Genomic DNA, 67,619 nt, shown 5'->3' with positions numbered 1-67,619 from the left:
CATTTTTTTTTATAATGACTAAAGTAGATTTTGATAACCATTTAATTATCTTCTAACTTTTGCCAATTATTAAGTAGTTTCTAATTACCATTATATTGTCATGTGATTACCTTTCATTTTTTTGGGCAATTATGATTGACATTTGATTAAGAATTTTTGGGTAAGAATTTTTTTTATTGCATTATGATTGACATTTGATTACCTTACATTTATTTGGGCAATTACTAAGTAGTTTCTGATTAACATCTATTTTTGTAATCTACATAACATTGTTGATCATCCTATCTATTGCCATTATGAAAAATGACCATAGGAAGCTTAATCATAATAACAAAATACTTGGTTAGTCATTTGATTACCGTCTGATTATCATTTGATTACCGCCTGATTATCATTTGATTACCTTTGGATTGTCATCCGATTATTTTCTATTTTTTTTCTTCTCAATTTTAGCTAACCTTCTAAGATAAACATTTGATTTTTTTTTTTTCAATTTTAGTTAGCTTATGAAGTCTTTTGGTTACTTTTCAATTGTTATATTTTTCATAGTACCTTTTTTATATTAGTTGATTGCCTTCTAATTGACATCTGATTAGTTTTTTTTATTTGACACGTCTAATTGTTATTTGATATTGATTGTTATCTAATTGTTATTATATATTTATTTGTTATTTGATAGTTGTTTGATTGATATTTGATATCGATTATATATATATTTATTTATTTTTCTAACTTCATGTGACTTCAATTTATTTCTTTCGGGAAACATTGAAGGTCAAATGACAATTCTCAATGTTTGACTTGAAAAATTAGGTTTTTTAAGTACCAAACCTTTGTGTTTTAATATGCTAAAAAGTACTAAAAGAACAACTATATCTTTGATTTGTAAATTCAAATTTACATATTCTTGTCGGGTCTTATCTTGATTGCTTATAATACTTATTTGTTACATAATTGTTGTCTAATTGCTATTTAATACTAGCAATTATTTGATTGACAATGATATCGATTACTATTCGATTGTTATTTGAATAATATTTGATATTGATTGTGAATTCTGTTTATTGTTTCTTTAAAAAATAAAATTTAATAAGTCCATTGCTGATTACTAATACCAACTACAATATGATTATTATTTGATTACTTAAACATTCCATCATACTCGTCAAATACTCAATAACTATATAGAAACCAAAAATCTCATGCCAATGGTGATTTTAAAAAATTGAATAGAATTAACAAAATCAAACGTAAACCATGAGTATAAATAGAAGAATAGAACCAAATGAAAAAAACCCAAACATTCTTAAAATAAATGAAAAAGAACAAATAGAGGCAAAAAATGTTGAAACTACAAGAAAATCTAAAAAATTGGTATAAATTATTTTAAAAAATGCAAAGAGAATAAAGGGGAGGCTAAATTTGAAATGCCATAAGTCCTATCACATCCCTTATTTTCTCACGAACAAACTCAACACCAGCTTCTCATCGCATCTTTCTTTCAAAACGTCTTCTTCAAAAACACTTGGTCCCAAATTGACCTCCTTACTTAGGTACGGGTCTAACAAAGTGAGTGGTCATACATGCAAAATAGCCCCTTAGATCAAAAGTTATAACCTAAAAATCGAAGTTATAGATTTATATGCGTGCAATAGCGTCACAAGGTACAAGAAACTGTCACAAAAGCGAAAATTTTGCATCCCTTTTAGTGTAATTTTTTAGTCTTTTGGCCTAATTTCTTTGCCATGACTCCAAATTGGTCCATTTTAGCTTCATTTTTTTCTCCTTTATACTCGATTCTACCTATGTAACTCACGGATTAACCTATAAAATAATCAAATTGAAATATAAAAATCACAAAAACGATCTCGAATTAATTGAGATTAGATAACACATTTTTGCTGCTATCAAATACGTGAACTCATTTTTTATTTTACATAACTACTATAAATTAAATAAAAAAAACAAAGCACTAATACACCAACAAAGATCTATTTTTTTCCCATACATTAGTAGAATTTTAAGTCCATCAAAGCAAATATAGTTTTATTGACGTATTAATATACGTTATCGATCAAGAGGTCTGCAATTTAAATCTCCAAGTATGTATTGTATTTAAAAAAAAAGAAGAAAGTGAAAATAAGAAAAAAAAAACAAAAAGTTGATCCACAAATTTTAAATGGCACAAAATCGTCTAATTGGATAGGTCCATAGTCTATTTGGATTCTCAATTATTTATGATCTATAATTTCAAATGAGAGAAGGGTTAGTTTCATGGACATTACCTCTTATATAATGAAAGTTTCCATGAAATTTCCCTCTCAAACAGAAATTCCATAATAATTCCCACATATTTCAAATGCCAGAATATATGTCATTTCAACCTAGAAAATTCTATTAGTTTTTTTTATTTATTTTAAAATCAATTCAAAATTACTTAAATTATTCTTCTTCCAAAAGTCCACACAATATAGGTAATTTTTTTTATTGAAAAAAAATCCTTGTATAATTCTTTTTAAATAGATTTAGGAAAAAAGAGAAGATGACAACAATAGCTTTAAAACAAAATCTTCATGTTGGATGGTCTAATTAATTCACTTATAAAGCCGTAAAAATGTAATTACTTAACACAATTATGAGTTTGAGGTAGTAAGCTAAGTGATACAACTATATGAATTCAAGATTGGATTATATATATTTTTAGATATTTACCCTTTTTATTAATCAACTTTGATTGTTTCGTCAATTTTATTTTCTATTTAAAATAATAATAAATTAAATAAAATTTCACTTTATTTTAATTTGAAATTTAAAGTGAAACATTCATTTGCTTATTGTTCCAATACTTAAACATTCATTTGGTTATTTCAACTGTTGATTTCTTCAATCAGGTGAATTTTCTACATTGATTCATTTTTATTTTCCCCTCTCTTCTTCTTCTCTCTCCCTTTTTGACTTGTTTGTATGACTACAGTTATCCACAATAATTCATCATGCTTTTCTAGATACTGCTTATTGTTTTGTTGATTCATATAAGGTTAAATTTTATACTTTATAGGGTTATTCTCTTGTTTGTTGATTATACTACTATTATTTGCAACAAAAAATTATATGGTTTCTTGCATTTGAATGACTTTTCTCTTTATATTTTATTTGAACTTCTAAATATGGTTTCAGTGTTTAACTAGATAATTTAAATTGTGAGCCTTAAAGAGGAGGCACATTTAAATTACTTTACTCTCTCAGATCCTACGAAGGATTCTTTCATCTTAGTGTCCTTTTGAATCTAGAACTCAACATGCTCATCACATTCTCATAAAGCTTTAATCCATATAACGAAAAATGGTTTAGGATTAATGCAAACATTAGCCAACGAGGTTTAGGATTGTTATTATTGACTATGTAATGAATGTTAACTCATAATGTCATTAATTAATTATATAGAAGTTTTCATGATCCTCTAAATTGTGTTAATGCATAATGCAAACTATTTAAATTAGAATAGATTGCTACATATGGTGGAGTTTCTCATAAATCCAACTCTTTCGCCGCCTTCGATTTAGGTATTTTCTATATATTTCACCTCTGATTTGAAGATAGATAGATGGTATAAGTAGAATTTGGTTGTTAGACTTCCGAAGAGAATCTTTTTATTATGGTTGGAGATCTTTGAGTTACAATTGGTAGATGCTCAAATTTCTAAACTGTGTGAGAAAGGATATGAATATGGAGTTGGGATGAATTTTAGTGTTTCTTACTGGTTCTTTAGAGTTAGATTGTGGAGAATTTGATTCTACTTTGGAAAATGAACTGAAAAAACAAGTTGATTATTGAGAGACTCTTATTTTGATTGTGAACTATTGGAATGTTTGGTGATTTTAGCTTGAAATTGATTATTGAGAGACTTTTATTTTGATGGTGAACTATTGGATTGTTTGGTAATTTTAGCTTTTATGTGAATTGCATAACAAAATCAAAGTTAGTTTGGATGAGTCTAAGTTTTGTTATGTTTAAAAAGGAGATTGTTTTGTTATGATGTATATGTATTTTGTTTATTTTTTTTGTTCTTTAAAAAAAAACCTCAAAATCTAATAGCTTTTTCCCCTAAAAATTGGTTATTAAAAGTTGACCATTGAATTTGTTTGTGTATGGTAAAAATTAGGTTGAAATTGGATTTTTTTTTTGCAGTATACTAAATATAGAGAGGAAGGATTTAATCACTTAGTCAATTACTGTTAAGTTAAAGTCCCTCCCTTTATATGCTTAATATAACAAAAAAAAAAAAAAAAAAAAAAAAAATATATATATATATATATATATATATATATATATATATATATATATATATATATTAACTCGCTAGGAAAAAGTACTTATCAAATTATTTTGTATACTTTATATGTATGTATGCTTCCCTTCATATTAGTTGCATTACATGGTGACCAAATATGTTACACTTGATTTCTTTTAACTAAATAAGTACTTATAAGTCCCGTAAGTATTCTCAAAGTGACATTGATGAAGTTAAATCTGAAAGGGTGGAGTTCGTATCTAAGCTCTTTTCTTTAATTCTAAAATTGATGGTTATGATTGCAGAAGGTTTTCATACCGTCATTTGTCTCAATTGAAGTTTATTTTAAGGGAAGAAATTATGTTTAAGAAAGTTGTGGTCTTTGATAAGCGTATCAGCTGCATAAAGCTAGAACTTCATATTTCTTTCAATTTTGGTGTCCTAGTAGAGAGTAAGGAATACCAGTATATGCAATCATAATTTGTGAGTTCCCATCCAGAGGTATGCCACCATTTTCCTTCTATGATTTGGAGAGATGTATTTATTTGTATCTGTGTTACAAAATCTTAGAATGTTGGTGCTCTATGTAGACATTGGCATGAAATGTGAAAACTTGAATGTTGGTTATCTCTATAAAGATTGCTAGTCCTCACTTTGTTTTCAATTGGATATGAAGACTTAAAACAAACTATGTTGATGCTTGCTGTATTTTTGTTTTTTCTGCACCTTCAAGTTGATGAAAACTTTAAATCAATATCTCCAATTACGCATCTTATTTATTTATTTTGGCTTAGAAATTGGAATATGTTACTACACTGATAACATGAATCTAAAATGATGGTAGACAATTGTATCAACACTGATAACATGAATCTATCAAACTTCCTCCAAATTCTAAGTTACCAAGTAAGTGATAGTAGGCCATTTTATTTGTAGTGGTGTATCATTTCTTTACCTTGTCCGTTTTAACTGTTTTTGTTTACTTGTGAATTGATTTGCTTAGACTATGTTATTTAGTCATACTCTAAAATGAGATTTTGTGTTCTTATTATGTTTGAAAGAATCCATTGGAGTAGTGAAGCCAACATGGAGCAATGGATTGATATAGAGCTTTTTGTATGGTTAGTAGAAAAATCTTGATTCCAATGTTTTGATTTTAAGTTTGTTGGTACCTAAAGATGTTAATGTTTATTCTTTTTGTATGTAAACTACCTTTTAACAAAAAAAAAAAAAAAAAGGTTATTAGTCAATGGTTGTATGAATATTTCAAAATGTATTATAGCGTACATATATTAAAGTGTTCACTCTTTATTTCTATATGGGTATGATGTATTAGAACATTATTGTTATACAAATGGTTAGTGTAATGGTAGCTGTTGTCAATAGCGAAACAATGACATTTGCTTTTATAAAAAAACTGTCACGATTGGCATATCCTTGACAGGAAAAAAATGTCATAATATACGAATTCGTGGCATTTTTGTAACTGTCGTCAATATCGAAAAGATGACATTTATTTTTATAAAAAATTGTCACGATTGACATATCACTGACAGATAAAAAATGTCATAATAAACGAATTATTGACATTTTTATAACTGTCGTTAATATGCAAATGATGGTAGTTATTTATTGTCATAAAATAAAATATGACAGTTAATTGTTATCATAAAATAGTAATTAATGACATTTATTATTTGTTATGAAAAAACTTATTGTGACAATTTTTTAAAACTATCATAAAAAGACTTTCTACAACAGTCGATACTATAACTGTAAATAACTGTCAAAGATTTTGTTCGAGATAGAAAATAACAATCGCTGTAGACCATTTTTGTTGTAGACCATTTATAAATAAAAATATTTATAAAATATAATCGACTCTTTTAATTATAAATATGGATAGACTTATCTTTATCAATTTCTTGAGTGTCTATTAGGGTCTATCTACAAATATTTATAATCTTTCTATAAATTTTGATAGAAACTATATACTCAAATTCTACTATATTTTACGGATATTTTTTTTAGTAGTTTCTTCCTTTACATGAATAATTTTATTATAGGTAACAAAATATCATTTCTAAACATTTTTTTCACCAGAGGGTCATTTTCCTCTTATCAATACATCACCTGCAAATGAAACAAACATCTTTTACAGATTATTTATTTAGAACAAATATATTAATCTAAAATGACAGCCACATCAAAATTACTTAAGATGTCCAACTTTAAAAATTTATCTTTAAAGTATTTATTTGAAACCAAAAGTTTGATTTCTGGTAAATATTTAACATTTTCTTTAACCAATAAAAGGCTAATTTGCAGTCGTTGATATTTCAATTGTCTGCCCCAATCAATATTCACCATTTTAATTTGAACTTATAATCCATTATCTCTGTATTATGGCCTCTTCTTACCCTTTACTTTTGTATCTTTCATACATTTTAATGTTTTTTTTGGTAAGAGACAATGTTTGTCATCGTTTTGCTTATTGAAAAAACACGAGTGAGAAATAAAATAGAAATATTTTTTCATTTACCTGTATATATATATATGCACAAAATAAAATATCAATTCCTTTAATATACATAACTCAGATTTCATCAAACAGAAAAATTAACTAATTCACTTGAACTCATAATAAAGAAACCATGACAAATTGTTGAGCCAATGTACATTAAACAGTATATATACACACCTGCAGAATACAAAGATTGAGAACTTATTCTCTATTTGGAGGCTCATATAATTATTTTCCTAAGAGACGGTAACAAATGGGGTATGTTTGTTTAAGTACAAAATAAAGAAGGAATTTTTAAAAAAATAACAAAAAAGTCCAGGACAAAAAATTTATTATACTTACTTTTCTATGAAGTTTTGTCGATTTTGCTATCTTTTACAAATTTTCAATAGAAAGAACTTAAAATAAATGAATTCTGCCTAAAAAGAAATTATATATATTGCAAAGTATAAAGCTTATATTTACCCAAACCATGGAATTGTTTGCTTACCAGAGAAGTGTGAGAGGAGACTATTTCTGCACTCCCATAAACACAAAAGGAATTATGCATAAATGTTTGATTTGAAAAGGAGTATTTGGAAAAATATATATTTTCTTCAATCCAACCTTTCAAATTAAATAATTAAACAAAATTATAATTTCAGAGTTCTCAAGACAACCTTAAGTTCTTCCATTCCTAACGGAAAACTACTGCAAATAAATCCAAAAGCTCACAAACTGATCTTAAACACTTTACTTAAAAATAATTCTCCTAACAAAAATTTAAAGTGCTAGATGATATAATATATTAAAATTTATCATTATCTATTCGCTCAAGTTTTTGATTCAATCCATTATTTAAGATAATTTCATACTAGAGATAGAGAGAGAGGATGTCTTGAGTTGAGTTCAAGTTCCTAGAGTGATCCATTAAAAGAGAGACCAAAATCGTGTGGTGTCACAAAATTGAAGTAGCTCAAAGGGCGAAATTTAAATCCTTTATACGGCTTTCAAATACGATCTTTCATGTAAATAAAAAATTATACAGTTTTTCTAACAGGAACAATAATATTCCATGTGTAAAGAATAGTGAAAATAATATTACATTCACATAACTTTAAAAACTTAATATATTACATTATAGTTTCTTAAATTTATATATCATAATATTCATTGTCGATAAGTAGAGTTGTGATGGTGTGTGTGTATATATATAAATGGGTTGGTAAGGAAAATATGTGTACAGTGTCGCATATTAAACGTCTGTTAGTTTATCACTTTGGTAAGCTTTGCTAACTAACGTTGGTCACAAAACATCATTATAACCTAATTTTATCCACCGTCATTGCTATACACACATTTGCTTTTATTGACATAGAAGATTTAATTTGTAATGGTAAGTGCATGATAAAACAAAAGTTACATGCATAAAAATAACCAATAAATCATTTGAAGTAACGACAAATAAGTCGTACGTATAGAAATAAGTTATCACAAACATGAAATAATCTGGAATCATCGCGAGGTAGACAGAATATTGAAGGACCACCTATATATGTAGTTTGTGAAAGAAATGGTACGGCAGCATCTTGTTTCTAATAACCATTAATTATTTATGTATATGTGATGACGATGTGGTTGCCCAACAATTAATTTGGTTGCCTTATTTCTCCCTATTTTCAAACTTGGTTGAAATTGACTATGGAAGGAACTCAGAAGCTTCAAAATCTTTGCATTCACACTTCCAGGTTTTGGCATTATAAATACCGAAGTTTTTGTTCTAAAAGACCAACAAACCAAAAGAGAAGATTGGGTTTGATTGGTTATACAAAGAAATTATATACAGAAAAGAAATAAAGTTCTATAATTAGAAGATGGAGAAGAAGCTGAGTTTTGATCTGTTGTTCTGCTCATTTTTCTTTGCCTTTCTTTTGGTTCCATGGCCAGCTATGTCTCAAGAAGTTGGTAGGGATTCATGCTTGTTATTTTTAATATGAGTTCTATTAGAGTTAGTTTCTTTTAAGGCAAATTACATGAAAGATTAATTGAGTTTGGACTTTTATTTGTTTCTAAAATTTGAAAATAAACACTTTCAATTCAGGATGTTTTAAAAAATAGTTTAAGAGGGGCTAACCATGCTTATTATTTTCGAACTTTAAAAGTCATATAGATTGTAAATGTGAGAACCAACCATGCATTTTTGTCTCTTTTATTTTTATTTTTTAATTTGATCTAAGTTTCCTTTTAGAATAACATTTGTCTCAATTTGTCTCTAACCACGCTTATAATATTTGGTCAGTTTTTCATAGTATTTAGTTTTAAAGAAAAGTATTTAAAGGAAAAAATAGCTGATAATATTTATAAATATAATAAAATAGTGTAATCTATCTATGGTTATTTGTAACGGACCAATATATGTGTCTAACAAAATGATGGTCTATAAACACATATAAATATAGTTTATCTTAGTATATCATATATATATATAATTTGTAAATATTTGGTATTTATAGCTTTTTACAGAAATTTATAAAAGTCTTCTCTTTTTTTCTTTCACTTTTACAAAATTATTACGTTAACCTGTGAGGTAGGAGAAACTACGAGGTTGATAGCACAAGCACCAATACTAACCGAGAGTTTTAAGTGTATATTTTTCATGTGTATTAGTTTAAGTGCAAATAATCTAATATTAATGACAATTATTTAAATTAAATTTATAATATAATTTTTAGAAAAGATTAACACAAACAAATTTTCACATAAACTAATAATACAAGCAGTCCTTGCTCATTTAAGAAAATTTTCATAATATTTACGTAGAAATAATTTTATATCGACAATTATAGTTGATCTTAATGAAATTAAGCGAAGATAGTTATAACTAAAAGATCTAAATGGATTCGAATATGAAAATTTGATGTTTAAATTTCTAGCTATTAGTTTTTTTATAATGAATATAGAACTCTATGTTTGAAATATAAAACGGTTGTTTTCTAACAAAAAAAAATGAAAATTTCTTATCTAAGGAAAAATAATAAAAACTTTTTTTTTTTGGAAAAAAGTCAAATGAAAAATATAAAAAACTGATTAGATGATTGCATTTAATTTGTAGATTTCGATTTTCATCCATGAAAAAACGGTTAATATGAATTCAATATTTGTGGAGGAATTTACTTACCAACCCATTTGTTTCTATCTGGTATGCACCTAGAAAATCAAAGAGAGTTCGATTATAATGCAAATGGAACGAGAGGACCTGCACATTGGGGAGTTCTTAGACCAGAATGGCATACCTGTAACACTGGACAAATGCAATCTCCTATCGATTTGTTGAACCAAAGAGTTCGTATTGTGTCTCATTTTACAGACCTCAAAATCAACTATAGCTCTTCAAATGCAACTCTTAAGAATCGAGGACATGATATAATGGTAACCAGAATAACATCTCTAAACCCTATTTCGGCTTCATTTAAAAATCTTTAACGTTATCCTGCTTAGAATGAAAAAAAAAAAAAAAGATTTTAACATATAGACATATTAATTATTGTGATGAATGCATGCAGTTACAATGGAGTGGTAGAGCTGGATATATGGAAGTAAATAAAACTCAGTATTTTCTAAGACAAATTCATTGGCATTCACCATCTGAACACACTATCAATGGAAGAAGGTTTGCTTTAGAAGCTCATTTGGTTCACCAAAGCCAAACAGGAAAGATTGCTGTCATTGGAATTCTCTATAATATTGGACAACCTGACTACTTCTTGTCTACGGTAATCTTTCAAAACCTTTAACCACCAGCTCTTTTAAAGATCATAATTTCTTTTTTCCATGCATATTTCTATTAATAAAACATAGGTAATCATACTTTAAAATCGATCTTTTTTTTATAAAAAAAATTGGTATGACAGATTAATTTCTTTTAGAAGTTAGATTGCATGAATTTGTACAATATGTGTCTATCATTGGTAATATTTTGTATACATTTTCACATGTTTGTATTTTACAATAATTCCCCTTCCAATTTTTTCGACGTAGATATATTGAAAATATATAATCTATTTCACAAAGTTCTAAGAATTGTACTATTTATTTCCCTTTCCAGATGAGACCACATTTGATAGAAATATCAGGTACACAAAGAGATAGGTTATTGAACGTGGTCAATCCATCGCTGTTAAGGATGCGAAGTAGTTTATATTATAGATATATTGGCTCTTTAACAGTTCCTCCATGTTCTCAAAATGTGCTTTGGACCCTAGTCAGAAAGGTATTTTTCAATTACCTCTCTATTTCCAATCTTATATCAGCTACTCGACTATTCTCTAATAAGATATGTTGTTTTTGTGCCTAAATTATTATTCTTATAAATTCTATAGGTTAGGACTGTTGCACCCGAACAAGTAAACTTACTTCGTGTGGCCGTCCATGATGTAAGTGAGATAACTTCTTCTAAAACAATCTTCTTTTATTACAAATTTAGTTCTGCATCTAATGTTTTTATCCAAAAGATAGGATGCATAAAGCTAAAATTTGTTAGTTTCAAGATATAATGAAGTTTAAAATTGATTTATATTTGCAGGACTCGAACACTAATGCGAGGCCTCTGCAACCTTTGAATAATCGAAACGTTCAACTTCGAATCAAAGCAAGCATAGAGGGAGCAGAATGATTGATTCATAGACACACACATACCAGAATTATTTCTTCATTTTTCTTTCTCAATATCGTATGGTTATTACCATACATATCTTGTTTCTTTGTTTAATTTATATATGATATACACATGTGTTATCATTTTTATAATATACACTCAATAATGTTTTTCTTTATATCAATATATTGGATTTTCATCAATTTAGTTGGTTGATAATGGTATAAATGGGTACATCACAATCTCAAACTTACAAGGGAAGTATTAAAGAATTCATATTGCAAAGCTTAAATATTAGACAAATTGATCTCCCACATTGTTTTCTTATGTTTCATCTCTTTAGTCTCTTTTCTTATAAATGAATCTTTCTTTACGGGGATGAGAGAACAATCTAATATTATGATTTTTTTTAGAAAACAGTAGATTTTACCAAATATTTACAACCTATAGCAAATTTTATTACTGATAGTCATTCATATGTTATAGTGATAGAAAAATATCAGTAATAGAATCTAAAATTTTGCTATAGTTTATAAACATTTTAATTTATTTTGCTATTTTTAAAAATTTTTCTAATATTTTTATACCGTTCAAACCATTAATTCTTGGTCGTCAATTAAAATATAAATCGTTAATTGGTTGATTATAATTTAAGTATAATTTGTTCTCATTAAATTAGAATTTTTGTGTCCATGGTTCATATTATTTTCACGTGTGATTATAAAGCCTCAATTTTTATAAATTGAGATAACAAAAATAATAACAATAAAAACACGTTAATTAATAAACATGAAACACCCAAAAATTAAAATTTTATTATTTTGAAATTATTTTTCGACTATCTAAGCAATGGGATGATAAAGATACAATTAGTACCTTTCACTTAACCATAAAAACACCATAGGCAAGTCCATAGAAAGTTTGTCTTTCAAACTGCCACATTTTTAGATCTTTTTAATTTCTTGATGTGGTCTGATTTCATATAAGGTAGTATGGAAACTTATTCTTGTCATAATCATGCTAAAGAAGGGTTTTATTTGTGAATGTAAGTTTAACTGGTGCTTTTGCATGTTCTGGTATATTGTAGATCACGTTTCCTCAAGCTGGGAAAAGTATTCTTGAACAAAGTTCATCAAAGATTGAATGTTGGCTGCAAAAAGATGCATGTGAATTCTTATTTAACATAAATGGTTCCAATCCATCTGAGTTTGGTGAGGAATTAAACTAGACATGATTTGAACTGTCTTTTCATTCATCAGAGAAAATACGCATCTCATTGCCTCGGTTGGCTAGGATTTCAATTTTTGTTAATTTCATGTGCTATTTGAGTTAACAGAAGAAACAAAATCTTGCTGACATTATTCAAATGCATCACCAAGATAAAGCACGACCTGTCAATGCAATCGGAAACCAATTCAGCTACAGCTTATCCGGAATACATATTACCATACTTGGTTCATGCTCTTGCTCATCATTCATGTCCAGATGTTGATGAATGCAAGGATGTCCAGGCATATGAACTAGTATATAGGTAAGCTTATATCTCAATATCACTTATATTTATTCGGTGGTATATATGTTAGAAAAGAGCTCAATGAGAAATATATATATATAGAACTAATAATATGCTGTAAATTTGGTAAGTTTAGAAAAGTATACCCATCCCTGTACATAAGTGGTTTAGTGAGATTGATTGCGAACTCTGTGTTGTTGAATTATTTATTTTTTATCTTTTTTTTTTTTTTGGTATTAAGTTTGATGAAAATTTTGTAAAGTTCGATGAAAATATTTGTAAAGATCTGCAAATATAGACATGAAGCCATTTTGGTGTTTGGCTGTTTGTTTTGGTTGCGTTCTCATTTTCTTTAACTGCAGGAAAATATACCCATTAAAGAGGTTTTATGAAAATCTGAGATGTAGCAAAGAGGGTCTTACCAGTGAGGCTGCCGAGGAAAGGCTGAAGATTTTTAGTGACGATAAGCTTGAGGAAAAGAAGTTAATGCTTCACTTACTAGTAGCATTGCGATTAACTCAGTTAGTTTTTCAGGTAACGCTTCATACAATTGACTTTGCCAGATGCTCATGATCATGATGTGAAGCTTAAGTTGGAGTTTGTAAAGAAGGTGAAAAAGTCGATAGAACATTTCTTGCAGGGCCTATTAACGAGCCTGGTACTTCAAGCAGGGAACCTGATGCTAAAGCTTAAGCTCATAATGACTTAGTTTAAAGTAAAAGGATTGGACATGGCATATAACATAGCTGAGACTTGGGATTGTTGATATCATCTGTGTTTATAGTTTTAACTTTTAAGAATGGATTGTTGCGTTTATTTTGCAGCAAAGAATAGTGGTTTATTACTTGATGATGAAGTTGGATATTGATTCTGCCCTTACGAAGTCTGTTATTTAACAGTACTTCTTCTGTATTATTTTTCCTCGCCCTTAATTTTGTTTAATTTAGCTCGCTAAACCTTATGATTTTGGAGGCTATTTTAATGAAGGGGGAAGTGAAGCTTTACTGCTTACAGTTTCATTGGCTGCACTATTATGTTGAGGTATATATATATTGATATTTCTCACATAACTTCTTATGGTTACAGGCTTCAAGCATCTTCATTTCATCCATATGAAAGTTTTTTTTTTCTTTTTTTTTACTTTTCCCATTCTCGTAAATGGTACTTAGCTAGTCAACTCAATAGTTAAACTTCTCGCTTTCTTTGTCGTTGGAGTAGCTAAACGATCACTTTCTTTGTTATTATAAATAGCTAAGTCATCATGTAGATAGCCAGACAATTGAGTATAAATTAGCTAAACAATCGTTGAAGGTTGAAGACTGTGAATATATTTAGGATTTCTTATTTAAGTTTGGTACTAGGATTTTGTTTCGTGTACTGCTGTAGAATGTATATATAAACACAATATTAAGATTTCATTTTGTATATACACGTGAAAAAGAGAAATATTATAGTTTCTAAACAAATATTATTATTTTTATTTGTTGGCATAAGAAAAAATATTTATCTACATGGACCCATATAATGTCGGTTTTTAACTCTTTTGTGTCATAAAAAATGGACAATAATGCAACAATTTAATAAAAATAAATTTGTAAAAATGGACCCAAAAGATAAGGCTTTAATGTTAGTTTTAAACTAACATTTTGGGGATCTATGATGTCAATTTTAAGTTCAAATTGTTGGTCTCTTTAATGTCGGTTTTAAATCGACATCAAAGCCCAGCCAATATTAAAGAGTTTTAATAACACAATTATAGATGTCGGTTGCAAACCAACATTAAAACCGAATTTTGTACTAGTGGAAGAAGCAACACTACAACAAAAATGGTCTAAGATGACAGTTGTTTTATGTTGCGAACAAAATCCGTGACAGTTATTTTTAGTCATAGTATCGTCTATTGTGGAAAGTCCTTCCATGACAGTTTTAAAAAACCATCACAATAAGTTTTTTCATGACGGAAAATAAATGTTATTAATTTTTACTTTATGACAACAAATAACTATCATTGCAATGACTTTGAGAGGTTTAAGGTCAATAGTCGCATCAAATCTAGATTTCTTTTTAACGGGTTTAGAGCTTGACACAACAATGGCGACCTTCCTTTTAAGGGGTTGTGGGGGGCAGAGAGATCACGTTTGTGTCATCCAAGCCTTTACTTTAGCCTCTAGTTTTCAAGCGGTGCTCTTCATCATTGTTCTAATGAAGAGTTATTATGCGATTGAGGGTTGTTTCGTTAACACGCCACCCGGTAGATTGGCTTGTGAGATGGCTTCCAAGGATGGGATGGCTTGCAAACAAAGAGCCTCAACGGTTGAAGGGATGGGCATGCCGCCTTTGGGTATTTCCATCCAAGCGAGGATGACTTCTCTTATGACGACGTCAAGATTAAACGTCAACTTCTTCATGTTGCAGTAGACTAACATTGAATACTTCAAAGTGATGGTGCTATCATGACGCGTGGAAAGTATCTTCTTCTTGATAAAAAAAATAGGCACACGCTCGCCTTAGTAGTTAATTTGCTGGTGTGGATACAATTTATACTTCCCAATTAACTATTACGTGATTAATCTCTTACTCCGCCTCTGGCCACACGATAGTTTGTAACGCCTCCCTGGCCTATACCTCTTCAAAGGTTGGGTAATTAATACTTACCCAAGAATCTCAGCATCATTGAACACCTACCCCAAAGCCTTAGCATCTTTGGGCAGGTCGTACCATGAGTTTATGGCCTTAGCATCGAAATAAACTCTCTCGCCTTCCACTATCGTGTAGTGTTTGGTTGGATTGTATTCTCTATCATAAAATTTCTTCACAACCTCCAATCGAATATTGGAAGCTCCTCTGAAAAACCTCCTCCATACAAACGCCTTGATTGGTGCGTGCAAAAAGTTTGGAAGGGCCACATCAAATGGAAAATGCCCTTTTTCAATAATCTTGACTTCCTTGGTGATGCTTACTCCAAGGGACCTTTTTCAATAATTCTATGTTTTTAAAATATTTAAATAATAAATTCACATATGTTTTTTTAGAAATTTTGTCAAAAATAGAACATTTGACAAAATATTTATACTACACAGAAAAATCAAGTGAATTAAATTTGTTTCTGGCCGTTTTATTCTATAAAACGTAAATAGTTCATCAAATTTTCTATTTTTCAAAATACCCTTTTTTTTAATAGTTAATATTTTAATAATACAACATCATAGTTTGTCAAACTTAATATTATAATATCTCAAGGTGCACCTATATAAATGGGCTGGTAAGACAAAAAAAAAAAGTGTCAAACATAAATGTCCGTTATCAATTATCAACTTCGGTACTCTCAGCAACAATGTCGGTCATAAGACGTCATTATAATCTCAACCATGCATCACTAACCTTTTATCGACCGTCATAGCTTGATTACAAAAAATGCTACGTGCATGAAAGTAGCCAATAAGTCACCTAAAATAATTAACAAACAAGTTGTACAGATGAAAATAACTTATCACAAATGTGTACTAATCTCGAATCATCGCGAGGTAGAAATTAAAGAATCTTGAAGAGGACCACACCTATATATATGTAGTTGTAAAAGAAATCCCACGGCAGCACTTTGTTTCTAAGAACCATTAATTATTTATGTGTATATGTGATGATGTGGTTGGCCCAACAATTGATTGCCTTATTTCTTTCTCTTTTTCAAACTTCGTTGAAATTGACTATGGAACAAACTCAGAAGTTTCAGAATCTTCCCATTCACAATTCCAAGTTTTGGCATTTTAAATACCAAATTTTTTGTTCTAAAAAACCCACAAACCAAAAGAAGATTGGGTTTGATTGGTTATACAAAGAAGAAATCAAAGTCTTTAATTAGAAGATGATGAAGAAGCTGAGTTTTGAGCTGCTGTTTTGCTCATTTTTCTTTGCTTTTATTTTGGTTTCATGGCCTGCAATGTCACAAGAAGTTGGTAGGGATTCATGCTTATTCTTTCTAATATGATTGTTTTTTAGAGTTAGTTTCTTCTCGGGCAATTACATTAAAGTTTAATCGGGTTTGGCCTTTTATTTGTATGTAAATTTTAAAAATAAACACTTTCAATTCATGTTGTTTAAAAAAATATTTTGTCAAGTTATTACTTTTGTTATTAATTATGTCTCTAAAATTGTCCTAATTATGTGGAAACAAATTATGCTTAATTTTTTGTTAGAAATTTATAAGTTTGTTATAAAGTTAATGCATGTATATTTATTTTCTTTTTCTTTTTCGCAAAGTTATTCAATATAATCAATCTGTGAATATAATGATCAGGAATGAAAGTCAACTGGAAAAGGAAATAAAAAATTGATTGAATGATTGCATTTAATTTGAAGATTTTGATTTTCCTCCAATGGAATAATAAATAATTTGACTTTCAATGCCTTGTGGAGGAATTTACTTACCAACCCATTTGTTTTTCTTTGGTATTGCATGTAGAAAATCAAAGAGAGTTTGATTATAACACAAATGGAACGAGAGGACCTATACATTGGGGAGATCTTAGACCAGAATGGCATAACTGTAACACTGGACAAATGCAATCTCCTATTGATTTGTTGAACCAAAGAGTTCGTATTGTGTCGCATTTTACGGACTTCCAAATCGACTATGGATCTTCAAATGCAACTCTTAAGAATAGAGGGCATGATATAATGGTAACAAGAATAACATTTCTTAGTATTTTTATTTTATTAAAAACATATAATTTTTTAAAATTAAATCATGTTTGATGCAAACTTCCAAAATTATTACATGCAACATGATGATAACATTTAACTAGAATTACTAATATATTTTTTCGTCAAATTTAAATAATATTTTTTAAAAGATTTCAAATATGTTTGTCGTATATATAGACGAGAAAACTGTTAACACTTTGATTAAAAAATTCAACTAAACTTTCAACGTTACAACTTTTTTTTCTTGATCGGTCAAAATTTGAATAAATGCCGTTAGCATATATATCACAGGTTATACCGTTTATCTAAACCCTGCTTCGGCTTCATATTTAAAAATCCATAAGGTTATCATGTTTAGAGTAAAAAAAACGATTTTAATATATAAATGTATATTATTGTGATGAATGCATGCAGTTAAAATGGAGAAGTGCAGCTGGACATATGGAAGTAAATAGAACTCGATATTTTCTAAGACAAATTCATTGGCATTCACCATCTGAACACACTATCAATGGAAGAAGGTTTGCTTTAGAAGCTCATTTGGTTCACCAAAGCCAAACAGGAAAGATTGCTGTCATTGGAATTCTCTATAATATTGGACAACCTGACTACTTCTTGTCTACGGTAATCTTTCAAAACCTTTAACCACCAACCCTTTTAAAGATCATAATTTCTCTTTTCCACGCATCTTTCTATTAATAAAACATAGGTAATCATACTTTAAAATCGATTTGTTTTTTATATAAAGAAATTGGTATGACAGATTAACTTCTTTTAGAAGTTAGATTGCATAAATTTTGTACAAAATTTATATATGAGTCCATGATTGGTACAATATGAAATTTGATAATATTTTGTAAATATTTTCAACATTTTTGTCTTTTACAATCATTTTCTTTTCAATTTTTTCAAATAAGATACTAAAAATATATAATCTAATTCACAAAGTCTAACTTTTGTACTATTTATTTTCCTTCTTAGATGAGACAACATTTGGTAGAAATATCAGGTACACAAAGAGATAAATTACTGAACATGGTCAATCCATCGCTGTTAAAGATGCGAAGCAGTTTATATTATAGATATATTGGCTCTTTAACAGTTCCTCCATGTTCTCAAAATGTGCTTTGGACCATAGTCAGGAAGGTATATTTTTCAATAACCTCTCTATTTCCAATCTTATGTATAAGCTGCTGCTTGACCATTCTTTGATAAGGTATCTTGTTTTTGTGTCTAAATTACTCTTATGAATTTTTCAGGTTAGGACTGTTACACCCGAACAAGTAAACTTACTTCGTGTAGCCGTCCATGATGTAAGTGAGATAATTTCATCTAAAACAGCACTTCTTTCAATTCTAGTTAAATTACACCTTTAGTTTCAAATATAATGTTTTTATCAAAAAGATATGATGCATAAAGCTAAAAAAATTTAGTCTTAAGATATAATATAAGGAAGTTGAAAATTGATTTATATGTGTAGGACTCGGAAACTAATGCAAGGCCTTTGCAACCTTTGAACAATCGAAATGTTCAACTTCGAATCAAAGCAAGCATAGAGGGAGCAGAATGATTGATTGATAGACACACACATACCAGAATTATTTTTCTTTCTCAATATCATATGGTTATTATCATATATACCATTTATATATATGATATACATATGTGTTATGATTTTTATAATATATACTCAACAATGTTTTTTCATTATTTAAAATATAGAGGAATTGTAAAAAATGGCAAAATGAACAAACTATTTACACTTGATGGCAAAATCAAGTGTAATGAGTTTATGTCGCCTTTAGTGGTTTTTTGTCCTAGAGTTTAAATAGTTTGTACTTTTTATTATTCTTGAAAAGATTTCTTTAGTATATTGGATTTTCAAAAATTTATTTAGTTGATTATGGTATAAATGGGTATATCACAATCTCAAACTTACTCGAAAAGTATTAAAGACTTAAACTTTAAAAACAAAGGTAGGTGAATTCATTGCAAAGCTAAATACAAGACAAATTGATCATCCCCTAAATTTAGATTGATCATGATTTTTTTCCTTATATTTAATCTCTTTAGTTTCTTCTCCTTTTATAGGAAGATAAATAACTTTTATTGATCGATACTAGAGAAATTTCTTAAGCTTTCTTCTATTTTTTTTATTGTTAAAAAGAACTACACTATCGTGTATAATTTCCTACATGATCATATATCATTTCCTACACAATCATGTATCATGATCGTTCTTTAGAAAAAGAATTACATGAAGCATTTTTTTATCGTTAAAAAGAACTATACGATCATGTATTATTTCCTACATGATCACATTCATATATTCATGATCGTTTAGAAGAAGAATTACATGAAACATTTTTTCCATCGTTAAAAAGAATTGCATAATTATGTATCATATCTTATGCACATGATCGTGTATCATGATTGTTTAGAAGAAAAGTTACTCGGGAGTGTGTAGATTAATCGTGTGTTAACTGGAGTATTTTGATATTTTTCATTGTGGGCCTGTAGACTTTTTCTATTTTCAAAATTGTTCTACATGGTGTAAATATTTAACTTGTTATATTTTTAAAAAAATTCCAATTTCAAAATGGTGAAATAAAATATTTTATGGAGGGAACATAAATTTGAATGGTAAGTCTCATTTCATGTTTGGTTGGCCGACTCCACATGTAGGCAAAAAACTATCACAAATTTGAGGTTTAGGATTATTTTTAAAAAATAAGCCCTCATTTCACTGTTCATCAACCCTCTTCTCTCTATAGTGACACTATTTCTCTCTCCCTCTCATAATCCCTTCCCCCTCCTCATGTAATCCTTTCTATCAAAACATTGTTATTCACCCCCTCAACTCTTATTGCTTGCTTTCCTTCCTCAGCCACATCTTCCACCATATTTTTGTCTTCGATTTGAGTTTCCCTCTCTTGTAATGGACGAGAGGAAAAGTCTTTTGCGGTTTAGTCTAAATCTCTTTTTGTTCTTCCTCTTGCATGTTCAATCCCTCTCTCTAGTAATCATTTCTCTCAAAACATTGTTCTTGTTCATCCTCTTAACTTTGATTGTCTATTTTCTTTTGTCGCCCACATCTTCCACTATATTTTCATCTTTGTTTTGACTTTTCCTCTCTTGTAATGGAAGAAAAGAAAAATCTTTGGAGGTTTAGTCTAGATCTTTTTTGTTCTTCCTCTTGCATGTTCTATTCCTCTCCCTCTCGTAATCCCTTCTCTTGAAACGTTGCTCTTCACCCTCTCAATGTCATGCCCCACTCCGCAACGCTTCCTGAACCAGCTCGCATTGCAGCACACAGACATGACTTGAGCAATCATGATGCCTCAACCATAAAACGCCAGAACACTCACTCTTAACCTTGAACATTAGCTTTTTATCACCTAGTTCTAACTTAAACCCTTAAACTATTGAGCGATAAGAAAACTCAACGCATGATAATAAAGGAACTCCTTTTTATTGACTTGTAACATGTGTTCCAGATACAATATACATGTTTTCTTTACAATAAATTAAAACTTTAGGCCTCTAACACCTAAATGCAACTTCTCAGGTTTAAACTTAAATTGCCTTATAGTGCTTCAATGCGTAGCAACTCACTTTTATCAAGGTTTAACAAAAAACGAAGAGTAAAGTATGTGTCCACAAAAAGAGAAGAATAGTTAGTGTAAAAAAAGAAGGAATGAAGAAAAAGAAAAGAAGTCTATTATAATTTTTGTCACGTTAACATTCCTGTTAAGCATGATGACCCATATAGGAACGTTCCAATATATAAAATTAACAGAACACCACAGTCCATAGCATATAATATCATTAACATTCTCACATGATATGAATATTAATCATAAAATCCTTATCATGTTATTAATGAGCATACCATGCATCATAACATACCTCAATCATAACACATCAGTCATAACACATCAGGTTATAGTAATAACCTATCATCTTTATCAATCATATTATGCATTTTAGCTCCATTCAGCACATAATAGAAAATACATGCAAGCTTTTTAATCTATTTTCGAAGGTCTAGTAGTAGAATCTCTTACTTGCTTAGGTAAAAATATTTCTTTGTTGACACTAAAAATTCTCCAATTAAACCGATCCTAATCATGAAAGAAAATTTTAGTATCTTAATTAATAAAATTAACAATTGGTTATCGTTAAAAAATTCTCCGAAATTAACTTACCCAAAATTGAAATTGAAACCAATTCAACCTTGATGGAAAAGAAATCGTCATTTAATTCTTCAAGATTTGCCAAATAGACTTTTCTAAGGCATGCAACCAATTGTTATCTTAGTGAAGAAGATGAAAAACCTTTTATGACTGATGTGTTCTCCTACGAGTCACTAGACTGTTATCGCACATGATGTATCCTTAATAGAAAGTTAACCGTTCATCTAATAGGTCCACTAGTAGGATTTTTACTGGGTATTTTATATACTCACCATTTCCATGTTTATTTTTCAGGTGAAGATAAAGAAAAGTTGGCGAGTGACAAGATAGGCCTACGATAGTGCAAATGTTATGATTATTGATAAATAGTTTTTATTTTAAACTTATGATTTCTTTTATGTTTTACTTAGGGCTCACGTAAATTGGAATAGTTACAAATATAATAGTTAGATTCAAAATACTAACATATATTTAACAACACTTTAAAAAAAATTACAAATATTGTAAAATCTGTAAAACTCTACTAATGATAAAAATTTATAACACTGATAGATCATGTTTCAAATATTGGTCTATCGCTGATAAACCATAAAATTCTATAAAAGTCTATAGCTGATAGACTTTGTCATATTTGCAATTTGAAAAAAAATGTTTCTATATAATTTGCTATTATTTCTAAAAAATTTATTTATTATAGTTACTCTATTTCTTTAGTTATTTAATTTATCTCTCAACATTTGGTTTTCTAGGTAAGATTGTTTTTATAACTATTTCTTTAATACGTGAGGTTGCTTTTATAACTATTTCTTTAATAAAGTAAAAAAAAACTTCACATGTTTTTAGTTTTAAAATATTATTTTTATTTCAACTTAATTTGAAAAAAATGAATTGATACATTAACTAATTTTATTTCAAACTCCAAAATTTATAATTGATTTTTTGTAGGTTTAATAGTAATTATATTTTAAACACAAGAAAGGGGATATGATTCATTTTAAATAATTTATGCATGTGTTAAGTCAATCCCGAACACACCCTTAATTAGATAGATGAACAATTTCTCTCATTATATAGATTAATTTTGAGATAACTTTCACAGTGATAAAATAATATTAGAGTCTAAGAAGTTCAATTGAACCTTTGCTTTATAAAATAGGATAATTACCATGGATAATATTTGCATGGCTATAATAATTAAATGTGTATAACAAAATTCATTAATGATAGCTTTATTAGTTAGATGATTTAACATTGATAAACTTTATCAAAAGTTGAATTAAAATTTTGCTATATTTATAATTTATTTTGTATGGTCGTATATGAGCATATCCAAAATATATATCTTGAGTTTGATTTCTATATTTACAATTTTCACTTAAAAATAAATTTCAGCATATGATCCAATGATGAATTCAAAGAAACAATGTGTTGAGGGAGTATATGGAAAAATCAAGAGACCTCGTTGATAAAGTAAAATAATAGGTAATGAATAGGCTTTATAATTCTTTCCAAAGCTCGAGACAATGATTACAAATTTGCTCTACAAAGAGACCCTTAAGATTCGAGGACAAATCTTCTAAAAGAATGGAAGAATGATTAAAAAATTATAATTGTTAACAATTAGATCAAACATTAAACGAGTAGCACTCAAGCTAAACTTCAGTTGACGAGTTGCATCAGTTCATGTATATCAAAACACAACTTTTCATCTAAAAGTCATAATAAATCTAAAATATTTAGATTCATTTACATTTTAATGAATTATGTACCAATTTAATTTCATGCCTTTATATTATGATGTAGTTGGCAGGGTGGGTTAGATGAATTTAGATAATAAGGTGAAAGGATATAACATGTCATTTGAACGAGCATAAATACTTATGTAATTTGACATTTTAAAAGAAAACTTCCAATTTGAATGAATTTTCCTTGGACTTTATTCTTTTAAACTTTATTTTTTTCTTTATATTCTTATTTTTAGAACGCATATTTTAAGATTTTCAATCTAGTTTTATATATTAGATTGTAGAGAGTTTGAAATCTTAAAGTTAGGAACAAGCTCTCATTTCTTCCTAATTTACGATATCAATTTTCCAAACTAAATCTATTATAATTGACTTTCTTCAGATTATTATTCAATTTGTTTAATCGGGGTTATTCTTATTATTATCATTGTGAGAGTTCAGCTGGGATGAATGTTCTCACACGTAGTTGAAGTAGTTCCTTTTATCACTCATAATTTAAATAAGATTAAAACCCGAGCTATAGTATATACATTAAGTTCGAAGAAAAGGAGAAGAGCAATGAGAGTCATTGGTAAGGTACATATCTACATACATATTGAATGGACATTGGAAACAAAAAAAGCTGCCATACAGTTTCTTTTGTAGAAATAAAGAGGGTGGTCCGTAGTTGAGAAAACTCAAGAATTTTGAATAAAAGTTATCAATTCTTTTTTCTATTATTGTTTTATAGATACGGTTGAAATTTTGTGTAAATATTGAGAAAAGCTATCAAATGAAGAGGACAAAAAATAAGGATTGCTCAAACATTCAAACTTAAACAAGACAAAAAGCACATTATCATTGATGTGAGAACGACACATTAGAAAAAGAAGATTGCAAAAATAAATTAATGGTCAACGTTTGAAGAAAGTCAAATTTTAGTTTATATAGTCTCGAGATAATTTGAAAAAAAAAATTGCAAATGGTCTTGTGGACTTAAGGAGGTATAGAGACTAAGGAAACGTTATTTGGGGAAGAAGTAATTTATGATATTAGTGTTATGATAATTCTAGTATTATAATAGTACTCCCAATGTACGTTATATATGATAGTATGTGTTTAGGAGAAGAATTATATTATAGGTAGTGTTATGATAGTATGCGTTTGGGGGAAGGATTATGATAGTAGTGTTATGATATTTTTTTTCTAAAAATATAACGTAGATCCAATACACAAATTTCATAAATTTATTTTATTAATTAATCTTACTTATGGTATTCGTTCAATAAATTTAGCATCCATCGTGATGTTTCACGTTTTTTTTTCATGCGTATATGCTACACATTGAATTAAAGAAGCTTCCTAAATCGAACATTAATCAAATACTTTAATTAAGTCTCAAAATCACCTTTTCGTCACATAATCATTTATCAGAACACATGCATTATAGCAAAATCAAAATCAAATATTTCACAATTTGTCGCATCGTATATGTCTTTTACTAGGTGTTTCTGTGTACTTTCTCTCTAACTCAAGTGTTTCCCACACTCTTTTGCTAAGTTGTAGCCATGTGAAGAAATCTCATTGCACTAACGAGTACCATCAATTTCCATGCTCGATCACATAACAAGCAAAATGGCATCCCATACCAGATCACACAACAAGTATGAGGCATTCTAATCAAGATCACACAACATGAATATGTCATTCTATTCCAGATCACACAGTAAGAATAGAACATCTTATCCTAGGTTACACAACAAGGATACAACATCTTATTACATAGGGTATAAAGATCATCTAATTATCTCAACTTTAACGATATTATGCATCTTTCAGAAGTCACCATTTCAAGACATGACGTCAATATTAATCTCAACGCATTTAACATAATGCAACATCAGACTCAAAGATTACTTCCACGACATTGCTCCTACTAGAAGGTCGTTCACAAATACATCTTTTCTATTTATAAATCACTTATATATGTTTTGAAGTGGAAAAGCATAATGGAAATTTTATGGTTCATGATTTTAAAATTAAATAATATACTAAGGATTCAAACACATTTTACAAACCTTTTTTTTTGTTTGGAAACATTTGGTAAGGAGAACCACTGACAGTCATAGTCGACTAGCTTCCTAGGCCAAAGTCTCCCTTATTCTTCTTGAAATCCTTATTAGAAATTGGCTCGTTCTATGTCTCAAATCCTTTGGATACTTCTCTAGTTCTTTCTCAACAAAATCAAGGTAAAAGCAACCTCAAATGACCCAAATTCCTCTATTTATAGATTCATTCGACAAGTTTTTCTATGTCGAAATGATTTCTCTAACCGGCGGCGAGAAGTGACCCAATGGAAAAATGCAATGTGGAACTGTCAATCCCTAATTCTGAATTCGAATCGTACAACTGAGTCAAATCAATCGCCGACCTATGGACATCTAGGTCCCATCATTGTTTCTAAGTGAAGATCATTGTTTCTAGGTGAAGTATCTTAGCTTGTCGACTTGTACTATGAGTAATCCTCTCCGTGTAGAGACCTGTCATCACATAGTCCTTCCTTAAATCACGTTTTACCATATAGAAGCCTCTTTGCGCATCATCCTCATTGCAGGGCCTTCATCGCATTGGGGTGTATGATTGGGGCTTTATATAAATAGTCGTGGATGACATTTTAAAAGAAAACTTCGAATTTGATTGAAGTTTCCGTAGTGTTTATTCTTTCAAGTTCTGTGTTTTTCTCTGTAATCTTGTTTTTATTATGCATATCTTAAGATTCTCAATCTAATTTTATCAATAAGAATGTGGAGATTTCGAAGTATTAAAGTTAGAAACAAACTCTCTTTCTTCCTGATCTATGATATAAATTTTTCAAGCTAAATATGTTTTAATTAACTTTCTTAGGATTATTATTCAAATTGTTTAATTGAGATTATTTTTCTTAACGTTGTTGTGAGAGTTCACTTAGAATAATGAGATAGTTTCTTTTATCGCTCATACTATAATAATTGAGGTAGTTCCTTTTATCACTCATAATTCTAATAAGATTAAAACTTGCATGTAGTTTCTTTTATCACTCATAATTCTAATAAGATTAAAACTTGCACGTAGTTTCTTTTATCACTCATAATTCTAATAAGATTAAAACGGCGCTATGGTATATAAATTAAGTTTGAAGAAAAGGAGAAGAGCAATGTGAGTCATTGGAAAGGTACATATGAATACATACATATTTAAATGACATTTGGAAACAAAAAGCTGCCGTACGGTTTCCTTTGTAGAAATAAAGAGGGTGGTCCGTAGTTGAGAAAACTCTACAACTTTGAATAAAAGTTATCAATTCTTTTTTCTATTATTGTTTTATAGATACGGTTGAAATTTTGTGTAAAAATTGAGAAAAGCTATCAAAAGAAGAGGACAAAAAATAAGGATCGCTCAAACATTCAAATTTAAACAAGACAAAAAGCACATTATCATTGATGTGAGAACGACTCATCAGAAAAAGAAGATTGCAAAAATAAATAAATTAATGGTCAATGTTTGAAGAAAGTCAAGTTTTAGTTTATATGTAGTCTCGAGATAATTAATTTGAAAAAAAAATTGTAAATGGTCTCGTGGACTTAAGGAGGTACAGAGACTAAGGGGACGTTTGGGGAAGAAGTAATTTATGATATGATTAGTGTTATAATAATCCTAATATTATAATAGTCTTAGCGTACGTTATGATAGTATGCGTTGAGGAGAACAATTATATGATAGGTAGTATTTTGATAGTATGCGTTTGGGAGAAGGATTATGATAGTAGTGTTGTGATATTTTTTTTTTAAAAAATATAACGTAGATCCAATACACAAATTTTATAAATTTATTTTATTAAATAATCTTATTTATGGTATTCGTTCAATAATTTTAGCATCCATCGTGATGTTTCACGTTTTTTTTCATGCGTATATATATATTGCACAATGAATTAAAGAAGCTTTCTAGATTGAACGTTCATATCAATAATTTAAGTTGTGATGTTGTGTTTGAACTAATATATTTTTTGATGCATATATATTTGTCATTATGCAATATTTTTCTTAATTTTCTTAATTACCATATTCGTACCCTAAATTTGTTATTAAGCAAACTAAGTTTAGATTATTAGATTTGCATAACCATAAGCCACGAGATTTAGCTCCTTTCAAATATCTATAAGAATTCTTTCACAAGTTAATTAACAATGAGTTAGTTTATGGAGCTGCATAAATTGATGTCTTGTTAACGCTATAAGATATTTCAGGATGACTGAGAGAGGGACATATTGTAAAGCACCAACAACAGTTCTATATAAGTATCTATCAGAAAACTTTTCAAGTTAACGTGCAAATAAGATAGGACCACTCACCATTAGAGTTGCAATCAGTTTGGCCTCAAACATTTTTATTTTATGCAGCAAAAATCAGATATATATATATTTTTACTGAGAAAGAAACAAACCTCCTTTGGTTGGGTAGGAGACTTCATCACCCATATATAAAGTAGTGAAGTGAGGTAAGATGTTTGAGAGCAAATTTGTTATTCAAGCTATTGATAAAGAGTATCTATTTCCTTGGTGGAATTGCCCATAACAAATGAGATAATCAAAATCAATCAGTATATAGTAGGAAGAATGATTTTATATGAGAACTAATAAAGATGATTTTAAACTAGGGGTTAGTTTCTCATACCATGTTTGGGCTTGTTTTAACATAATATAAAGTCATTCCTAGGTGACAAACCACAGACTGATTACTCAGCATTTTCTAAGAGATTCCTATGAACAAAAGCATTATTGACGTCAAGTTGTCTTATACACCATCCACTCATGACAGTTATATACGGTTAAACATATGTATGATTGACTACCCGATAAAATGTTTCATTATTAAATTATAATCTTATTCCCCAAAACCAATTAATCTTCGGAATAATGCCTAATAAATTAAATCTTATTAAACAAAAATAAGATAATTAATTAACTCCCAAAATTTATCTAAATGTTACAATGATGATGACCTTAGCTCTTTAGAACTCCAAACGAAATTGACCACGAATCTGAATAAGAGAGAAATTTTGTTAGTGTGTTATTGTATTGGTTCGATAGGTACGGTCGCATTGCCTAACATATAATTAAGCTTGATCGTGGAAACATGGTTACACCATAGTTTGTTCATAATCACATCTTTCCTCAAATGAACTGTTCATTTTTTTTTAAGCTACAATCGGTCACCTTTGTTGCATTATAAATTATCCTTGACATTTAAAATTTCACATCAAGTAAATTATGACAAAACTTGATATACTCAAATATTATGCAGTTGACATTTTTTCCATAAGAACATTATGTAATTTAAAATTTTGCAAGCATCAATAAATGTAATTTTACTTGTAATAATGAAAGACACAAGAATTAAACATGTAATAGTACTCGGAAATACTCCAACTTGGGTCATAATCTTATTCCTTTGAACTCTTATAAAATCGAAAAGTAATAAAGTTGGTAGTTGATCGAATTTGTAATATCTGTAACATCATATATATCATCACAACCATCAAGTTGTAAACAATATATGCTTAACAGTTAATTGATTATTTGTCCTTCAGAGGTACTTTAGTTTTGATCTCCTTTGTGATAATTCATCTTCTGATCGGTGTTGGCGTTAAACAACTTACTATTGCAAAAGCAAAGACCAGAGAAACTATCACAATAACACTTTTTAGGGTTACCACAATCAGCTTGAGTCTTGCATTGAATTTGTTTAAGATAACTTGCATTTCCATCTAACGGTTTGCTCGCTGCAGTATACATAAACAAAATATATAATTAATAAGATTTCCTTTGATAACACAATTTTATTTTTTATCTTTTACTTTTTGAACAATTAAGATCATAAACCAACTCATAACTAAAAATTTAAAAATAAAGTAGGTCATGTGTGATAAATACATCATTTTTAGTTTTACTACTTTTAAATTTAGGTTTGTTTCTTCGAATATTTCAATTACGGTATTTACCTTTATATAAGATATTTTAATTTCTATTATAAAAGCAATCTGTGGGAACTACTTTTCGTACTTTAGTTTACTATCAACTTTTTCAAGTAAAATGAGTTAAATCCAAATTTCAAAAACACAAAATCCCAATTTTCAATTTTTTTTTTTATTACTCAAAACATTGTTTGATTTTTGAAAACATTGGTGAAAGGTAGGACAATAAAGTAAAGATGTATAAAAAACGAAAAAGGTATTTACATGACTTAATTTTCAATAATAAACCCTAAAATCAAACCGTTATCCACCATGATGTAAAGGGTATCAAATGAGCCCATAGATCTTAAAAACCTTGCTTTGTTTTTGAAATTTTAGCTAGAATACGAATGTGAAAATTCAATACATAAATTGTCTAGAAACAAGTTATATTATTTTGAAGAATAGAAAATAACAAAAGGAAAACAAAGTATTAAGATTAAATTAGTAAAAAAGTGAAAGAGTTGCGTTTAAAAATAATTGTAAGCCATATAAAGTTGATGAAAAGAGAGTGGACAAAGTTGAGGTTGTACCAGAAACAACGTGTACAAACAAAACCATTAGAACCAAGAAAGCGAACTTGAGAGAGAACTTTGCAGCCATAACTAATTTTAAGGGTTTATTTGTAGTTGTTTTGATGTTGATAACTTTATATTATATCTCTTCACACAAACCCTTATATAATAGAGAAATATTTAATGCCTTTAACTAAAGAAGGTATATGCATATTTTGATATATGGATATGACAATGCATATTCGATAAATGGATATGACAATGCATATTTGGATATATGGATATCACAATCCCAAATGTAAAGGTTACATTAACAAAATTAGGAAATATAGATATAACTGATTTTTTTTCCTAATGCAATTGAATTGAAATAAAATAAGAAAATTTTTCATAAATCAAACATACTCGTAAAATATTTACGACCCGTCTAACAAAATAAAAAAGTACATGAAACTAATCATTTTTTTAAAAAAAACTTTAGGTTTGTCATTCCTTATCATCGTCTTTCTTCTCTTCTCTGCTCCAATTTTTTTCTTTTCCTCCTCTGCAATTTTTTTCTTTCATCGGATCATCGTCATTCTCTTCTTCTGCATTTTTTAAAAAGTATTTATGTTGTCTTTTCTTTTCTTCTACAATTTTTCTTTCTTTTCATCGTCTTTTTCTGTCCTTCTACATTAATTTTTTTATTTTTTTTCAAACTGTTATTTGGTTGTTTAAAATTGTGTGTCAAATATAAAAGATCGTGAAAAAAACCGTTGGGATATTGGATTGTCAAATGTAAACGACCGTGTACCAAAAATAGCCAAATATAAACGATCGTGTGACAAATCTAAACGATCGTGTCCAAATATAAATGATCCCATGTCAAATCTAAACTATCGTGTACCAAAGAATCTTGAAAAAATCGTACCCAAATTTAAATGATTGTGTTCTAAATCTAAACGATCGTCTGTCAAATCTAAATGATCGTGTACCAAAGAATCTTGAAAAAAATCGTTGAGATTTGACTACCCAAATTTAAACGATTGTGTGCCCAATCTAAATTATCGTTTGCCAAATCTTGGACAAAAAATCTTGAAAAAAACATTTATATTTGGGTACGATCAAATCTAAACGATCGTGTAGGAAAGAATAGCCAAATTTAAACGACCGTTTCTCAAATATATTACGGACTTGTTTTCCAAATATATTAGGCGTGTTCGATGTCAATTAATTGCGAGGTATTTTGGTATTTTCCATTATGGATCTGTGACTTTTTCCGTTTTCGAAATTGTTTCTAGATAGTGTAAATATTTTTTCGCATTATTATATTTTTTAAAAGATCCCTAAAACTAAACTGTGTCCTCGTTTGGAGGTCAAGACAGAATCATAATAAATGAAAAACGAAGAACTTGAAAGACACAATAGAAAAGTTCGTACAACTCAAGGAAAAAGGTCGAAAGAGAAAGAACCATAAAAAATAGAGACCTAAGCCACTTAATAACAAATAAAAGTATTAAACTAGACAAGGAAGCCTGTGAGGAACGGTCATAAAGCCAAATGTTACGCTCTCTTCATATATATGACAAGAAATAGCTCAACAAGCTACTCTCCAAACCTTTTTTCTTCCAAATGGCTTACTAAAAATAATAACACACTGGCCCAAGGGAGAGAGGAAGATCCATGAGATTTTTTTTTGTATGAGGCACAAATAAAAAAAACTGTAAAAGGTGTAAATAAAAAAAATCATACCTCTAATCAGTGGCAGATCTAGAATTTTTATATAGGAGGACACCAGACACTATATAATAAACACATTGAAAAATGTTAACATATTACAATTGTTATTTACGAATTTCATGTTTTGAAATCAATCCAAAATTTTTGAATGCAAAACTATGTTTATGAGCCTGACAAGAAAGCTTGTTGTAAATATGAAATTTTCTTTAATAATGTAATTTTTAAAAATAATATCAAAAATAGGGTAGGTAGAAAAGAAATGTAAAAAATTTTGTTGCAAAATCATATACCTGATCCTTGACTAGGGTAAATTGTGGATCAGACGCATGTGTCTACAAGACGAAATTGTGTGGACCCAGTTCACAACACGGAGCTGAAGTAGTGTACGGGGTACGTAACTCCTCTCACATGTCTATCTTATGTGTCAGTCAACACTTCATTTTACTGCTACACTGTCTGGCATGAAGGGCGTCGTGGACCAAGTACATGACTTTAGAGTTGTAGGATTCACTCTTAAATAAAAGGTTATTTGACTATACAATTGTATAAGAACGTAAATGATCGTGTAAGATAAGCTAGACGATCATATAAGAGAATAGAAACGAGGATAAAATGTCACACCCCCTCATGGATCACATAGTCTCAACCCGAGAGATGACAAAAAGTCAACTGCGAACAAAGTTTATTATAATGAAAAGTTGTATGATATCTTTCCTTTTCGTTTAATCTAGAACTGTTGATAGTTTGGAAGTCCCAAGTTTAAATCCAATTATCAATTCTTTAAGGTTGAATTGTTTTAATAAATAAATTGGAACAATTTTAGTTTGGAACAAGAATTTGAAATTGAAGTGTTGAAAAGATAGGAAAACTAACAAATAGACCGATTTAGAAGCTTGGTTATGAAATGAGGGGCATAATGGTCTTTCTAAAGATCTTTTATTAATAATAATCTTTTTTTAAAAGAAGAGGGATAAAAAAAAGATATATATCTTTCCTTATCTTCTTCTAAAGTACGCCAACAGCCTCCCTCTTCTCGAATTCTTTTCCACTGATCATCTCTCACTCTTTCTCGCACGTCGACACACTCCCATCTCACTCTTTCGTCCGTTTGCCCCATCGCCGCTAGCAACTTCCACCTTCCATGCATACCGACAACGAGACCTTATCGACGATGACATGTTTACACCTCTTTTTCTCTCCTTCGTGCCAACGCCAACAAAGAACCCCTACTGTTGATACTCCCAAATGCCACCATCTAGCACCATAGTCGTGTCGTTTGATTCAGTGAACGATGATCAGCCACCACACCACATGTCATCCACGCCAAATTTGGAAATGCAATGTCGTCTTTGTTTGGTTTTGTTTGAGCTATGTCGTCCCTCAATTTCTCCAGTAAAGCTCATGCCACTAGTGTGTGGGTTTTGAATAAATCTCAAATGGATTGTTTCCCCTCCCTCGATCTTGTTGTCGATTGTTGGATCTTGGAGTTCGGGGTAAGATTTGTACATTTTAGTTAGATTTCTGGAAGAGTTTCAAATACCCATTAAGTTTAGACTTGAGATTAACAATACTCATTAAATTTAATGTTAGATTTGAATTTTCGAAAGAGTTGTTGTTTAGTCAGTTGGAAGCTCGAAATTGGCATTTTGGCATAGATTAATTAAGAATCTAAACTTTTTTAATTTGAATACCCATTGAGTTTCAGCACTATTATTGAACAACCCATCATTTTTGGATGCTAGGATTTGATGGTTGAAGGTTGTTAGAGGATCGTCCTTTGAAGTTAAGGTTACTTTCTTAAGTATTTGGTAAGTTTTGCAGTGATTTTGTTGAGTTTTCTTAGAGTTATTGAATGTCCATTAAGTTTAAGTATTTAGATAAAATTTTGCATGCTACTCAAGTCTTGTACTGCACTGTATAGTGGATAGAAGTAGCGAGAATCACGATAAGGATTTGAGTTTTGAGAAATCTCTTATTAGACTCTATTTCATTCGTAACTAATTCATAATTGATTATAAACTCTGATTGAGACTCTAGACTTGTTGGATAAGTGTGTAGTGGGACTCACTTGATATACAGTATTCTGAGTCTGAAGAATATTTATATATAGAAGTGAAAATCTTCCCTCCTTTAAGATTTGGCTAACCCATATAACAAACTTCGTAGAATCTTATAATACTTATTTGTTTTATTTTAGGGTGAAAATGTTTGTTTCCAAAACTGTTTTCATGTCATGCTCTAGGTTAGAAAGGAAAACTTAGAACGAGGTGTGTCAATTTGGTATTAGAGCATTATTTTGGGAAACTTAAGGGTTATGAGCAAGGGTTTTGGAGTTTTAGAGATTATAGATTAGAGTGTCATAATGAGTTAGAGTTGCCTGAGTAAGTTGAACAGAAACATGCCCATTTTGGTTGACGACTCATGCAACCTATTAAGGGAACGCATGATGCTTTTGGTGGTTCGAAAAGTGAGGCTAAGGAAGTTAAAGATGAAAACTAGGCACCCCAAGCTTGAAATTTTTTTGGGTAAGTCAATTATATGTCCCGATAAGGACTGAGGAATTAACGTTTGAAGGCTCTAGGAATAACAACATTTAAGGGACAACGAGACCCACACATGTAGAAAGTTAGTTGGAGATGATATAGAAATATTTTAGGTTAAAATATGTTCCGACAATAGAAAGGTCAAATTTTCCACTCCTGTGGTAGATAAGAGCAAAGGACTTGTGGCGTTGTACTAATTAAGTTAAGCCTTAGTGGAAGACTAGCTTGTTGGAAAGAACATGGAAGATAAAAGTTATCCATGATAACTTTATCTAAGGTTATCCCAAGATGCGAAATAAAATGAACTTCAGAAACCTGAATGAAAAGTTATGTTAGTGGTAGAACAAATACTATAGTTAATTCTCCAAGTATGCCATTTAAATTCTCCAAACACGAGATGGTCAAATGCACGAGATTGAAAGATAGTTTAAGTGGAGAGGTTTTTACTTATGTTACTGCTATTGTTGAATGAACTTATTTTGCTCAACTCATTGATATTACTAAGCAAGTTGAGGGAGCTTTTATTAAAAATGAAGGCTAAGAAATAAATGGTAAGAGGTGCTTGAGGAGTTAATATTCTTTCGAGTTTATTAGTGGGTGGTTTAATCATGGAGTATAATATGATTATCGGGATAGATTTGTGTCAACATATATATCACACCACTATAGGTTGCTATAAAAAAGGAGTAGTGTTTAAGTAACAACGTAAAATTAAGTGAGTTTGTTGCGTATAAGAAATTTTGTTGAGAAATCATTCCCCTAGAAAACAATTCGGAACTCTAGCTTTTTCTTTCTAGGTTCTATTTATTTACCGACTTAATTCTCATAAAAATTTTAAACCATTTGATATTTTTTTATATTTAAGAAAATTCCACTCGTTAAAACTTAAGATATTATTGTTTAGAAAACGTCATTTTAATATGAGTTTTTTAATACCAAGCAAAAGTGTTTAAATTTTAAATATATCGATAATATATAAGCTAGCAATGAAAATATCATGCTAAATTACCGTAGAACTAAGTCCGCTTTGATATTTTAGATCTAATACTCGATACAACAAAAATGTTTTTTATTACCAAGATATGATAATAATTCTGACAACATGTAATAAGTGTAAAATAAAAATATGGTGCGATAGGCACTACCCTATGTATTACAAAAGAAAACTATAGAATAAATATTTGTCCATTACATTGATTATCTTCAAAATATGGTTGATTGGATGCGAAGTTGAATCTTTCGATCATTAATAGGTTGTAAAGGACGAGCATTGGTGTTAGAGTCCTAAACACATAAATCAAGTTACACCATATTATATTTTAAAATATTTATCATAGATAAAAAGATAACAAAATGATTTCTGACTTAAATGAACCTTTTCCAACTAGTGAACCTCCTTTCTCTTATATGTGTCTATATATATATCTATGCACGGATGTATATATCTACACGTATACATGTATATGTTATTTCAAAATGGTGATGAGCTGGAGAATTATGGTTGGATGTTTTAATATTAAAATTATAAATCTAAATATATCCTTCAATTAATTTTCTTTTCTTTTTACTTAAAATATTATTCATTTAGTAAATTTTTATCCAAACCCAATTTTAATGTTCTTTAGTATATTACTTTTAAGAGTGTTTTAAATGGTGTATTTAATGAAACAAATAGTTTTAAAAACGTTGAATTTTTGTTTACTAATTTTTTCTTAAAAACTCAAATAGGAAAATTTAATAACTTACCAAGAAATTAGTGAAAACAGGCATACTTTGTTTTGAAAAAATTATCAAAATGAGGGTTTAGTTGTACACTTTGTTTAATCAAATGAAATACAATCCAAGTTCTAATACGAAAGTTAAAATTAAAGATGAAAGGTTTATTTAATGGATCTTAGAAAAACTATATAACTTACATCATGAGAAGCCACGCGTAACAACTTGACTTGTTCGGTTGTGACAGTCCTAACCTAAAACATGCATCAAATTAAAGTGTGATTAAAAGTGAGAAAGGTTCCAAATTTCAGAAATAAATTGAGAAGTAATTTTACTAAAAAATTAAAAGTACCTTCCTAACAATAGTCCAAAGTACATTTTGAGAACATGGAGGAGTTGTTAGGGACCCAATATATCTATAATATAGACTGCTTTGCATCTTCAACATTGATAGATCAATCACATCTAATGCTTTCTCTTCACATGTATCCGAAATCTCTTCCAAATTTTCCTTCATCTATAAAATATATAGTAAGTAAACTAAATTAAAGATTGATTGGAAATGTTTGTGAAGTAAATGTTATTAAACCTTAAACCCTAAAGTTCATCAAGACTACTTACCTTGGATAAAAGATAGTCGGGTCGTCGTCCAATGTTATAAACAACTCCAATAACAGCATAATTTCCATTTTGGCTTTGGTGCACCAAATGGGCTTCTAAAGCAAATCTTCTTCCATTGATAGTGTGTTCTGATGGTGAATGCCAATGAATTTGTTGAAGAAAATATCGAGTTCTATTCATTACCATATAACCAGCTCCATGGCCCAATTTTAACTACAACCATCACAATTTGTATCTAAATTAGGTTATTTTGGTTAAATATATAGTTTAGCTTAAATTTGGAAACATGTTTTGGTTATCGTAAAATTTTAAATATTGTTTTGAATTAAAAACATGTTTCCATCCAATTCATTATCACATCATGTATAATTAAAAAAAAAAAATTGAAATAATTCTAATATTTATATTTTTAGTAATCCATATGGAACAAATGTAGTAAACTAATTTTAAAGAAGTAAAAACAATATAAACCCGAAATCATTACATTTTCATCCAAATATAAATTTAAACTAATTTTCAAAAAAAAAAAGAAAAGAAAAGAAAAACATGAAATAATGCTTTGATGCAAAAAAAATAACACTCAATCTAGTTGATCAAATATATTGATTAGATATGGTTTATGTATGTTTAAAATCATAAATGGTTTGAAAAGAGAATAAGATGTTAAAGGTAACTTATATTATTTTCTTTACCATAATATCATGACCTCTGTTTTTAAGAGTTGCATTAGTTGGCTTGTAGTTAAACTCGATGTTTGTGAAAAGGGATGCAATTCGAACTCTCTCATGCAACAGATCGATAGGAGATTGCATGTGTCCCGTCTTACAACTATGCCATTCTGGTTTAAGATCTCCCCAATGTGTAGGTCCTTTCTCTCCTTCTTCATTATAATCAAATTCTGTCTCATCTTCTGCATATTATACAGAAAAACAAATAGGAAAAAGTGAGTCTTTTTCAAACTCAATAATCCAAACCAACTCGTGAGCAACCAAATATTCATTGCGGTTTAAAATTGAGGGTATTTTTGTTTAGCTTTTTAAAGTGTTTTAATTTTGATAAAACTCGTTTTAGAAAGAAATTAAAGTAGTACTCCTGACTTTTGAAACGTTTTCTTTTAAAGTGTAGTTTAAATGCTTTTTATAATAGTTTAAATGAAAATGACTTTTGTGATTTCTTTTTTCTATCAATAAAAAGATTAAATTTTACCAATCCATCCATTTATTTTTATTTTTTTAAAAAAATATTCATGGGTTTCTCTGGTCGACATTCCTAATTATCTAAGTGTCCCTTTCATCATTATTATTATCATTATTTTTAAACGTGTTCACTTTTTATTTTCAACTTATTTTGTAATTTATACATGTCATAGGAACATTCATGATACATATCTTTTTATTCTTTTTTGAAAAAAATAAGCATAAGAGAAATTATTCTAACAATATTATTTTTTGTTCAAAATTCTGCATGCTAGCTAAGAATTCAAAAATATAGTTTAATTTTTAAATAAATATATGATTTTTGTTTTCTTCTAAAAAAATGTTGGCTAATATTCATGTGTATACACGTGTGTGTATATATGATTTCAAATATTTAATATTTAAAATAGCAAAGAGATCATGAGTGAAACTACAAAGGAATAAAATGGTGTACTCAATAGAAGGAAATTAATGAAGTATACTCATGTACAAATAAACAAAATACGAAACTCAAATGTACCCTACCAACTTCTTGAGAAATTGCAACTCTTGAAATCATCAGAAAGGCACAAAAAATTGAGCAAAGCCACACATGAAAAGAAAGCTTCTTCATGCTCACAACTTTTGATTTCTTCTTTTAAGTGTTTTCTTTGTATAGACCAACAACAAAAGCAAGGTGGCTTTGGTTTTGATCTGTGGTGGGTTGTAAAAGCCAAAACTTATAGCATATTTATAAGCCCCAAACATATGAATGGTGAACATGTGTACAAATACGAAGTTTCTGAGTTTTTTCCCATCTGTTTCAACTTAAGTTTGAAATCAAGAAAAAAAAACCATGTAAGTTCTTTGTCAAGTGCAAATCACAACCCACATATAATTAAGAAAAAAACATTTTTGGTTTTGCCGTACGCAACTCAGTACAACAACCTGTCCAAGTATCACCGATCACAAATTTTCATGCGACAAAATTTTTATTTTTAAAAAACGTATAGTTTTAAAAGATATTTTTTTTTCTTTTGTCATTAAAAAAAAGTGTGGAGGTGAAGGTAACTTAGATACATACAAATATTAACAAATAATAAATTAACAAAATGGTGCAAATGTGGTGTCCTGTATACAAATAAATAGGATGGTCCTTTAGTTGCAAACATTCTACACTTCAGGATGGAAGTTATCAATGGAATATTGTGGTGTAAAAAAAAGATGATTTTTTTCTTTTATATATATGGATACAATTCAAAGGAAAATTTTAGTCGAAGAAAATTGAAAAAGGCTATGAAAGGAATAGGACAAGAAAAATAATTTAAAAAGAAAACAATGAAACAAAGATCTCACATACATTTATTGTAAACGAATAAAAAGCATATTATTATTAATGTGAGAATTACAATTTATTATTGATCTTAAGAAAAAAAGGTCAAAAATAAATTCACATCTATGATACTATATCTATATATGTATATCATACTGTATATCTAAAAGGGATGTAAAGGACAATCTTCACATATATAACTATTCTATCCTTCATTTTTCTATGCTCAAATTATAAATTTGGAATTTATATTTTGGACAAAATTAATTTATAAATTTGGATTATGGCGTTCATGGAGAGTCTAATGACACTACAGTGCTGAAGTTGAATAATCGAGGGAGCCTGGTTTTAGCAAGGAGAATCAATCAAGTATCAACTATTTAGGTAGAGCCCAAGTGATAACCTAGCTTAATCTTGTCATTTATCAAGATAGTCTACTAAAGACGATATAAGTTCAATATTTGTATTCCATTTTTTATATATTCTAGTGAACATATCTACTCAATTAGTCGAAGTCCTCCAAACGTAGGTGTATTTCACCAAACTGGGTTACTAAGTCTCTTGTGTTATTTTCTCTCTCTGTGGATCTCTCATATATATGTTAATTGTTTTGTTATAACATTATTAGATCCAATATTGTTACATTAGTCAAATAACTTATAGAAAAATGATAAAATACTAGTTATCATGGCGTTTATTAGGTAGAATAATAATGTGGCCTTTATACGATATAAAAGAAGATAACACATGATTAAATAGGTTGTGATAGAACAAAGGCGCAATGCAAGTAACAAAAGATAAAAATGCACGTTCTTACAATTTTCAATTTCTTAACTTAGATTTTTAACGAAAATAAGTGGATTTGCGAAATGAAGGGGAACATCAGGCAACTTATGCTAGCATAAACCAACAGGCAATTGACGCTATGCGCTATGAATCACTTGAAGACAAAAGTGATTGATGAGATTGTCATTAAAAGAATGAAATGACATCGAGGCTCTGCATAAAAGTGATCAGAAATTTAGAAGATATACCAACCTATACCATCCTATACCATGTCCCATCAATCCAGGCTGCTATAAATACAAGTTTATGTCCTTCATTTGGACATGTGTGAGTATTCGATGACAACGATCTCAACTTCTTCATCCCTACATTTTCTTTTATAGGTGAGAGATGTAAAAAAATCCAAGTCTCATTTTCCCTCAGTGTAATAGATAAAAATGGAGTCAAACAACATAAGAGATTATATTAAGAGGCTTGACCCATTTCAATTCATTTTCATTTGTCTTCATTTATTTATAATTTCATTTTGAACCTCATGAATGACTGAAAGGCCTAAAGTTTTATTGCTAAATGCAAAATTCTATCAATTTCACTCTCCCATTTTCTTTAACTCCCAATTACATGCATTCCTTGTAATGTGATTCATGTGAAGTGAAAGTAAGTTCGTAGGGCATCTCGATGGTTTGTATTACTTATCGTGTTAAGTTAGTGTTGCATTCAACCGTCATTCTATTTCAGAGAAAGAATGTCGCACTGAGCGTTATTATTCGAGAGAATATTAACTAAGACATTGCTAAACATGTAGGGAAAGGGTTGTAGCAAGGTAATCATTTTATTGAATTCATCTTTAGCATACATGTCAGAAACGATTGTGTGTGGTGGCAAGGCATTGAGAGATTGCTCGCCTTAAGATAGGATAAATTATAAATAATGCGACCAAATAGATTAGATGTAAAGCTTTTGGTAGGTTCAAGTATTTGCATCCCGAAAACTTGCATCCCGAAAGGCAAGCAAGTATGACTATGTGGCACACTAATTATATAAGAGAATATTGCCTTGATTATAAAATTAGTAGAAGCTCTGTATCACATCAATGAACAACTTGATTTTCCTACCAGGTTGTATTACATAAAACATTCCTCCATCGATCTTGCCTATTTTCACGCTGAGTTCAATTGCATGCACACTAACCACATTCTTACTCTCCCTATTCACTTCACACATAGTTTTAATAATAGAAATGCTAGTCAATACTGTGAATACTGTATCAATATAGCGCACTAAATCAACCTACATGTTTCAATCATAAGTCACATGAGTCCCATGTGTTCAACTCTAGTTTATAAAAAAAAAAAAAAAAAAAAAACCCTCTCTTTTTGCATACACTTAGACTAAAGAAAAAAAAAAAACTCTCTTTTTGCATACACTTAGACTATAGAGAGGAAAACTTGTGTCTTCTCACTAATAAATCATTAGAGTTAAGCAATGTATAAGTTAGTGTCTGCCCCTTTTATTGCATGATCCTAGCTTAGTCACTTAACTTAAGTCGCATACTTAAATCCTTAATGACATATATTAAGGATAACCTGATTCTAAACGTGGTATAATGAAGGATAACCATCAACTATTGCCGTTCTTTCAAAACAAATATTGGGTATAATGAAGTATTAAAATAAATAAGAAACTATTTTATCCTCATATCCTTTCATATATTTTTGTACCTTTCGTGCCCATTTCCCATTTACTACAGTCACCTTTTATTAGACCTTTTGTTCTACTTTGTTCTCAAATACTTGGTTTTTTCTTTTTTTCTTTTTTTCTTATCGTCAAATTTTTATTAATAAAGAATAAGTTAATTGAAATTCCATACCATTTATACACATCTTTTCACAAATACTACAATTCTTCCCGTACAATAATAGTGGGTTGTTTCCCAAATTCAAATCAAATATTTAAACCTAAATCCACCATTACAAACGAAACTTAGACGCCAGACTCCATCGATCAAAGGGACCATGTGAAAATTATATATATACATATATAGTTACAATTTCTTTCCAAAAAAAACAGTCGTGATTTGTTAATGTTAAAATATTCTACGATTTAGTTTTTATAGTATTTTTCGATAAGTTATTGAATAAGAGATATGCTTGTTATAAACTCAAAATTCAATAAACCAAAGTTCTTTAGCTACAGTATGAGCACTTGAACTTGATGTTGTGACTTAAACTTAGATGAAGTTTGAGTATCAGTCTAAACGGGCCTATTATACTTGTCGCGAAAAAAATGTCAAGGTAAAATTAACGTAAAATAGTTTGAAATTTTTTCCAAAAACTTCAATTTTTTAAAACTTTATTTGACGTTTTTTTTTTTAAGTGATCGATATTTGACGTTTTTTTTTTAAATAAAAACATCAACTAGGTAAAAGTTACTAGTTTAGTAAAGCAGAATTTGTAGAAATCTACCCACCAATTTCTTTAGAAATTGTAGACCTTGAAAGTAGAAGAAAGACACGCAAAAATGAGCAAAACAATTGCACAACACATGGAAGGAGAGTTTCTCCATGCTAATTACAACTTTTATTTCTACTTGAACATTATATTTTCTTTCTATAACCAAAGCAATTAGGTGGTTTTTTATTTGTAGTACGTGGCTTTCAAAAGCCGAAACAGATCATTGCATACTTTTACAAGGCCAAAAACATGAAGTGTGAACATCTACAAATTTGAAGTTTCTGAGTTTCTTCCACCATCTATTTCAACTTATGTTTGAAAACAAGAAAGACATTTATGAGTTCTTTATCAAGTACATGTCATATGCCTTTATCTTTGGACAACTTTATCCAAGTATCCAATCACAAATTGTTATTCTAATTAGAAAAATTAAACATGATTTTCTTTTGTGATCGAAGGAATACACGAACATAGATGTAACCATATACATCTAAGTATAATAGAAAAAAATAGATGGACATCGTTAACAAAATTCAACCATACGGTGTCTTTGTATATAAGTAAATAGGATGGTCCTTCCGTGAGAAGATTCTTAACTTAAGGAGAAAATTTATCAATATGAAATACATTACGGTGTAATTCTTTTTTCTTTATATATATATATATATGTGGATACAATTGAAAGAAAAAAAATTGAGTCTAAGAAAATTGAGAAAGGCTATCAAATGAAAAGGACAAAAAAAAAAGGTCGCACCCAAATTTATTGAAGACAAACAAAAAGCATATTCTTATTAATGAGAGAATGAGACTTTATTATTTTGTCAAAGGAAATTATATATAACCTCACAAAGAAGGACCAAACATGGGGAAAAGGCTATTCTCGTCCAAAATACAGAATAACCATCTAGAGAACTTTACCCAACAAATCACTTCAGTCTCTCCCTTTCATGAAAGAAATTTGTTTAGCTCAACTAACACCTTCTATCCAAACAATCATAGTTATATCATAATATAAGTTATTCTTTTAACTTTAGAAAAGAGGTTGACAAATAAATTATCTCTGAAATAGTATCATATAAATTTCCAAATCTAGTAAAGCTCAATTGATATATAATTTATGTTAGGAATTGTGTTGAGTAACAAACTGAGATTTGTGGTTTGAATTCTTCTACTGTAACTACACTAAAACATAAGTATAAAGACCTATACTCTTTACCTACTTTATATTTTGTATCATTCATGTTTTTAATAGTCAAAATATAAATTAGATGATGATTATAGTTTGGAGAAAATTAGAATCTACTTCTTATAATTTTTAATTTTTAAATTTTTAAATTTAGGGTTTGGTGTCCATTTAGTTGTTAAAATTTGATGAATATGATTTGATTAAATCTTTAATATAGTTGAAGAAGCTATGAGTGGAGAATTTTTAACGTCTCTTTTGTTTCCAACCCTAGTAATTGAAGGGAGTTTTTGAAGTTGATTTCAATTGGTAGAAAATTAAATTGCATGTAAGGAATTGTAAAGATTCAATAAAAAAGAGGTTTAGCTTGAGTTATAATGATGTCACCCTATCCAAACATTTTATTCATTCAGCTATCACCATTTATCTAAACCTTCACATAACAAATCTAATTACTTAACATAACTAAATTTTCTCAAGGAGGTTGGTTGTTGCATGTATACTTGAATTTTCTAATAGCATTAAGATTGAGACATACTCCCATGGAATGTCTAATTTCAGCTAACTTATAAACTTATTATATATTGCTTCTAACTAAATATTGTAAAATTGTCACGAGTCAAAGATTCAATGTAAAACAGAAGTTAACATTTCCCATGCGTCCGAACATATAACAAAATATAGTTAGAATTGAAACTAAAAATCATTACATCAAACAAGTTCACACGCTCATAAATTTAAAGGGAGATTTCTTAAAACCCAAGCTTGAACGAGTACCTTAGCCATTTGATAACCTTTTGATATATCTAATTGTTTGTCATATTATGCAAAAAAAGTATGTGCTATAGACGGTTTTTTTATAAAAAAAAATTATCATCTGATGCAATTTTTCATATATTATTAAAACAAGATGAACAAATATTCATTTAGTGAGTTCTCTTAATCAAATTTGGTCTTTCTTAACGCACCCAAATTTCGATTTCTTGATGGTCATGGCAAAGGACCATCAAGAAAAATATTTTTCTTGATACAATATTTATCTTGATGGTCATGTACGTCAAGAAAAGTCCCCTTATTTTGTTGAAGAAATGCAAAAAAACGTTAAAAAAATATGGATTCTTGATTTTTTTATGGGCAAAGTTCCTTTAGTTTTGTTGATGGTCCATAAACGTCAAGAAAACCTATTTTTAGATGGACAATAAATATCAAGGACAATATATTACTTGATTGACAATGTCTATTAAGTTAGTTAGGTTTTTTTTATGGACGAGACCCATCAAGAGATGAATTTTCTTGGTTTGCAATGGACATCATCGAAAAAAATTAATATATTTGTTATGGATTTCTTGATGGGTCTAGGGTTTCTTGATGGACAAAGACAAAAAAATAAAAAAATCATGGGCAAAGTCTGTCAAGAAAAATGATATCTCATCAAGAAAATAATTTATAATATTTGGTTTAGGATAAGATCATGGGTAAGACTCATCAAGATAAATGATATCTTGATGGACATTGCCTATCAAGAAAAAAACTAGGGTAATTGTAATTGATGACTATTTAAGGAATAATAATTAAAGATATAACAATATATAAAAAAAAAACTGCAAATATAGCAAAACTATTACTGATAGACTTGTACCGTTGATAGACTCGTATAATCTATCAATGATAGATCAATATTTACAATATAGTCTACGATGATAGACTTGTATCATGGATAGAATGACAAATTTTGCTATATTTGTAAATTTTTTAAAATGTTGTTATATACTTAATTATTTTGAATCTAATTGCTAGATTTGCAACTATCCTATAAAATTACTTTCCATGAAACACGAAATTCGGATCCTTGTTAACGGACTTAGAAAACACGATATTCATAAATAATATTCTTAAATCTTTACTATTTTTTTTTTTTCAAATATTACTTTCTATTCATCAATAATACAATATTATTTTTTAAAAAGTTTTTAAAAGTTAACTATTGTAATTATAATTCAAATGGAATAAGTGATAGTACTTTATCAAAATTAAATTAGTTATTTTGTTGAACTTTAATGAGTTGAATTGAAAATTTTTAATTTAGGATTTTTAAAATTTGTAGAAGCTAAGCTATAAAAGCTGGTCAACACGAGGTTAGCTCAACTGACGCTTATACGTACTTGAGGATAAGAGGCTTTGGATTCAAATCCCCACCTCTGCATCAAAAATTTGTAGAAGCTATTTATAATCTTTTATCTCAATGTTACAATTCATTGAGGAGGAAATCAAGATCGTGAAGATATCAATATGGAGCTAAGGTGAAGAAAAAGGAAATCTTTTTATGGCATGTTTTGGCCATAAAGAGCTTTTCAGTTTTTTTGATAGACAAAAAACGAAAGTCATCTTTGCTAATATCGTCAAAAAGAGTTTTTGATAACATGTTGGCTTTTGTAGTTTGTGGTAGTGATACAGTTAATTGAGAGTTCACAATGGTTGTCTCTAGTCTAATTTGTTTAAATATGAGATTGATTTCGTTAATGAAGAAAAGGCATTATGAACTCAAACCCTATATTTCATGTTTAAAATAAAATTATAGTAAAGATAACGATAAATATCCAATTATAGAAATGAATATTTTCAAATATGGTAAAATATTCAAACTATTTATAAACTATGGTAAAATTTTTATATTTTTTATAGCTTACTTGACTTTTTTTTTTTTTTTTGTTATATTTTGTAAATAGTTTTAATTTTGTTCTGTTGACAACCATTTTTCTTATAAAAATAATAAGATTTATATAGATCAACCATTTTTCTGGTAAAAATAATAAGATTTGTATAGATTTATGTCTAAAATGAATTTGCTAACAAATATAATAAAAAAAAATAACTTAGAACCTCTATAATTTAGGTAGGATTAGATTTAGAAAAAATAACATAACATAAGAATTGAAAATTCAAATCAAAATCAGTGTATTGAATAATTGTTGATACAGGTTTGAAAATTTTCTACATTAGGATCGAGATTTATGTCAAAATATCTTCTATTTGGATTTGATGGATTTATTATATCGTAATAATTAAAAGAAGTTGATGATGACCTTTTTAGGATTAACAGAAATTAGAATCATGTGCATGGATTTCACGTATTTGCTATACAATTCAAAACACTTCTATATTGGGTAATTTTTGGAGAAATATTTAAAGATATAATCTACCTCAAATGCAAAATTTCACAAATGACTTAATTTGCACATATATACTTATAGATTTCTACAAAAATAAATAAATAAACTGAGACAAATTTAACTCTGTGGCACTCTCTCTATCTCTTGATTAATACCATGGTTTAATTTAAAATGATACCATTGATTTTACCAAAAAATTGAGATTTATTTTTGTAGAATTCATTACAACAGTCAATTTTATTTAATACTTAGGTTTTAATTTAATGTTGTTTCTTTGTATTCTCTAACTGAGGAGGAAAAAATCGCTATATTTAGGAATTTGTTTACGTAATTAGGTTTAGATTATAAATATATTGATGTAGGTGCAAATTTTCCTATTTTGTAGATTTCGAATTTTGACTTAAAAATCATAATTTCCAATTTCATAAGTATGATTACAAATACATTATTTTGATTTTCAAATATATATACACGGAATATTTTTTCATAAATACAAATATAATGTGGTTATATAATATATACTTTATATTTTAATTTCAACCTCGTTTTTATTTAGATATATATTCCACATATCACATATATACGTGTATATTTGAAATCGAATTGTAAATTTTAGATATTTTGTCATATATACATACAAGTGTGTATATTTGAAATTGAGTTGTAAATTTTGTATACTTTATCATATATACCTATGTATATAAACTAACATAGAAGGCATCTTCAGATTATTTGAAAAAAATTACATTATATTTGAAATTGAAAACAAATATAGAAATAAACCCCATGTATACCATATCTCATGTGACTTTTTATGTGTGAGTTGTTGAATATTGCCAAATTGACTATTTATTTATTGAGAAGAGTCTTTACATATATTTTTAATAAATCATAATTTTTTAGAATTCAACAAGTATCACATTTCTTATTGCATATATATATATATATATATACTTCTACGTTATATAAGATAAAATTCAACATTAAATATTCATATGACAATAAAGATAGAAATTATCCCATTAGACTTGTGAAAACTATATAGAAATTATCCCATTAGAATTGTGAAAACAATATTTATTGCGAATGAGTGGGGATTCAATAGACTTTTATGAAAACCTATAATTATGCAATTTGACTTTCTTTTCTATTTTGTTTTCCAAATAGAATTTGCTTCGTTTCCATTAATGTTATTTTTTCAATATTTAAATGATTTGAAGGGTTGAATGTAAATGTGTGCTACAACCTTAATTAAAATTTGAAAAATGGTGACTTACAATCATTAGTGTAATTTACCTTTCGAACTTTTTCATTTTGGAAAATGGTAAGATGTATTTCGATTATGAGAAATAGCAAAACTAATTTGAAATTAATTAATTACTAATTATTAGAATACAAAAATACCCCATATAGTATCTACAATTAATTTATTTCAAAGTTACATTTTTTTAAAAAAATTGTAATAACTAGACTTTATTTATATTTAAAATATTTTATTTAAAGAAAATAAAATTTGATTCAATCTCTTAAAAGATAAAATGTTTCTTAACCTCTCAAAAACTAAAATGTCATCTAAACATTTAAAATAAATCGTTATTCTTCTAAGATTAAAACACAAAACCCACATTTGGACTTCAAATCCGAAAAAACCTTCGTCGTAAATTAAGACTTATTGGTAAAAGGAAAAATTACATTGTGTCAAAAAAGAATGAGATAAAATAAAATTAATCGTGTTTTACTATGCTATGTTTGAGATTGAGCTCTGCAACAAAACAACATTAGTTGGTGAAAATGTGAGATTTGCTACAAAACTTGGAGAATGGACTTATGATGAAATCAACGGAAAAGGGTAAAAATGAATTAATGATTCATTATTTAATAAATTCAAGAAACTTAAGAATATCTCCAATGCTACAAATTGCTAATTGCCAATTTTCTACGATGATAACAAACTAGATTTGGTTAGCTTTTAGAATAGTAACTTACCTAAGCAAATATTTAATTGCAAAATGAGAGATATATTTTAAGAAAAATTCAACAACTATGATAAAAAATGTAGAAAATTTTGGTTTTGCAGCCGTATTAAAAAAAATAACAATAAAAAATGGAATGATAAAGTTCAAAGAGAGAGGAAGAAATTGATACAGAAGAAAATGGGTGGTTATCCTTATTATATGATATCGATCACAATAGGCATATAAATAAAAAAGCGAGGATGAGAAACTCTTACAATACACACATCCACGCTCAATTAATACAAGAGAATAATATTCTAGAATTTGGGCCTCGATATACAATAGGCCAAAAGATACATGAAGGTGTTTAGTACTAGATAATGTTAGTTGCAAATTTAGTGATTAAATTTAAAATAATTAAGTATATAGCAACATTTTAAAAAGTTTGTAAATATAGAAAAATTTGTCAAATTCTATCAATGATATAAGTTTATCACCGATAGATCATGTTACAAATATTTGTCTATCGTGATAGACCATACGAAATTTATCAGCAATACAAGTCTATCAATGATAGTTTTGCTATATTTGTAATTTTTTTAAAATTTTGTTATAATCTTAATTATTATTGTTGAAATGGTTATCAATTGCAATTTTCCTACGAGGAAATGTATATTAATGAGCTATCTTAACACCTCTGCAAATTAGATGTTTTGCGCTGCTAAGCATTGACCTAGATACATTTTCTTAGATTAACTCTCGTATGTTTGATCCTATGCAATCTAACATTTTGCTAATGAATAGGTTAAGTAAAGAATCCTGAATTTCTAGCACAAGTGTAACGCCCCAAACTTGAAGGTAAATTATTTTGAGAGAATTATTTCGATTTGTTCAAGATTTTTTTTTAAATATGTTGAAGGAGAGAAAGAAGATTTGAAAATGTATTAATATAATTAAATATATATGTATTTAATTATATTTTTATTATTAATATTTATTCTACATTTTATTAAATAAAAGAAAAGAAAATGAAAATTTTAAATATATATATATATTTTATTATAATTATTTTATATATTTTTTTAAATAAAAAGAAAAAGAAAAAGAAAAATTCTTTTTTTTTTCCCTTTTCTTCTTCCTCCCGTGCGCCGCGACCCTCCTTCCCCTTCTCTCCGTTCGTGCAGCAACCGCCCCAACCGTCCTCTTCTCCTTCTGTTCGTGGCCAGCCGCAGCCCAGCCGCAACCACCACCTCTATCTTCTTCTTCCCGTCCCGCCGCAGCCAACCGCAGCCAGCCACCGATCCTTTCCTTCCATTTTCTTCTTCCGTCCGCAGCCCCGCCGCGAAGCAAGACTGCGCCGCTGCCAGTCCAGATCTGCGGCGTCGTTGCTCTTCCACCGCTGCCCAACCGTCTCAGCCGGTTCTATCTCTGTCGAAGCCACGGTTTTGCAACCGTATCCGCCGTCTCTATCTCCGTCCGCGAGGCAAGTCGCACGCCTCAGTCACGAACAGCCTCGCCGACGCAGGTCACGCCGCATCGCACGAATTCGGCTACGTTGCCGGGCTACTCCCGTCCGCACGTAACTGCTGTTGAACGTCCGAACCGTTCTGCCTTCGTCGATACCCGCTGTCCCATTTACGAATCGCGGACCAGTTCGCGTGCAAAAGTGTTTTGCACGATGTCTTTTGTGTAGATCCTGCGGCAACTTCTATTTAACGTCGATTGTCAAAGTCTTGTTACAAGATATTGGTAAGGATGAGATTGTTCGGTAATAAGGTCTTACATTTGTAAATACATTAAGATGTGTGATGTTGTTTAATTGGTTGAATTGATCTTTGTTCTTGAAGGCGACATCGGTGATTTGGAGTTAGTGTCCTTGAGTTAGTGTCCTTGAGTTACGCCTTAAGCTTTGTTGGAGTTCGATTCTTTACTCTTGGGGTTTGTTTGTTGAAGTTAGTTCGACTAAGGAATTTTACATAAAGATCCAGGTAAGGGATTTTCTACTGGACTCAATTGTGATTGTGAACTGTGATTGTGAACTGCATGTGTGTTGAATGTATACTGTGGGCTGACTGAAAATATATATGAATGTATATGAATTGAAGTAGACTTGACGTCGAATGTATGTCGTGATTGTCATGGAATCTATATATAAATGTGTGTATGTGGACAGGACGGAGATTGTAGATTGTGTTTGTATGAGATTCTCGTTTAGATTGGGTGTATGATTACGCTAAAGTATGACTGTGTGCTGGTGAACTGAGGGGTGCATTGACTGTATAGTGGATTGACTGATGTATTAGCATATTATTGACAGACATATGACTGTAGTAAAATAAGTTGACTGTTAGGATGTTGAAAGAAAGAACTTTGTGACTTGAAGTAACTGAAAGATGGGTTGAATGGAATGAGGGGATAAATTGTTAGATTGTATTGGGATGTTTACCTTGTAGGTGTCCCACGGGATCACCAATTTATTGTGCACCTTCGGGAGCATTTGACTGATATGTGTTTTTGCAGAACACTAGACTGATATGTACGTCCCTCGAGGCGTTAGACTGATATGTACGTCCCTCGGGGCGTTAGACTGATATGTACGTCCCTCGGGGCGTTAGACTGATATGTACGTCCCTCGGGGCGTTAGACTGAGATGTGTATCCTACGGGATCACAAGACTGCGACTGTACAGGGTGTCCCAATAGAACTTTAACAATTTATTTTCCCCTGACGAGACCAGTAGAGGGTCTCTTACTGAGTATTGTTATACTCACCCTTCTTATGTTTAATTTTCAGGCAAAGGAAATAAAGGTGGCAAACCGGCGAGGGGCAGGAAGGAAGCGTGATTGCCATAGGAAATGTGTCATTTTGCTTCCGCTTATGGTTTCTTTTGAGGTTTAAGATGTACTCAAAACTTAGTTTACAAACTTTTATTTGTAAATAGTGTTATTTTTAAGTTTTCTTGAATATTTGAAAATCAGACCTGACATAATTTGTTTTTAAATTGACTTACGTTTCATTTTGTATCAATCAAAATCTTTTGTCAAAAATTAACGACCTCGACTTACCCAGAAAAGTTGGGTCATTACAGTTGGTATCAGAGCCTAAGTTTTAGGTTCTGTAGACTGACTTACGATGTAAGTCTATGTTTTTGTGTTCCTATGGCTAACGCGACCCTTCGTCTCTCGTCAGGTATGCTTTATGTTTATATGTATGGTTTATGTATATGACCTTGCCTAAGTTAAACTAGAATTACATGAATGTTATGATTTAATGGTGAAGGATTTAATGGTGAAACTTAGGAAAAATGTTGCCATGTAGAGATGTTCAAAGGAGTGGTCGAGTAGTAGAAAAGTAAGACGTTGTTAGCGAAATTGTCTGTTTTGTGATTGGAAATCTAAGAAAAATAAGTTATGTAGGTGGTTTTAAAGAGGACTAAATACACGGTCAAGTTTATACGAAACACATTAAATGGTTTTAGAATGGAGGTATTGGAAAAGAAACAAGGAAGATGAGCATGGTTGTCTTGATGTGACTTTAAGAAACAATTTTGAGTTTTGTTTCTCGTGAATGAAAAGTTACTAGTTTGGAGTTTGAAAGTTGGAATGTAGTTTAACCATGTAAACATAAAATGTTCAGCGAAAATGTAGTTTCTAATCCTTCTCCAGAGGCTAGTTTCAAGTACAAAGAGGTTGGAACTATCGTTTCGCTAAAAGTTATCCCAGCTATGAAGGTTAGTAAGTTGCTTGACCAGGGTACCTGTTGTATTTGACTAGTGTGGTAGACACCAGAGAAGTCGATGTTTCTTTGTTATTTGAATCAGTGGTGAAAAAGTATTATGATATTTTTCTAGAAGAGTTTCTAAGATTACCGCGCTAAACAGAAATTGGTCTTGCTATTGAGATAGAGTTAGACTCGTTCCTATATCTAAAGCTTCATACAAAATGGCCCCAACAGAGTTGAAAGATTTGAAGGTGCAATTGAAAGAAATGTTTGACAAGGACTACATTCGACGAAGTATGTTATCTTGGGGTGCACCAATTTTTGTTTATTAAGAAGAAAGATGGGTCGATGCACTTATGTTTTGATTGTAGAAAGTTGAATAAGGTGTCGGTTAAGAATAAATATCTTTTACCAATGAATGAGGATTTGTTTGATCAACTGCAATAAGTCCGTGTTCTTTAAGATTGAATTACATTCAGGTTATGACTTGTTGAGGATTAGAGAACAGTGACATTCCTAAGGCAGATTTTCGTTCGAGATATGGACATCACGAGTTCATTATGATGTCTTTTGAGTGGGCAAATGCTCAAACAATGTTTACGACTTGATGAACAAAGTGTTTAACGATCTCTTAGACACTTTCATGATTGTATTTATTGACGATATCTTAATTTATTCCAAAATAGAGACAGCGCATGAGGAGCATTTAACATGGTTTTAAGAGGCTCTTCGAGTCAACAAATTGTATGCAAAGTTTTCAAAATGTGAGTTTTGGATGAGGCCAAGTATCTTTCCAAGCCATGTGGTATCTAGAGGTGACATTTATGTGGATCTCACAAAAGATTGAAGTTGTTACTAGTTGGCCTCGACTTTTCATAGTCAGTGAGGTTCATAGTCTTTTAGGGTTAGCAGGTTATTACTAACGGTTTGTATAAGAATTTTCTCGTATAGCTACTCCTTTGACTCAGTTAACTAAGAAAAGGGACTCCGTTTGTTTGGGACAAAGCCTATGAGGATAGTGTTCAGGATCTTAAGCAGAAGCTTGTACAACTCCCGTGCTTACCGTACATGATGGTTCAGAATGTTCCGTAATTTATAGTGATGCTTTTAGGAAAGTTTAAAAGGTATTCTTATTCAACAAGTTAAAGTAGTTGCTTGTACTCCTCGTGAGGAAAATTGTCCAACTTATGATATGGAATTGACAGTTGTGGTTTTTACATTAATGATTTGAAGGCACTATATGTATGATGAAAAGATATAGATATTTTCTAACCAAAAGAGTATAAAATACTTCTTCACTCAAAAGAAGTTGAGTATGAGATAGCAAAGATGGTTTCAGTTAGTAAATGACTATGATTGTGAGATTTTGTACCATCTAGGTAAGGCGAATGTGGAAGTTGGTGCTCTTCGTAGAAAAGTATCACATTTTGACAGCACTTATTACCAGACAGGTTTCATTAGACAAAAACCACGAGAGAGCTGAGATTGTAGTTTCAGTGGGGGAAGTCACCTCACAGTTAGCTCAGTTGTCAGTACATCCGATCTTGAGACAAAGAATTCTTGTGGTTCAATTCATTGATCCTTATTTGATTGAGAAGCATCGCCTAGTAGAAGTAGGGCAAGTTAAGGAGTTTTCCATATCCTTTGATGATGAACTTATGTTTGAGAGAGAATTGTGTGTGCCAACAGAAAATGCAATTAAGACAAGGTTATTGGTTGAGACTCATAGTTTCCCATTTCTCATGCATCCAAGTAGCACAAAAATGTATCCGGATTTGAAAAGAGTTTGTTACTAGCGTAATATGAAGAGAGAAATGGAAAATCTTGTTAGTAAGTGCTTGGTGTGCTAGTAGGTTAAAGCACCAAGATAGAAAACAACAGGTTTGTTGCAACCTTTGAGTATATTAGAGTGGAAGTGGGAGAATGTATCTATGGATTTTATTATATAATTGCCTAAAACCCTGAAGGGTTACACAGTGATTTGGGTTATTGTCGATAGGCTTACGAAATCGGCACATTTTGTACCAGGGAAATCCACTTATACTGCTAGTAAGTGGGCAGAGTTGTATTTAACTGAGATTGTGAGACTGCATGGAGTGCCTGTATCGATTGTTTCTGATAGGGATGCACGGTTTACTTCCAAGTTTTGGAAGGGACTTCAGACTGCTATGGGTACGAGATTGGATTTTAGTACAGCCTTTCATCCACAGACTGATGGTCAAACTGAACGTTTGAACCAAGTTTTAGAGGATATGCTACGAGCTTGTGTTATAGAGTTTCCAGGTAGTTGGGACTCTCATCTACATTTGATGGAGTTTGCTTATAACAACAGTTTTCAGGCTACCATCGGTATGGCACCATTTGAGGCTTTGTATGGCAAATGTTGTAGAACCCCTGTTTGTTGGGGTGAGGTTGGTGAACATAGATTGATGGGACCTGAATTAGTTCGGTCTACTAATGAGGCTATTCAAAAGATTAGAGCACGTATGCAAACAGCGCAGAGTAGACAGAAGAGTTATGCGGATGTACGGCGAAAAGACCTTAAGTTCGATGTGGGAGAAAAGGTATTCTTGAAGGTAGCACCTATGAAGGGTGTTATGCGTTTTGAGAAGAAATGGAAGTTAAGTCCTCGATTTGTTGGACTATTTGAGATCTTAGAGAGGGTTGGTGTTGTGACGTATCGCTTGGCATTACCATCATCTCTCTCTGCAGTCCATAATGTTTTCCATGTTTCGATGTTGAGGAAGTATGTGGCCGATACATCTCATGTAGTGGACTATGAACCCTTGGAGATTGATGAGCATTTGAGCTATGTAGAACAACCTGTGGAGATTCTGGCTAGAGAGGTAAAGATGCTTCGTAATAGAAGCATTCCATTAGTAAAGGTTTTGTGGCGGAATCATCGAATTGAAGAGGCGACATGGGAGCGAGAGGAAGAGATGAGGACTCGTTATCCAGAGTTATTTCAGGATTAGAACTTTCGAGGACGAAAGTTTCTTAAGGAGGAAAGAATGTAACGCCCCAAACTTGAAGGTAAATTATTTTGAGAGAATTATTTCGATTTGTTCAAGATTTTTTTTTAAATATGTTGAAGGGGAGAAAGAAGATTTGAAAATGTATTAATATAATTAAATATATATGTATTTAATTATATTTTACTTATTAATATTTATTCTACATTTTATTAAATAAAAGAAAAGAAAATGAAAATTTTAAATATATATATATATATATATATATATATATTTTATTATAATTATTTTATATATTTTTTTAAATAAAAAGAAAAAGAAAAAGAAAATTTCTTTTTTTTTCCCTTTTCTTCTTCCTCCCGTGCGCCGCGACCCTCCTTCCCCTTCTCTCCGTTCGTGCAGCAACCGCCCCAACCGTCCTCTTCTCCTTCCGTTCGTGGCCAGCCGCAGCCCAGCCGCTACCACCACCTCTATCTTCTTCTTCCCGTCCCGCCGCAGCCAACCGCAGCCAGCCGCCGATCCTTTCCTTCCATTTTCTTCTTCCGTCCGCAGCCCCGCCGCGAAGCAAGACTGCGCCGCTGCCAGTCCAGATCTGCGGCGTCGTTGCTCTTCCGCCGCTGCCCAACCGTCTCAGCCGGTTCTATCTCTGTCGAAGCCACGGTTTTGCAACCGTATCCGCCGTCTCTATCTCCGTCCGCGAGGCAAGTCGCACGCCTCAGTCACGAACAGCCTCGCCGACGCAGGTCACGCCGCATCGCACGAATTCGGCTACGTTGCCGGGCTACTCCCGTCCGCACGTAACTGCTGTTGAACGTCCGAACCGTTCTGCCTTCGTCGATACCCGCTGTCCCATTTACGAATCGCGGACCAGTTCGCGTGCAAAAGTGTTTTGCACGATGTCTTTTGTGTAGATCCTGCGGCAACTTCTATTTAACGTCGATTGTCAAAGTCTTGTTACAAGATATTGGTAAGGATGAGATTGTTCGGTAATAAGGTCTTACATTTGTAAATACATTAAGATGTGATGTTGTTTAATTGGTTGAATTGATCTTTGTTCTTGAAGGCGACATCGGTGATTTGGAGTTAGTGTCCTTGAGTTAGTGTCCTTGAGTTACGCCTTAAGCTTTGTTGGAGTTCGATTCTTTACTCTTGGGGTTTGTTTGTTGAAGTTAGTTCGACTAAGGAATTTTACATAAAGATCCAGGTAAGGGATTTTCTACTGGACTCAATTGTGATTGTGAACTGTGATTGTGAACTGCATGTGTGTTGAATGTATACTGTGGGCTGACTGAAAATATATATGAATGTATATGAATTGAAGTAGACTTGACGTCGAATGTATGTCGTGATTGTCATGGAATCTATATATAAATGTGTGTATGTGGACAGGACGGAGATTGTAGATTGTGTTTGTATGAGATTCTCGTTTAGATTGGGTGTATGATTACGCTAAAGTATGACTGTGTGCTGGTGAACTGAGGGGTGCATTGACTGTATAGTGGATTGACTGATGTATTAGCATATTATTGACAGACATATGACTGTAGTAAAATAAGTTGACTGTTAGGATGTTGAAAGAAAGAACTTTGTGACTTGAAGTAACTGAAAGATGGGTTGAATGGAATGAGGGGATAAATTGTTAGATTGTATTGGGATGTTTACCTTGTAGGTGTCCCACGGGATCACCAATTTATTGTGCACCTTCGGGAGCATTTGACTGATATGTGTTTTTGCAGAACACTAGACTGATATGTACGTCCCTCAGGGCGTTAGACTGATATGTACGTCCCTCGGGGCGTTAGACTGATATGTACGTCCTAGTACGGGGCGTTAGACTGAGATGTGTATCCTACGGGATCACAAGACTGCGACTGTACAGGGTGTCCCAATAGAACTTTAACAATTTATTTTCCCCTGACGAGACCAGTAGAGGGTCTCTTACTGAGTATTGTTATACTCACCCTTCTTATGTTTAATTTTCAGGCAAAGGAAATAAAGGTGGCAAACCGGCGAGGGGCAGGAAGGAAGCGTGATTGCCATAGGAAATGTGTCATTTTGCTTCCGCTTATGGTTTCTTTTGAGGTTTAAGATGTACTCAAAACTTAGTTTACAAACTTTTATTTGTAAATAGTGTTATTTTTAAGTTTTCTTGAATATTTGAAAATCAGGCCTGACATAATTTGTTTTTAAATTGACTTACGTTTCATTTTGTATCAATCAAAGTCTTTTGTCAAAAATTAACGACCTCGACTTACCCAGAAAAGTTGGGTCGTTACAACAAGTTACATCCATATTAAAGAAGGAAGATCATCTAGTAGTGGTAAAAAGAAAAACTATTCCTCGGTGTCACTACTTTTTATCCCAATGTAGATTCAAGAGTAAAATTGAAACAAATTGCAAATTATTTATCTATTTGTGCAGAACTGTAATATAAGTGGTAGATGTTAGAAATTAATAAGCTAGATACATTATGGATAACACATTAATAGATACATTTCTAGTTTCAAGATACATATGCATTTCTAGATACATGTAATTATTCAAGTACATGAATGGTATGTATTCATGTACTTCATTTATTTTGTGTCTTTTAGGAAGTGTCTCTTGAATACTATATATAGAGATCATTTCCTTCATTTGTATACAAGATAAAAAGAATCAAATCAATAGAAGCAAATTGAGTTTTAGAAAGTAAGTGAGTTTCAAGAGAACAACATTCTTCTCTTGTGTGTTATTGAGTTTTCTAAGAGAACAAATTTCTTCTCTTAAAAGTTTGTGAGATTTAGAGTAAATTTAGAGTGGGCTCGTCAACGCCTCCAACAAAGTGGTATCAGAGCAAGGATTGAAAGATGTCATCTAACATGTTGCAGCCTCAACTTCCTCATTTTGAGGGAAAAAACTATAGGCGGTGGAGCCAGCAAATGAAGGTTCTTTATGGATCTCAAGATCTTTGGGATATTGTTGACATCGGATATTCAGAGCCAGAAAGTGAGAATGGTCTTTCAGCACAACAACTCAATGAGTTGAGAGATGCTAGAAAAAAGGATAAGAAGGCATTATTTTTCATCTACCAATCTGTGGATGAAAATATTTTTGAAAGAATATCAGGAGTCTCTACTGCTAAAGCAGCATGGGATGCATTGCAAAATTTGTATGAAGGAGAAGAAAAGGTAAAATTGGTCCGATTACAAACACTTCGAGCTGAATTTGATACAATTCGAATGAAAGATTCTGAAACTATTGAAGAATTTTTCAACCGTGTTCTCTTAATTGTTAATCAATTGAGATCAAATGGAGAAACAATTGAAGATCAAAGGATTGTTGAGAAGATTCTTAGAAGCATGACTAGAAGATATGAGCATATTGTTGTAGCAATTGAAGAATCCAAAGATTTGTCAACTCTCTCTATAAATAGCTTAATGGGATCTCTTCAATCTCATGAGCTCAGATTGAAGATGTTTGATTCTAATCCTTCAGAAGAAGCTTTTCATATGCAGTCCTCCTATAGAGGTCGGTCCAATGGAAGAAGAGGTGGACGTGGTGGTAGAGGCAATGGACGATCCAACGTTGTAACAAATACAGAGTCAGAAAGCAGAGACAATCAATTTTTTTTCAAATAGAGGACGGAAGGAAAATGCAAAGAGAGAGAGTTCAGTGATAAAAAGAGGTAGAAGTGATGGTCGTGGAGATTTTTCTCACATACAATGTTTCAATTGTAGACGTTATGGACATTTTCAAGCAGACTGTTGGTCTAAGAAGACTAATTCTAATCAAGCAGAAACCACACTAATGCATGAGCAATCAAATAATGATCAAGGTCTTCTCTTCCTCACTCTCAATGTTCAAGAATCAAGCACTGAAGAAATATGGTATCTTGATAGTGGTTGTAGTAACCACATGACAGGAAGAAAGGATATTTTTATATCTTTAGATGAATCTCATCAAAGTGTAGTGAAGACTGGTGACAACAAGATGCTTGAAGTCAAAGGAAAAGGAGATATTCTTGTCAAGACAAAAATGGGAGCAAAAAAAATTACTGATGTGTATTATGTTTCAGGTCTCAAACACAATCTTTTAAGTGTTGGACAACTTCTCCTAAGAGGACATGATGCTATTTTTAAAGATAACATATGTGAGATTAGAACCAAGAATGGAGATCTCATAACGAAGGTTCGTATGACTCACAACAAAATGTTTCCAATTAAAATATGTTATGAGAAGCTTGTTTGTTTTGAGACTTTAGTAAATGACACCTCATGGTTATGGCATTGTCGATTTGGGCACCTAAGTTTTGACACTTTGTCTCACATGTGTCAACAACATACGGTGAGAGGAATGTCAAATATTAAAAAGGAAGATCAACTCTGTGAAGCATGTGTTTTCGGAAAGCATCATCGAAATTCATTTCCGACTGGAGGTTCTTGGAGAGCATCAAAACCACTCGAGCTTGTTCATACAGACTTATGTGGACCTATGAGAACTACTACACATGGAGGTAACCGTTATTTTCTCACATTTATTGATGACTACAGTCGAAAAACATGGATTTATCTACTAAAAGAAAAGAGTGCTACTTTCGAATGTTTCAAGACATTCAAAGCAATGGTGGAAAATGAAAGTAACTTGAAATTGAAATCATTGCGTTCGGATCGTGGAGGAGAATATATTGTTTTTGCAGATTTCTTGAAGGAAAATGGAATCAAGCATCAGAAGACTGTTCGAAGAACTCCTCAACAAAACGGAGTTGCAGAGAGGAAAAATAGAATAATAATGGAACTTGCAAGAAGTATGTTGAAGGCAAAGAAGCTTCCTGATCAATTTTGGGGAGACGCAGTAACTTGTGCTGTTTATCTCCTAAATAGAGCTTCAACGAAAAGTGTGCAAGGTATTACTCCTCAAGAAGCATGGAGCGGATTGAAACCAACTGTTAGTCACCTAAGAGTGTTTGGGTGCATTGCTTACTCTCACATTTCAGATGAGAAAAGAGGTAAGCTAGATGATAAATCAGAGAAATGCATTTTTGTTGGGTACAGTGAGAACTCTAAGGCCTACAGACTATACAATCCGATAAGTAAGAAAGTTATTATTAGTCGAGATGTCAAGTTCGATGAAGCAAAATTGTGGCAATGGAATGCACCAAATGAAGACCAAAATCCATTACATGTTGATATGGATGGAAAAAAAGATGCTCGAGACTTGGAGCTTGAAGTAACTCAACCACTGACTTCACCTTCTTCATCACACTCCACAAGTGATGAAGAAACTACTCCAAGGAAGACCAGAAATATTCAAGAGATCTATAATACTTCAAGAAGGATACTAGATGAAGAACATGTTGATTTTGCTTTATTTGCAAATGTTGATCCTGTATACTTTGAAGAAGCAATTCAAGATGAAAATTGGAAAGATGCAATGAATCAAGAGATTGATGCAATAAGAAGAAACGAGACATGGGAGTTGGTAAAATTACCAGAAAATAAAAAGGCTCTTGGAGTCAAATGGATCTATAGAACAAAGCTAAAGCAAAACGGAGAAGTGCAAAAATACAAAGCCAGACTCGTTGTAAAAGGTTACAAACAAAAGTTTGGTGTGGATTATGAAGAAGTTTTTGCACCGGTAACTCGCTTGGAGACTGTTCGTTTGTTGTTAGCCCTTGCAGCAAAAAATAACTGGAAAGTTCATCAAATGGATGTAAAGTCAGCATTCCTAAATGGGTATTTAGAGGATGAAATATATGTTGAGCAACCCCCCGGTTATGCAAAGATTGGAGAAGAAAATAAGGTGTGTCGATTAAAGAAAGCCTTGTATGGGCTAAAGCAAGCACCAAGGGCTTGGTACAGTCGCATCGACAATTTTTTCTTAAAGGATGGTTTCAGAAGATGTCCATATGAACATGCTCTCTACACCAAAGAAGATGAAAATGGTAATTTCTTGATAATTTGTCTATATGTTGATGATTTAATATTTACGGGCAACTCAAATATGATGATTGAAGAATTCAGAGAGAGCATGAAAAAGGAATTTGAGATGACTGATATGGGTTTACTTCATTATTTTCTTGGTATTGAAGTTAAACAAGGTGATAATGAGATTGCAATTTTCCAAAAGAAGTATGCAAAAGATTTGTTGAAAAAGTTCAAAATGGAGAATGCTTATCCTGCCAGTACTCCTATGGAATTGGGTTTAAAGTTAAGTAAGCATGGTGTTAGTGAAGCTTTTGATGCCACCATTTATAGAAGTTTGGTTGGAAGTTTAATGTATTTAACTACAACTAGACATGATATTATGTTCTCGGTCAGTTTATTGAGTAGATTTATGACATCACCAAAGAGAAGTCATTGGGAAGCTGGAAAGAGAGTTCTTAGATACATTCTTGGAACTGTTGATCATGGAATCCACTATAAAAGGAATGTGGATAATGTTCTTGTTGGCTACAGTGATAGTGATTGGGGAGGAAATATTGATGATTTCAAAAGTACTTCAGGGTATGTATTTAATATTGGTTCTGGAGCAGTTTCATGGGCATCAAAGAAGCAAGATGTTGTAGCACTGTCCACAACAGAAGCTGAATACATTTCTTTGTCTGTTGCTAGTTGTCAAGCACTGTAACGGCCCAACTTTTCTGGGTAAGTCGAGGTCGTTAATTTTTAACAAATAAACTTTGATTGATACAAATTGAAACATAAGTCAATTTAAAAACAAAACATGTCAGGCCTGATTTTCAAATATTCAAGAAAACTTAACAATAACACTATTTACAAATAAAAGTTTGTAAACTAACATTTAGTACATCTTAAACCTTAAAAGAAATCATAAGCGGAAGCAAAATAACACATTCCCTATGGCAATCACGCTTCCTTCCTGCCCCTCGCCGGTTTGCCACCTTTATTTCCTTTGCCTGAAAATTAAACATAAGAAGGGTGAGTATAACAATACTCAGTAAGAGACCCTCTACTGGTCTCGTCAGGGGAAAATAAATTGTTAAAGTTCTATTGGGACACCCTGTACAGTCGCCAGTCTTGTGATCCCGTAGGATACACATTTCAGTCTAACGCCCCGAAGGACGTACATATCAGTCTGACGCCCCGAGGGACGTACATATCAGTCTAACGCCCCGAGGGACGTACATATCAGTCTAACGCCCCGAGGGACGTACATATCAGTCAAGTGTTCTGCAGAAACACATATCAGTCAAATGCTCCGAAGGTGCAAAATAAATTGGTGATCCCGTGGGACACCTACAAGGTAAACATCCCAATACAACCTAACAATTTATCCCCTCATTCCATTCAACCCATCTTTCAGTTACTTCAAATCACAAAGTCCTTTCTTTCAACATCCTAACAGTCAACTTATTTTACTACAATCATATGTCTGTCAATAAAATGCTAATACATCAGTCAATCCACTATACAGTCAATACACCCCTCAGTTCACCAGCACACAGTCATACTTTAGCGTAACGTACACCCAATCTAAACGACAATCACAAGTTCGCATCTGCATCTCATACAAGCACAATCTACAATTTTCGTCCTGTCCACATCCACACACACATATATATATTCCATGACAATCACAATATGCATTCAACATTAAGTCTACTTCAATTCATATGCATATATATATTTTCAGTCAATCCACAATATACATTCAACACCGAAGCTACATCCATACGTGTGTATATATATATATCATCTCATCATCTTTACTCAGTCAGAGATAATCATACAGACATACAATTCACAATCATAAGTGAGTCCAGTAGAAAATCCCTTACCTCGATTTTATGTAAAATTTCTTGGTCGAACTAATTCCAACAAACAAACCCCAAGAGTAAAGAATCGAACTCCAACAAAGCTTAAGGAGTAACTCAAGGACACTAACTCCAAATCACCGATGTCGCCTTCAAGAACAAAGATCAATTCAACCAATTAAACAACATCACATCTTAATGTATTTACAAATGTAAGACCTTATTACCGAACAATCTCATCCTTACCAATATCTTGTAACAAGACTTTGACAATCGACGTTAAATAGAAGTTGTCGCAGGATCTACACAAAAGACATCGTGCAAAACACTTCTGCACGCGAACCGGTCCGCGATTCGTAAATGGGACAGCGGGTATCGACGAAGGCAGAACGGTTCGGACGTTCAACAGCAGTTAAGCGCGGACGGGAGTAGCCCGGCAACGTAGCCGAACTCGTGCGATGCGGCGTGACCTGCGTCAGCGAGGCTGTTCGTGACTGAGGCGTGCGACTTGCCTCGCGGACGGAGATAGAGACGGCGGAGACGGTTGCAGAACCGTGGCTTCGACGGAGACAGAACCGGCTGAGACGGCTGGGCAGCGGCGGAAGAGCAACGGCGCCGCAGATCTGGACCGGATAGTTACGGGGCGGCTGCTGCAAGGCTGCTTCGCGAACGGAGATGGAGAACGGAATGGAGGTGGCGGCGCTCGGCTTCAGTAGGGGAGACGCGGCGGCCGACAGCTGCTGCGAACGGAAGAGAAGAAGATGGTTGGGTCGTCGCGGCGCACGGGAGGAAGGAGAAGAGGACGGTTGGGGCGGTTGCTGCGCGAACGGAGAGAAGGGGAAGGAGGGTCGCGGCGCACGGGAGGAAGAAGGGAGAAAAGAAAAGAAAAAGAAAAAGAAGAAAAGAAAAATAATAAAGAATTTTTTTAATATTAAAATAAAAATAAAATATATATATATATATATATATATATATATATATATATAATATATATATTTACCTTTTCTTTGGGCATTACAAGCACTTTGGCTAAGAAATGTACTACATGAATTGAAGTGTCCTCAAGAGAAAGGGACCATCATGTTCTGTGACAATCAATCATCTATTTCACTTTCGAAGAATCCCGTTTTTCATGGAAGAAGCAAACACATAAACATCAAATATCATTTCATCAGAGAATTGATCAAAGATGGAGAAGTATATATCAGGTATTGCAAGACTCAAGATCAAGTTGCAGACGTATTCACAAAAGCATTAAAGACAGATTCATTCTTGAAAATGAAAGAGAAGCTCGGAGTTTGGGAAGTCTAGCTTAAGGGGGCATGTTAGAAATTAATAAGCTAGATACATTATGGATTGATTAATAGATACATTTCTAGTTTCAAGATACATATGCATTTCTAGATACATGTAATTATTCAAGTACATGAATGGTATGTATTCATGTACTTCATTTATTTTGTGTCTTTTAGGAAGTGTCTCTTGAATACTATATATAGAGATCATTTCCTTCATTTGTATACAAGATAAAAAGAATCAAATCAATAGAAGAAAATTGAGTTTTAGAAAGTAAGTGAGTTTCAAGAGAACAACATTCTTCTCTTGTGTGTTATTGAGTTTTCTAAGAGAACAAATTTCTTCTCTTAAAAGTTTGTGAGATTTAGAGTAAATTTAGAGTGGGCTCGTCAACGCCTCCAACAATAGAGGCCTTCGCGCTTGCGTCGATCTTCTTAACGCGGTAAGATTTGAGATGCTAGAACTAGTTTGCAACGTTTTTAGGTTGCGTTAATATTTATGTTTTAGTTTTAGTATTCTTTTTAGTTTTAGTCTATATTTTCTCTTAGTTTCTTTAATTCTTAGTGTAATACTTTTGTACTTTGAACTTTAGTTTCATTTATTATCGTTAACAAAGAGGTTTGTTTCTATTTTAGAAAAAAGAAGAAAATATATTTGCATTATGTGAAGCCATTTGGCTTGGGAGGAGCTAGAGAATTTTATGAGGATGTTGAGGATGGTTGTGATTTTAATAGTTTATGGTTTAAAATGTTCATGGAAAGTCTTTGTATTTTGCTTCTTCATATGTCTCATTGTAGTTAGATACACAGTTGTTGTGCAACATTTCATAATGATTGTTTAGAACTCTGTAACTCTACGACATCTCTCTTATCAAAATATTATTCAATTGTACTAAATGGAGTTCTATCTTGTTTATATAAACTTTGTTTTTATGCAGCAGAGTTTCTATTGCTTGACACTTTTCTTGTTGATTTGTAGCACATAAGTACTAAGTCATATGGCAATGATGATCACGTTTTTTTTTATAGTGTTATTTTAGGTGGTTCGTATAATGAAGCAGTCGAATAAAGGCTTCCATTGTAACACAAAAGATAATTATTGGACCTATTGCATTTTCATTATTAGCTTAATTGTGTCTCCCTCCATGCTAACCTCTCTCCAACCCATTAGGTTTCTTTCCTTGTATGGTTGATTTGTGGTAATTGATTTCTTAATCATTGGTTTGTAGAACTCGAGTAAATGTAATTGACTGTGAGGCTTGAGAATAATTCAACTATTTCTTTTTCATTCGTTCATATCAGTTGAACATTATTATGAAAGTATCATTATGGGAGAATTCACATTGAGTCTTTGTTTTCGTAGATTAGAGATATTTCATTGATAAAAAAATTCACACTGGCTTTTCTAATGCCTTATCACTTTTTTTCCTAGCCTTTTACTTTGATTTTTGACATAGGACTTAAACAATCGAGAAACACATTTATTGTCAACAATTAATGGTTACTCCTTGGATGTATTTGTGGTGGATTAATGGCCTATTGTGGTATTTCGGCCTCCTCCACCCGTTTCAAATTTGTGGTTAGGTTCTATATATCTTTTTAATAAATTTAGGATTTTTGGGGGCTTGATATTATATGTTTTGTTCGTAGAATTTTCAATAGTTTATTAGTATTTCACAGGAAAATTTTATTTTGTTTTTAATAGATATTAATTTCTCAAGTTTTTTAGTTTAAGGATTTAATTTGACAAGGTTAGTATTGAATTAATAAATAAAGAGTGAATATTACTATCCCTTTTAGATTATTCCTCCTAAAAAACTTCTTTACAGGTTGGTGCTTCTAGCATGGCAGTTTTACCTGGTATTTGGCAAACTTACTGACTCAATAAGCACTTGGACGCCACACAAGACATCATCGATCAGCTTGCATGAAGCTTATTGGAGATGGAAGTTGATAAGTTCAATGATTGAAAACAGGTGCGTGAATGGACTCTACTCACACATATTGCTTCTTCTTCGGTTGATATTGAAACACATAGCTCATACTTTAATGTACTCTCCATTTAGGTTTGTTCATATTATGTTTCTTTAAGAAATAGAATAAGTTATAGGTGATATGTTACTTTGAATTGAAGTTTAGAATTTTAGATTATGTTAAAGGCAATATAGGGGAGGGGGAGGGGATCCACTTTTATTGTTGTAGTCTACTTTTGGTTTCTAGAAACTTCTTTTGGGTTATTTTAAGACAATTTGTTTATTTGAGTTGAATCTTAAGATTTCTTAGATCATATTATGTTTCTTTGAATTAAATTGTATTGCTTCTTCTTCCATTGATATTGAAACACATAGCTCATACTTTAATGTGCTCTCCGTTTAGCTTTGATCATATTATGTTTCTTTAGGAAATAAAATAAGCTATAGGTGATATGTTACTTTGCATTGTTGTAGTTTACTTTTGATTTAGCATAGAGAAACCTGTTTTGGTTTATATTAAGGCAATCTACTTATATTCTTTCTATGTAGTGGTCATTGAGCACTTTTGGCTGTTAACGCATATGATGAGACAATTTATTATATTGACTCACTTCGAACAACATCTATAGTAGATATTAGATACATAAGTGACATATAAGTAATTTTTTTTAATATATCATGTTTACCATCATAAAGTTCACTTCATGGCTAAAGTGTAGTTTTTTCTTGCAAATAGGGCTATTATTTTCTTTCGCTCTTTGAAAAATACTCAAACAAATAAAAAATAGTTAATATGGAAAACAATGAAGGTAAAGTTTAAACATATTTATTCGTTAATTAAAAGTATATGGTATATGAGCTATTTGCACCATTAAATATATACTTTGATAATTTATGTATTTACAGTGTCCTTTGCAAGTTGGAGTGGGAATGTGGATACTATGTGATGAGTTACATGAAAGATATAATCACTAATGGGAGCAAAGTAGTCACAGATTCAATATGTTGTGTTTAAATGATTATTTGAATTATTTTCTACAATTCAAGTAATCAAAGTATTAACTTTAATATTTTGGGTTTCATATCAGATTGATACAAGGA

At 31.0% G+C, this 67,619-nt stretch overlaps 3 protein-coding genes and 3 long non-coding RNA genes across 6 annotated transcripts; 4 read left to right on the top strand and 2 right to left on the bottom strand.

Moving 5' to 3' along the window:
• Positions 1-8,597: 8,597 nt before the first annotated feature.
• Positions 8,598-11,651, top strand: LOC105435272 (alpha carbonic anhydrase 7). Its single transcript, XM_011655629.2, has 6 exons — positions 8,598-8,759; positions 10,006-10,223; positions 10,358-10,567; positions 10,900-11,064; positions 11,174-11,227; positions 11,377-11,651. The coding sequence occupies exons 1-6, from the start codon at positions 8,669-8,671 to the stop codon at positions 11,464-11,466; spliced, it is 828 nt and encodes a 275-aa protein (XP_011653931.1). The 5' UTR covers positions 8,598-8,668; the 3' UTR covers positions 11,467-11,651.
• A 5,098-nt stretch (positions 11,652-16,749) lies between these two features.
• Positions 16,750-19,558, top strand: LOC101222229 (alpha carbonic anhydrase 7). The gene is made up of 6 exons (XM_004139505.3): positions 16,750-16,914; positions 17,421-17,638; positions 18,077-18,286; positions 18,644-18,808; positions 18,922-18,975; positions 19,143-19,558. The coding sequence occupies exons 1-6, from the start codon at positions 16,824-16,826 to the stop codon at positions 19,230-19,232; spliced, it is 828 nt and encodes a 275-aa protein (XP_004139553.2). The 5' UTR covers positions 16,750-16,823; the 3' UTR covers positions 19,233-19,558.
• A 15,857-nt stretch (positions 19,559-35,415) lies between these two features.
• Positions 35,416-38,658, bottom strand: LOC101221989 (alpha carbonic anhydrase 7). Its single transcript, XM_011655616.2, has 6 exons — positions 38,469-38,658; positions 37,440-37,657; positions 36,748-36,960; positions 36,479-36,643; positions 36,327-36,380; positions 35,416-35,694 (listed from the first exon to the last, which is right to left on the bottom strand). Exons 1-6 carry the CDS (start codon positions 38,554-38,556, stop codon positions 35,614-35,616), a joined length of 819 nt encoding a protein of 272 aa, XP_011653918.1. The 5' UTR covers positions 38,557-38,658; the 3' UTR covers positions 35,416-35,613.
• Positions 38,659-49,910: 11,252 nt separating this feature from the next.
• Positions 49,911-51,660, top strand: LOC116402759. The gene is made up of 3 exons (XR_004215374.1): positions 49,911-50,551; positions 50,650-50,790; positions 51,596-51,660. It is a non-coding gene; the product is annotated as an uncharacterized LOC116402759 (long non-coding RNA).
• A 4,164-nt stretch (positions 51,661-55,824) lies between these two features.
• On the top strand, positions 55,825-57,542 carry LOC116402123. Its single transcript, XR_004214561.1, has 3 exons — positions 55,825-56,461; positions 56,558-56,698; positions 57,478-57,542. It is a non-coding gene; the product is annotated as an uncharacterized LOC116402123 (long non-coding RNA).
• A 5,634-nt stretch (positions 57,543-63,176) lies between these two features.
• Positions 63,177-64,125, bottom strand: LOC116402132. Its single transcript, XR_004214563.1, has 2 exons — positions 63,497-64,125; positions 63,177-63,400 (listed from the first exon to the last, which is right to left on the bottom strand). It is a non-coding gene; the product is annotated as an uncharacterized LOC116402132 (long non-coding RNA).
• Between the last annotated feature and the right edge of the window lie 3,494 nt (positions 64,126-67,619).

The sequence above is a fragment of the Cucumis sativus genome, chromosome 1 (genome assembly GCF_000004075.3).
Source record: "Cucumis sativus cultivar 9930 chromosome 1, Cucumber_9930_V3, whole genome shotgun sequence".
Taxonomy (NCBI): Eukaryota; Viridiplantae; Streptophyta; class Magnoliopsida; order Cucurbitales; family Cucurbitaceae; genus Cucumis; species Cucumis sativus.
Note: the sequence above shows the minus strand (reverse complement) of the source record. Positions and strands in the feature narration are given on the sequence as shown.

Bases quoted from the DNA above. Each gene is read 5' to 3' on its own strand.
- LOC105435272 (XM_011655629.2), top strand. From the start codon at position 8,669: ATGGAGAAGAAGCTGAGTTTTGATCTGTTGTTCTGCTCATTTTTCTTT. The intron at 8,760-10,005 runs GTAGGGATTCAT...GTATGCACCTAG, and splicing joins AGCTATGTCTCAAGAAGTTG to AAAATCAAAGAGAGTTCGAT. The intron at 11,228-11,376 runs GTAAGTGAGATA...TTATATTTGCAG, and splicing joins TTCGTGTGGCCGTCCATGAT to GACTCGAACACTAATGCGAG.
- LOC101221989 (XM_011655616.2), bottom strand. From the start codon at position 38,556: ATGAAGAAGCTTTCTTTTCATGTGTGGCTTTGCTCAATTTTTTGTGCC. The intron at 36,961-37,439 runs GTAAAGAAAATA...TGATGGTTGTAG, and splicing joins ACAGAGGTCATGATATTATG to TTAAAATTGGGCCATGGAGC. The intron at 35,695-36,326 runs GTAAGTTATATA...TTATGTGTTTAG, and splicing joins TACGCGTGGCTTCTCATGAT to GACTCTAACACCAATGCTCG.
- LOC101222229 (XM_004139505.3), top strand. From the start codon at position 16,824: ATGATGAAGAAGCTGAGTTTTGAGCTGCTGTTTTGCTCATTTTTCTTT. The intron at 17,639-18,076 runs GTAACAAGAATA...GAATGCATGCAG, and splicing joins ATAGAGGGCATGATATAATG to TTAAAATGGAGAAGTGCAGC. The intron at 18,287-18,643 runs GTAATCTTTCAA...TTTCCTTCTTAG, and splicing joins CTGACTACTTCTTGTCTACG to ATGAGACAACATTTGGTAGA.